The 72089-nt window shown below is 42.0% G+C and overlaps 1 protein-coding gene and 1 non-coding gene across 2 annotated transcripts; one reads left to right on the top strand and one right to left on the bottom strand.

Annotated features, from left to right (window-relative positions):
• The first annotated feature begins 31621 nt into the window (after window positions 1–31621).
• On the top strand, window positions 31622–66084 carry LOC120044770 (zinc finger protein 462-like). Its single transcript, XM_038989447.1, has 12 exons — window positions 31622–31847; window positions 32068–37403; window positions 37749–37865; window positions 41061–41191; window positions 42104–42222; window positions 45160–45360; window positions 59412–59664; window positions 59949–60085; window positions 60530–60753; window positions 61201–61402; window positions 61634–61763; window positions 65348–66084. The coding sequence occupies exons 1-12, from the start codon at window positions 31622–31624 to the stop codon at window positions 65574–65576; spliced, it is 7305 nt and encodes a 2434-aa protein (XP_038845375.1). The 3' UTR covers window positions 65577–66084.
• LOC120045216 lies at window positions 42567–42619 on the bottom strand. The gene has a single exon (XR_005476648.1). It is a non-coding gene; the product is annotated as a U7 small nuclear RNA (small nuclear RNA).
• Window positions 66085–72089: the final 6005 nt, after the last annotated feature.

The following is a 72089-nucleotide window of genomic DNA, read 5'->3' as shown; positions in this document are numbered from 1 at the left end:
AAGGAATGGCATTCCTTGTCATTCACTCAGTCAAGAGAAGGCAATGTGTGCCTGACTCTCCTGCAGACTCACTCGCTCTGGCCACGGTGAAATCTTGCTGACAAGGAGACTGAACTATACACTCTGCGACAACTGTGGGCTAGGAGGCAATCAAAATGGTGGCGCATGTCTCAGTCTCACATGTCAAGGGAAACAGGTTCTCAAGGAGGAGCTAGCTGGGATGTTTGGACTGAAAATATGTAGGCTAGGTGGCTTCAGAGCAGGGCAGATTTTGGTATTTGCTGGGAAGTTGATGTTCTTGCTAGACTTCATGCTGTAGTCTTGATCTTTTACAGATCAGTCATTCCTGTACCATGCAAATAGTTTCCACGTTGAAGAATGGATACTTACGACCCAAGTTAGCTGCATTATAGCCTACATTTTGATTCTATGATCACAATTGATCACTGATAGAACATCACTGTGAACCTCATGTCTAGGCTATTTTTAGTCTCAAACAATCTGGATGAAGTTAGCAGATCTCCAGCATTACACAGTAGCCCAATTCTGATGGATTGTCCAAGACCTCCAGAAGTTGTGTGTTGACACTCTGAGGGTTAAAGTGCATTTCCTTATCAAAGTAGTTTTGTTTTTCTTCAGCATTAATGCAAAAATATTTAGTCTACTTTCTCATTGTACTGACCGACAATGCATTAGGCTATTACCGTGTTTATGTTTAAATATTTGTGCCCTGCTGTAGGAAGGATTAAGCCACCGAAAGCACCTCAGTCTTTCCAAATTAAACAAGGCGACTTTTACTCCTATACAAATATTTATATTAACCTAGATCACCTATAATCCACACACAGAGACACATACAAGGCTCTCCCTCGCCCTCCATTTGCCAAATCTGACCATAACTCTATCCTGATTCCTGCATACAAGCAAAAACGCAAACAGGAAGTACCAGAGACGCGCTTAATACGGAAGTGGTCCAATGAAGCAGATGTTAAACTACAGGACTGTTTCACTAGTACAGACTCCCAATATGTTCAGGGATGCATCCAAATACATTGAAGAGTTTACCACCTCAGTCACTGGCTTCATTAATAAGTGCATCGATGACGTCGTCCCCACAGTGACCGTCCGTATCTCCACCAGAAGCCATGGATTGCAGGCAACATTTGAACTGAGCTAAAGGCTAGAGCTGCCACTTTCAAGGAGCGGGACACTAATCCGGACGCTTGTAAGAAATCCCGCTATGCCCTCAGACGAACCATCAAACAGGCTAAGCGTCAATACAGGACTAAAATCGAATCCTACTACACCGGCTTTGACGCCGATGTGGCAGGGATTGTAAACTATCACAGATTACAAAGCTGCAAAGCCGCAAACTGCCCAGTGACGCAAGCCTACCAGACAAGCTAAATGCTTTCTATGTTTGCTTCGAGGCTAGCAACACTGAACCATGCACAAGAGCACCAGTTGTTCCTGTGTGATCACGCTCTCTGTAGCCGATGTGACTAACACCTTTTAAAACTTCTTATGGGCAGGTGGGACGGTAGCGTCCCACCTGGCCAACATCCGGTGAAATTGCAGAGCGCGAAATTCAAAAATACCAAATTCAAATATTTAACATTCTTGAAAATATAAGTGTTATACATCAAAATAAAGCTTAACTTCTTGTTAATCCAGCCGCTGTGTCAGATTTCAAAAAGGCTTTACGGCGAAAGCAAATACGATTATCAGAGGACAGCGCCCCGCATACAAACACATGAAAGTCATATTTCAACCAGGCAGGTGCGCCACAAAAGTCAGAAATAGCAATATAATTAATGCCTTACCTTTTGAAGATCTACTTCTGCTGGCATTCAAATGTGCCAGAAACATCACAAATGGTCCTTTTGTTCGATAATGTCTTTCTTTATGTCCCAAAAATGTCAATTTATTTGGCGCGTTTGATTCAGAAATACACCGGTTTCAACTCGCCCAACACGCCTACAAAGTATCTAATGTAAACCTGTAAACTTGGTCCAAACAGGTACCCTAAAACAGGTACCCTAAAACAGGTACCCTAAAACGTAAATAATCGATCAAATTTAAGACGGAATAAACTGTTTCTATTACCGGATAAAAACAATGTGAAGCGCGCTCCAGTTCACGCGCACCAAAACAGTGGAGTCCACCTGGAGTGAGACTTACAATGAATAGGACTACTTCTTCATTTCTCAAAAGAAAAACATTGAACAATTTCTAAAGACTGTTAACATCTAGTGGAAGCCATAGGAACTGCAACCAGGTTCCTAATAATAAGGGTATCCCATAGAAAACAATTGGAAAATCCTATGACCTCAATTTTTTCCCCCCCTGGATGGTTTGTCCTCGGGTTTTTGCCTGCCATATCAGTTCTATTATACTCACAGACATTATTTTAACAGTTTTAGAAACTTTAGAGTGTTTTCTATCCAAATCTAATTATATGCATATCCTAGCTTCTGGGCCTGAGTAACAGGCAGTTTACTTTGGGCACGCTTTTCATCCGGAGGTGAAAATACTGCCCCCTACCCAAGAGAGGTTAAACAGGTTAACATTCAGGTTAACAGATGGATTACCAGGACGCATACTCAGAGCATGCAACCTCTCCCTGACCCAGTCTGTAATACCTACATGTTTCAAGCAGACCACCACAGTCCTTGTGCCCAAGAACGGCAAGGTAACCTGTCTAAACCCGTAGCACTCACATCTGTAGCCATGAAATGCTTTGAAAGGCTGATCATGGATCACATCAACACCATCATCCAGACATACTGCCCCTTCCACACCGCCCTTTCCCACCTGGACAAAAGGAAAACCTACGTGAGAATGCTGTACATTGACTACAGCTCAGCGTTCAACACCATAGTGCCCAACACCATGAACACCTCCCTCTGCAACTGGATCCTGGACTTCCTGACAGGACGCCCCCAGGTGGTGAGGGTAGGCAACAACACATCCGCCACGCTGATCCTCAACACGGGGCCCCTCAGGGGTGCGTGCTTAGTCCCCTCCTGTACTCCCTGTTCACCCACCACTGCATGGTTGTGCACAACTATAGAGAGGAGGTCGGAGAACTGGCAGTGTGGTGCCAGGACAACAACCATGGCTACCCTGACTATTTGCATTGACCCCTTTTTATTTGCACCGGCTCTATGCACCGGCTCTATGCACACTCACTGGACTCTACCCACACACTCACACATACTACACTGACACCCCAACACACACATACAAACACTACATACGCTTACACACACACAAACATGAATATTGACACCACACACATGGACGCCACACATAGACACACTTTCACACTCTTCACATACGGTGCTGCTACTCTGCTTTTTATCTATCCTGATTGCCGAGTCACTTTTACCCCTACCTACATGTACATATCATCTCAATTACTTCAACTACCTCATACCCCTGCACACTGATTCGGTACCGCTACTCTATGTCTATAGTCTCGTTATTGTTATTTTATTGTGTTACTATTTCCTTTGACATCTTCTGCACATTTTTCGTACTTTTTAACTCTGCATTTTTTGGGGTAAGGGCTCATAAGTAAGCATTTCACATGCGTTGTAGTCGACGAATGTGACAAATACAATTATATATAATTTGATGTTTTATCCCCATTCTGTTGTAAGGGATTTACTGTTGTGAACATTAGTCAAGTTCTTATAATCATAAGAGATACTTTTATAACAAGATTTTAGCGAGGTATTTCAGTCTTATGAAGAAAATGGGAAGAATTAGACAACAGAATGAATGTGACCTCTTAGTTCAGTGACGGTTTGGACATATAGGAAGAATGAAATGGAGCTCGGGCAGAGTGGCAGAGTGATGCACTCTAGTGTAGATACCTTGCGGCCGTGGCAGGGACGGGAGAGAGAGACACAAAAGCCAATTGAAATGGTTCAGTGAGTGCTTTCTTGACATGATGCATTGGCTCATAAGATGTAGGGCCTAGCCTACTGCAACGGTGAACACACTTTCTTTTAGTAGTTCATGCTATGGCCCTATTTCAGAATGGCCCCCTTTCTGTCAATATTGGATATTTTGAGTGTTTTTTTTGCCACTGCAAAACACAGCTACCATCTTACCTGCTTTCTGATTAGCTTGCATGTGAATCAAACCTAACCCACATTATAGCTCTTCTTGCCATTATTTTGTATTTAGGTACAAGAGCACAAATCATGGTAGAATAAATTAAACTGTTAAAGGAAGTGATTTTCTTGTGGCAGTGACATTCTGGTTACTGTTGTCGTGGTTCACTTCAGTGCAAATGGCATCTTCTCTCTATCTGTATACCAACTTTGGAAGGGGTTATGAAATAACGTTACTTAACTGTTTTTTAATATTTTATAATATTTACTTTATATTACATAAGATGTTAGTGCCAGGGGTACATCCCTAGTAAGGTCAGCCTGTGTAAGGAGCTTCCTTGTTTGATCTTTAGAAACATCTTACACTATATACTGATGGGATTTCTTTTTACTGCTCAGTACAACGAGGCACACAAAGTTAAGAATTTGTTCTTAACTGACTTGCCTAGTTAAATAAAGGTTAAATAAAAAAAAATACAATAAAAACAGAGACAGTGTCGATCATGAGACATGAGGCATCATTGCACATGCATGGAGTCTCTGTGGACATCTAGGACTATTTTGAACTGAATTTAAGAAGCTCTATGTGCCTTTATGTTGTTTTCAAGATATCTAGTAAACCATATTTAATCAGACTGATATAGGCTTAGCCAGTAGCCACCAGCTTTCCCATAGGTTAGCAAGTCTGATCAGTCTCATCCACAATCCTTCATAAGTTTCTCAAACGAGACACAGTAAACCAACTCTGTCAGCCGAGTCGAGCTGAGCTGCGGTGGAAAAATTCTGAATTCTTTGGAGACGCCAGTTTGTGAGGCAGTCTAGTGGCAGGGGACAAGGCCCTCTTTGAGAGGGAACAGGAGTGGTCTTGTAAAGGGGATCCACTGGCCTCAGCCTACAGAGCAATGAAGCTGTCCAAGGCCGATTAAATATTTAAGGAGTTGGGAAGGAGGTCTCGCTGGTAAGTTAATATTAATGGGTCTTGTGTTGCTCTTCAAGAGGGTGGTTTGGCTCACCTGAAGAGGGACCGTAAGATACTTCTATACAAGTAGGAGAGACTAGCATACAGTAGGAGAGACTAGCATACAGTAGGAGAGACTAGCATACAGTAGGAGAGACTAGCATACAGCGGAAACAGTTTAAAAATGTCACATCTAGAAAGTAACAGTTCTGTTAGGCTTTCCCGTTTCCACCAGTGGGATCTATATCTATGTCCACTGTCTTGCTTCGTTCACTTCAAGACCTACCAGCTTGTAACCTCACCTTCACCCTGTAACTGGTATCTGTGTCAGGTAAAGGAAGATGACAGTAATGCTGAATGTTTTGGAAGACTTCCACAAAGAACGTCACGATGAGAAATGTTGCTTACACCTCATAAAGAGCAATAATGTTTTAAGATCAGTCATGCTCTCGTTTATCTTTAAATTGAGCAGAATATATTCTAAGTATGAAGAGAAAAAGATTAGGACACATTATTTACAGAGCTTTGACCTTAGATCTAACAATAGAGGACGCCCAGTATGATGACCGTCACTGAAGTAAGGTAGAAGAACTTCTTATTAAATGGTTTGATTATGGAGATGAAAGCTCTGAACGTAGTGGACAAACCCCAATGTGTGGAAAGAGAGAGAACTGATGTAATCTTGTAGTAATCTTGTTGTAGGCTAATCCGGTTACAACCTTGTTACAACCTATTCACAGCCTTTGTTTCACACCTATGTGGGTTTCTGTCATCAGTGACCAATAATAGTCATGCTTTCTGTAGGCCTGCAATGGTGACCTCTCAGGGGAGAAATCCATGTGCCTCAAATCTATTTTGAATTGGACACATAGCATTGGCAGGTCGGCTCTGTTGGCCTAACTTTGGGAAATGGTGCCAAAGTCAAACAGAGATGGGTTATGGATTGCTTGGTTGTGTAGTGGAATGCTGAATGCAGCATGGTTTGCTGAAGTTGGCCTAATTGTCTTTGTGGAAAAACACTTCCTGGTTATTCTCCAAGAATGTCCTTGGACATCCTACTTCAGTTTTCTGTCTTTAACTCTACGTATTCATCCGTGACCCAGCACATTCCCTTTGGGAAATACAATCCAAGACAGTTTGAAAACAGAGCCACAGCTTGAGTTTTGCTTCAAACAGACGTTCTGAGCTTGTGGCTTTACTATCCACTGGTCACTACATCTAAGAACCTAATTTATTTAAGGTACCATTACAGTGTTTACTAGTAGTAAAGAACTCAAGCATTTCTTAATGGGCACATAGTAAATGTGGTTCAACTTGTTTGTATTTATGCAAACCTTTTTGGCTTTGTAATTGACCTTGAGAGAACTTTTGACAGTCAGACTATTTTGATAAATTTTTGATTGAGATCTCTGGATTAGTCATTATTATGATTATTTCCGCTGCCTTGTGAATGGCGAGCAGCAGTCAGTTGGGTAAGATAATGGAAATGTCAAATAGTGTGAGATGACTGTTTAATTATGTGGTGGTTTAACTGTTAGTGTGGGAGGCGGATATTATCATTGTTTCATATTGTCCGTGCCTCTGATGATGAATGAATGCTGAATGATCGCTGAATGATCGCTGAATGATTGCTGAATGATTGCTGAATGGTTGCTGAATGATTGCTGAATGATTGCTGAATGGTTGCTGAATGATTGCTGAATGGTTGCTGAATGATTGCTGAATGATTGCTGAATGATTGCTGAATGATCGATGAGTGATCGCTGAGTGATCGATGAGTGATCGATGAGTGATTGCTTCTTGAGGCAATTGCAGTATGATATGTTTTTTCTAATTCTCAATACTACACAGATTTCCTTTACTATTAATACATTTCTAGCAACTAATGTAGCCACTAAGTGTGTTAATAAAAATGATGATGAAACTCTTGACACGATGTCAAGCCAAGCACTGTGATGCAGTATGAAAATGTATGCACTCACTACTGTAAGTCACAGTGGATAAGAGCATCTGCTAAATTACTAAAATGTAAAAATATAAAACTGTGATATGGCCTCAGGGATTAAATTACATGAATGACAAAATAGGCTGTATAATTTCACACAGTGACACGTTGACGGTGCTTACCTGTGCCTGTATGTATTCTGAATGTTTTACCTTGCGATTTAACACTCTAGACCAGGTGTTTTGAGCAGGAGCAATGTCAAAGTGAAGTGAGGTTTGCGTCATTGGAGAAGTTGCTAAGGTACATGTATCAGCTCAGACCATGGAGAATACTCTAACCCAAAGGGCAGAGAAACCAAGTGAGAAGTACCTCCACCGATTAAAAAAAAAATATAACATTTTTTGAATAATTGTGCTAAAGGCTTGCAATTAGTTTGTGCACTTAATACTTTTTGGGGATGGCATATTTAATTAACCTTATTGCTGTGAGCCTAAAAGCCTGAGTTGTGTGTTTTATCAGAAATAAAACCCAATTACCTCAATTTGAAAGCACTGCAAATGTAGGCTGAAGCACTGCAAATGTAGGCTGAAGCACTGCAAATGTAGGCTGAAGCACTGCAAATGTAGGCTGAAGCACTGCAAATGTAGGCTGAAGCACTGCAAATGTAGGCTGAAGCACTGCAAATGTAGGCTGAAGCACTGCAAATGTATGTTTGTGTTTCATCGTGTTATCAGTAAACCCTTCTCACGGCCTTCTCTGGAAACCTTGGTTAACCTACAGCATGACTGCTATCTCAAAGAGAGATTAAGTTCCATATTTGGTGGTGGCTGAACTGTGATCCTCAAATCTCTTGTGTCTACCTATCTTCTGAAGAAGACCTTGTGGTGACAAGGCAACCACCTAGCAGAGAGAACATTTCACTTCTCCTTTCTCTGGCAGCTATGACAGCAGAAAACGAGAAAGGAAACTGGTCCAGGTCTGTGCTCCTAGCTAAACAGTCCCATCTGTGTAACAAGATAGCAGGGTAAAGGCAGGCAGGGCAGGGAGGGGGACTGGGTTGCCCATGCAGACCTTGAGGATCACAAAATGGTGGATGACCGTCCAATGCCACTGAGCCACTGATACTTCCCTGTTCTCTCTGTTTTGCTCTGCAGTGGGTGCTCTATGAAATGGAGTCCTCTCTCTCTGTCTCTGCGTAGCTAGCTCTGTTCACCCAATCTCTGCTCTGCTGGTCTCTCTGTGATGCAGAAGATAATTCTGTCAGGCCAGAGGGAGCAGCCAGCCAAGTGAGGTGACTCTGTTAAAGCAGGTTGAGCAATATTCTGATTAGACAGTGAACCATAGCCATGCATGGCAAGAAGGATCCAGAGTGCTGAGACTTATCTAGCTTAGCTGCCTTCAAACCAAACCTACAGGGTTTTAAGGATTTAATATGCTGTGTTTTGTTGCTTTTGTTGATTGCTTTTCCTTTCGGTTTGAAGGTTTGAAGGTCACACAGTCAGATGGTGAAATTATAATGGCTTCACTTTTGATTAATCCAGAAATGTTTGTTATTGAATGTGACCTCCTGTATACGCTACTCCCTGACGAAGGCCATTTCATTATATGAAGAGTGCCTTGGTCCTCCTTTCTTTTTGAAAGCCAACTGTACGTTTGCTTCAGGAAATGTAAATGTTAGCAGAATATTAAACTAGCACGTTGTATATGATTAGATCGTATCAGCCATGTTTGTGATGCTTTCTACCATGAGGAAATACCCAGCTTGCTAGATGACATTAGAGGGACAGCTATGGGAGAACATTCTTCTTGATCTGCAGTTCCATTGTCTCCTGCTTGTGCAAGAGGGGGCATTGTCTCCTGCTTGTGCAAGAGGGGCCATTATCTCCTGCTTGTGCAAGAGGGGCCAATGCTCTTGAGTGCTCTGTCACAACCACCCTTTTTAGAATCAGTGGAGCAACAATAGAAGCTTTCTATAAGAGACAAAGGCTACGCTATCCTCGGAGCAAGGTTGTACTGTGTCATGATGTGCTCTTTGATGGCTTTGATGGAAAGACAAAATGGGAAATGGTTTGGTCGGCAGGCAGGCAGTAGTGTTGGCTGGCCCCGTAAAGAAGAAGAAAGCGATGTGGCGATATTAAGTAATAATGCTAGCTGAGCGTTAGCTAGCTCGGGGGACGTCGGGTAACCATCTGTCATCTGAGGCTGACTGGCGGTGAATTGATTTGTTATTACTCCAAGATCCATTCAAATGTTGTTGAACAAGAAGATTGAAGATAAATATTTCTGGGGACGGAGAGCTGTTGCTCCATAAACATATGTGAAATGGCGTCCTATTCCCTTTATAGTGCACCCTTATTAACCAGGGCCCATTCATACATTAGCTAAGGTCAGTCAAACAGTGAAATATCTACCCGTGTAGATTAGAAGCGGGGCTTCAGTTGGGTGTTCTCTGTCTGAGAAGCTTCGTGTTAGTTCGTTAATGGTTGACCTAGTTCAGCTCCATATGCCATATGCTTCCTGGAACACATTTCATCTAAAATAAAAGCCATTATGGTGGTGTTGGTGGTGGAGAAGATTACTGTAATATACAATCATCTAATTTAGTAATGTTTCAAGCCAAGGCGTCATAATAAAAAAACATTTTGCAACTAATTTAGAAAATGTTGTAAAATATTGAATTATTATGATCCTGATCTATCCATAGTGGTTGATTGACTCATCACCCACCCAAACTGTGGTTTTAACATTAGCTAGATTAAGTAATTTTAATAGATTCATCACTAAATGGTTAACTTATGTCACCATGGTTCAGACTAGAGGAGACATATCATACTCGAAACTATGAGCCTGGGTTGATGTCACCTCCACCATGACTAGCAGCTGCCCCACCGGGCAGAGAGAGATTCACTGGGAGATGACTATGTCTGGCTGATGTCACCTCATATGGCCCATGATACCAGCAGTGCTGTGTCTGTAATGGCACACTATTCCCTATAGGGCACTACTGGTCAGTTTAGTGCACTACAAAGGGAATAGGGTGCCATTTTGGACACACACTAGTTGATATATGTTGAACGACATGGTGCTTTTTCTACTGATTATTTCCCCTGTTTTGAACATAATAATAGGGCCTGCTGCCTCATCGATCAGCCAGGTGGAATCAATGCTTCATGTCTGTGTGTTTTCAGACACTTCCTCATGATCAAATCCATTAAGGAAATGTTGTCCTCTTATGACGATGAGTGAGTAGAACAGAGGGAATAGAATAAACAGTAATTGTTTTCCTCACCGTTGTGAACCGTGTACTAGCTAATCTCCGGGAAATGTGTAGAAATGTGGAATATTGATAAATGGATATAGGAGAACAATTTGTGTATATTATGTTTTTTTCTTCTTCAGGTACGTATTTTGTTTCAAACAGGGTTCGCACAAGTTGCTTGAGGTACTTGAATTTGGAACTCTGAAATTCAAGTACTGGAATACCTTGAAAATCAGACATTTACTCAAGTTGGTACTTTAAAAGTACTTGAATTAAAATGAGAGAACAGAAAATGATCACATATGTTAATATGAAAAATAGTAGAAATGTATTGGTCTTGTAAAGCAGATGTCCTCACGTGTTTCGCACTCTGGTTTCCAGGCGAGCTCGCTCATTCAACCCACACTGCCACTCAGCCAGGCGGGTACAGAACTGACTGATTAGGCGGCTCCAAACGTCACATCGATAGCTAAAATGCCGGACAAATGTAGATTCAATCCTGCCTGGCAGGATATTGACATTTTATTAATGTTTTTTTCCTAGATACAACCAGGGATGTAGTGGAGGGTAAACACACGTAAAAGCTGTTTACACAGCTTTTTATTTGTGAAATAGCATTTACTCACCTTTTTATTTAGTTGATTATCGTTTACCCACTTATTATTGCATTCCCAAAGTTGATCAACGCTCAGAAGGCTTCTTGATCTGAGTTATAATCGTGCCTACCTCTGCGAACGAGTTGAATCATGAATGCTCGTTATGTTCGCCTTGGATTTGCCCTGTTAGCAGCGCATTCACTCACCACTCTGGCCAACGGGAAATTCCGCACACGACATCGGCCGAGAGGTGAAACGAACTACCTTAGCCCAGATCAGTGGCAAGTAGCAGAGACACCGCTGACAGTGGGAATTATTTTAACAATGTGCCTTAGGCATGCTGCAAGGAGGCATGAGGACTGCAGATGTGGCCAGGGCAATAAATTGCAATGTTCGTACTGTGAGATGCCTAAGACAGAGCTACAGGGAGACAGGACGGACAGCTGATCATCCTCACAGTGGCAGACCATGTGTAACAACACCTGCACAGCATCGGTACATCTGAACATCACACCTGCGGGACAGATACAGGATGGCAACAACAACTGCCCGAGTTACACCAGGAACGCACAATCCCTCCATCAGTGCTCAGACTTTCCGCAATAGGCTGAGAGAGGCTGGACTGAGGGCTTGTAGGCCTGTTGTAAGGCAGGGCCTCACCAGACATCACCGGCAACAACGTCACCTATGGGCACAAACCCACCATCGCTGGACCAGACAGGACTGGCAAAAAGTGCTCTTCACTGACGAGTCGCGGTTTTGTCTCACCAGGGGTGATGGTCGGATTTGCGTTTATCGTAGAAGGAATGAGCGTTACACCGAGGCCTGTACTCTGGAGCGGGATCGATTTGGAGGTGGAGGGTCCGTCATGGTCTGGAGCGGTGTGTCACAGCATCATCGGACTGAGCTTGTTGTCATTGCAGGCAATCTCAACTCTGTGCGTTACTGGGAAGACATCCTCCTCCCTCATGTGGTACTCTTCCTGCAGGCTCATCCTGACATGGCCCTCCAGCATGACAATGCCACCATGCGCAGAACGAGCAGTATGGCTGATTTCCTGCAAGACAGGAATGTCAGTGTTCTGCCATGGCCAGCGAGACCCCGGATCTCAACCCCATTGAGCACGTCTGGAACCTGTTGGATCGGAGGGTGAGGGCTAGGGCCATTCCCCCCAGAAATGTCCGGGAACTTGCAGGTGCCTTGGTGGAAGAGTGGGGTAACATCTCAGCCATCTCAATATAGACACAACATGCAACAATTACAAAGATTTACTGAATTATTGTTCATATGAGGGGTGGCAGGCCAGCAGGTAGCCTAGTGGTTAGAGCGTTGGGCCAGTAACCGAAAGATCGAATCCCCGAGCTGACAAGGTAAAAATCTGTCGTTCTGCCCCTAAACAAGGCAGTTAACCCACTGTTCCTAGGCCGTCATTGTAAATAAGAATTTGTTCTTAACTTGCTTGCCTAGTTAAATAAAGGTTAAATAAAACAATTAAATAAGGAAATCGGTCAACATCATCAGTCATGTATACAGTAAATAAGTAGTGAAACACGTATTATTGAGTAGAACTTGTAAGGTAGTTAGAGGTTGGTGACTAGAAACAATTGCATAATAGGAATTATTACAAATTGATGGTCCATGGAAATAAATATTAAACCCTGTTCAAAACGGTCTACTTCTCAACAATCCCAGAATGGACTTAGTATTAGTATGGGTTTAGTATTAGTATGGATTTGGTATTAGTGTGGATTAGTGTGGATTTAGTATCAGTATGGGGTTAGTGTTATTATGGATTTAGTATCAGTATGGGTTTAGTATTAGTATAGTATTAGTATGGATTTAGTATCAGTATGGGATTAGTATTAGTATGGGTTTAGTATTAGTATCAGTATGGGTTTAGTATTAGTATGGGTTTAGTATGGGTTTCGTATTAGTATCAGTATGGGTTTAGTATTAGTATGGGTTTAGTATGGGTTTCGTATTAGTATCAGTATGGGTTTCGTATTAGTATGGGTTTAGTATCAGTATGGGTTTAGTATTAGTATGGGTTTAGTATGGGTTTAGTATTAGTATGGGTTTAGTATCAGTATGGGTTTAGTATTAGTATGGCTTTAGTATTAGTATGGCTTTAGTATTAGTATGGGTTTAGTATTAGTATGGCTTTAGTATTAGTATTGGTTTAGTATCAGTATGGGTTTAGTATTAGTATCCGTATGGATTTAGTCGTAGTATGGGTTCAGTATTAGTATTAGTATGGGTTTAGTATTAATATGGGGTTAGTGTTATTATGGATTTAGTATCAGTATGGGTTTAGTATTAGTATAGGATTAGTATTAGTATGGGTTTAGTATCAGTATGGGTTTAGTATTAGTATGGGTTTAGTATTAGTATGGCTTTAGTGTGGGTTTAGTATTAGTATGGGTTTAGTATTAGTATGGCTTTAGTGTGGGTTTAGTATTAGTATGGGTTTAGTATTAGTATGGGTTTAGTGTGGGTTTAGTATTAGTATGGCTTTAGTGTGGGTTTAGTATTAGTATGGGTTTAGTATTAGTATGGCTTTAGTGTGGGTTTAGTATTAGTATGGGTTTAGTATCAGTATGGGTTTAGTATTAGTATGGGGTTAGTGTTATTATGGATTTAGTATCAGTATGGGTTTAGTATTAGTATAGTATTGGTATTAGTATGGATTTAGTATCAGTATGGGATTAGTTTTAGTGTGGGTTTAGTATTAGTATGGGTTTAGTATTAGTATGGCTTTAGTGTGGGTTTAGTATTAGTATGGGTTTAGTATTAGTATGGCTTTAGTGTGGGTTTAGTATTAGTATGGGTTTAGTATCAGTATGGGTTTAGTATTAGTATCGGGTTAGTGTTATTATGGATTTAGTATCAGTATGGGTTTAGTATTAGTATAGTATTGGTATTAGTATGGATTTAGTATCAGTATGGGATTAGTATTAGTATGGGTTTAGTATTAGTATGGGTTTAGTATTAGTATTGGTTTAGTATCAGTATGGGTTTAGTATTAGTATCCGTATGGATTTAGTCGTAGTATGGGTTCAGTATTAGTATTAGTATGGGTTCAGTATTAGTATTAGTATGGGTTTAGTATTAGTATGGGTTTAGTGTCAGTATGGCGTTAGTATTAGTATAGTATTGGTATTGGTATTAGTATTAGTATGGGTTTAGTATTAGTATCGTATTAGTATGGATTTAGTATTAGTATGGGTTTAGTATCAGTATGGATTTAGCATCATTATGGATTTAGCATCGGTATGGGTTTAGTATTAGTATGGATTTATCATCAGTATGGGTTTAGTATTAGTATAAATGTTGTATTAGTATGCACAGATATAAATTATACAGTATGAGTAACAGTTTAATTGTAGCTAGGCTATTACAGTGTGGGGCACTGGGCCTATGTTTTGGGGTGTGGGGCACTGGGCCTGTATTTTGGGGTGTGGGGCACTGGACCTGTGTTTTGGGGCGTGGGGAACTGAGCCTGTATTTCGGAGTGTGGGCACTAGGCCTGTATTTTGAGATGTGTGGCACTGGGCCTGTGTTTTGCGGCGTGGGCCATTGGGCCTGTGTTTTGGGGCGTGGGGCACTGGGCCTGTGTTTTGCGGCGTGGGGCACTGGGCCCGTGTTTTGGGGCGTGGGCCACTGGGCCTGTGTTTTGCGGCGTGGGCCACTGGGCCTGTGTTTTGCGGCGTGGGGCACTGGGCCTGTGTTTTGCGGCGTGGGGCACTGGGCCTGTGTTTTGGGGCGTGGGCCATTGGGCCTGTGTTTTGGGGCGTGGGGCACTGGGCCTGTGTTTTGGGGCGTGGGGCACTGGGCCTGTGTTTTGGGGCGTGGGGCACTGGGCCTGTGTTTTGGGGCGTGGGGCACTGGGCCTGTGTTTTGGGGCGTGGGGCACTGGGCCTGTGTTTTGGGGCGTGGGGCACTGGGCCTGTGTTTTGGGGCGTGGGGCACTGGAGTTTTATGAATAGCTTGCCTACATAAGTAACATTTAACGGAAAACGCAGTGCAGGTTGTTTATGATGTAACTACATACACTGGAAAACAAATGCCCTGTGCAAGGTTGTTTATGAAGTTCTTACCTTTGGAGAATTGTTGTGTGATGTTAACTGTCAGTGTCTCCCATAGATGGAGAGGAAACAGTCATGAAAGGATAAGTCACAGGCCTAATGAAAAGGAAGTTCAGAGAGGGGTCAAATATTATCCTGGTTCCAATGTTTGGCTATGACAACGGCCATAGGAGTCCGGCAAGACAACATAAACAGATCTGAGATACCAGGCTAGTCAAACATGCCTTGGATTTCCTCTTATTTTTTAAATATATATACATACATTGACAAAAACAAACAGTTACATACATGCATTTCCACAAACATGAATGACATCACACTTGCGCAGACCCACATCTTTCCACGGTATCCACACCCAATACATTTCAGTTTTTCAAACACAATTCCACTTTAACATTATGGGGTATTGTGTGTAGGCCAGTGGAAAAAAAATCTGAGTTTAATCCATTTTAAATTCAGGCTGTAACACAACAAAATGCAGAAAAAGTCAAGGGGTGTGATTACTTTCTGAAGGCACTGAACTTCCATCTTTTTTTTTAACAGGTACCGGGTTACCGTGGGGTCATAGAGCCAAAGAGAGAGTATCTCCTTTCCATAAGATCGTATTAGTTTGTAGCCCAAACGGTTTGGACGCTACAGACAGAAGTTGGCACGTCGGCGCTACTGAGTGCAGATGAGTCCCGTGGGGCTTGTGGGGGTCGTAGAGAAAAACGGAGAACGTTCTGACGCTAAGGACGTTTTCGTGAGAAGATACTATGTATGTAGTATAGCCAAAACGATCAGTTTGAACTAGAGATTAGTTAGTTATTTTGGTTGCTTGCATAACCTTTGTGTGCACAGTGGGGGGCACCAGTCCCATTTTGAACCAAAATAACTAGCAAAGCATGCATTTGGACATCCTTTTTAGGTAACAGGCCTATGACATACTCAGCACAGACATACCAATGCTAGCTAAGGTGATATGTGATTTAGGAGCTTCTCTCCTCAGGTGTGCAACTTAGAAACAGGAGCAGCCCTGGGTCTGATAGTCTGGTCCGTTCAACCTAAATAATGCACTGAGAATGTGATTGTAATTATATCATGAATGTAAGGGGTCAAGTGTGAAAAATGGCATCCCATGCCACAGCCAGAAATACAACAAAGTGCAGCCGATTCGCTAACAGACTGGTGCCCGTTGGGCCTTTCTTTTATATCAAGGCACAGTGATGCATAATGTATACCCTCTTCTCTTCCCTCTCTTACCTCGTCATGGCATCAGGGACACCTCTGACATTATCGAACAGAGACCTACACTAGGCCTACCTAACGATCATTTCAATTATTGTCATAAAGGCTGTGCTGGCCTGTTTTTATATGTATTATAAAACAGTAGCCTAATAAACTGCATGTTTTTCCGACTCGTCGTGGGAGGACCAAACGCCATGTATTTACGTCCATAGGAGATGATGGATTAGGGTGTGGTTCAATACAGTTTGACCCTTTCAACAAAACCTAACATAAGTTTGATTTTAGTTTTTTTTTCTAGTAAAGCATTTTTAATATGCACATTTTCCCAGCGGTGGTGTGTTTCCACCAAACAGACTTGTTTCAGATCAAAATCAATGTGTGATGACGTAGTGCACACAAAATGGACTTTATCGCGTACATTTTCACCTACTGAATGAAGTTCAATGTGTTTCCATCGCATTTTCAACTCTACCGATTAGTTTTGTCACAAAAACTGTTGTGTTAAATAGGAAATATGCCTATTCTGGTCTTGGCACCTATATACGATGTGGGTAGGCTGTGTAGGTTGGCTATCTACATGAGATTATAATGGTTAGAGCCAGGGTATTTGTATTTGTCAAACGGCAGTCACGCATCGATTACCATGTCACTAGATTAAGACCCTCGATATTTATTGGAAAGCAGCATCAAGCTTATCAGTTCCACCACCCTTCATAACTTATTTCATCTGTAGCCTAATAAACTGTGTGGTTTCCCGAGTCGTAGTGGGAGGACCATACACCATATCATCGCGTGACGCCAAATTTACTTTGAAATATCGGTTATTATATCAATATTTGCGCATAAAGGCGTTTCCACCGCCGTTTCTTGCATAATTAATTTTAAAGACAATATCTCACCATGTCGAACAAACAAATGATCTGTCGGCATTTATAAAATTACACAGCTGTCGTGATTTTTTTTTAATACTATATGACTTTACTCGCATAAAAACTGTGGATGGAAACGTGGTCAATGACATTAAATTAATTCAAAAGGCTAACCTAGACGAAGCATTGCATCATGGGAGACGAAATGCACCATGGGAATCGTAGTATGCTGTAGACGAGGGCAATACAGAAGCTTCAAAATGACAAAAACAAGGAATTGTGCAGTATGACTAACAAAAACGATAAAAGATCAAAATGTGTATCAAATCTTAAAGTACTGCATATATACTAACAGGATAATAACTGGTTATAAAGTGGCGGAATTGTCCCTTTATATCAAGTTATTTCATCATGTCTCATTGCAGCTGGAGATGGATGAAACTGTACACTTAAACGAGACACGCCCCAACCGGCGATGACGTTATCGGTATACAATGACACAACACAAGCTCTTACAGTTATGGTAAAGAACATCTAGGCTACAGTATCACAACATACTCTTACAGTTATTATGGTAAATAATATATATCACAACATGCTCTTACAGTTATGGTAAATAACATGTATCACAACATGCTCTTACAGTTATTATGGTAAATAATATATATCACAACATGCTCTTACAGTTATTATGGTAAATAATATATATCACAACATGCTCTTACAGTTATTATGGTAAATAATATACAGTATATGGTTCTAGAGTATCACAACATGCTCTTACAGTTATTATGGTAAAGAACATACAGTATATGGTTCTAGAGTATCACAACATGCTCTTACAGTTATTATGGTAAAGAACATACAGTATATGGTTCTAGAGTATCACAACATGCTCTTACAGTTATTATGGTAAAGAACATACAGTATATACTACTAGAGTATCACAACATGCTCTTACAGTTATTATGGTAAAGAACATGTATCACAACATGCTCTTACAGTTATTATGGTAAAGAACATACAGTATATGCTACTAGAGTATCACAACATGCTCTTACAGTTATTATGGTAAAGAACATGTATCACAACATGCTCTTACAGTTATTATGGTAAAGAACATGTATCACAACATGCTCTTACAGTTATTATGGTAAAGAACATACAGTATATGCTACTAGAGTATCACAACATGCTCTTACAGTTATTATGGTAAAGAACATGTATCACAACATGCTCTTACAGTTATTATGGTAAAGAACATCCAGTGGGGTCCGGATCACTGAGGTATAATCAAAACTGGAGACTGCGTCCAAGATGTCCGACCATTGTTTTAAAAGGTAATCTACTAGCATTCGCATACGCCGATTCATGGACCGTCTATGTCCGGGTTGCATCTGGTTTATCTGAACAACATCACATGAGCACTAGCACTCAGTGCGCACAGGGGGCAGCACGAGCAGTGATGACGTCATCACTGGATGAATATAAACTGTTCATATTTTCAGCTTGAGTGCTGGAAGAAAAAATTTGCCTCACACAATTATTTGATTCATTCAATGGATGTTTTGTGCACAAAGGTGATGACTAAAGTGTCTTATTAGGTATTTTCTAATCTGACGTCTGTATGTGGCCGTGTATGGAAACTGTCTTTCTGGACAGGGGGGTCAGTTAAACTGCAGTACCGAAGCAAAACTATAGGAGCAGTCGTAAGCGTGCGTCTAGACCGGAGCCTGGCCCCTAAGTCCGTAATTATTGGAACCCTTGATAAAGATGAGAAAAAAGACTATAAAATAAATAATACAAAAACTGAGCTATATTATATGCTCATTTTAATTTTATGCTAATACAATTGCTCAGAGAAAGAGATTTTGCTTAGAAAGTAATATATATACAGTTGAAGTCGGAAGTTTACATACACTTAGGTTGGAGTCATTAAAACTCGTTTTTCAACCACTCCACACACTTCTGGTTAACAAACTATAGTTTTGGCAAGTCGGTTAGGACATCTACTTTGTGCATGACACAAGTCATTTTTCCAACAATTGTTTACAGACAGATTATTTCACATGTAATTCACTGTATCACAATTCCAGTGGGTCAGAAGTTTACATACACTAAGTTGACTGTGCAACAGCTTGGAAAATTCCAGAAAATGATGTCATTGCTTTAGAAGCTTCGGATAGGCTAATTGACATAATTTGAGTCAATTGGAGGTGTACCTTTGGATGTATTTCAAGGCCTACCTTCAAACTCAGTGCCTCTTTGCTTCACATCATGGGAAAATCAAAAGAAATCAGCCAAGATCTCAGAAAATAATAGTAGACCTCCGTCATAATAAGTATAAACACCATGGGACCACGCAGCCGTCATACCGCTCAGGAAGGAGACACGTTTTGTCTCCTAGAGATGAACGTACTTTGGTGCGAAAAGTGGAAATCAATCCCAGAACAACAGCAAAGGACCTCTTGAAGATGCCGCAGGAAACAGGTACAAAGTATCTATATCCCCAGTAAAACAAGTCCTATATAAACATAACCTGAAAGGCCGCTCAGCAAGGAAGAAGCCACTGCTCCAAAACCGTCAGAAAAAAAACAGACTACGGTTTGCAACTGCACATGGGGACAAATATCATACTTTTTGGAGAAATGTTCTCTGGTCTGATGAAACAAAAATAGAACTGTTGGCCATAATGGCCATCGTTATGTTTGGAGGAAAAAGGGGGTGGCTTGCAAGCCGAAGAACACCATCCCAACCGTGAAGCACGGTGGTGGCAGCATCATGTTGTGGGGGTGCTTTGCTGCAGGAGGGACTGGTGTACTTCACAAAATAGATGGCATCATGAGGTAGGAAAGTTACGGGGATATATTGAAGCAACATCTCAAGACATCAGTCAGGAAGTTGAAGCTTAGTTGCAAATGGGTTTTCCAAATGGACAATGACCCCAAGCATACTTCCAAAGTTGTGGCAAAATGGCTCAAGGACAACAAAGTCAAGATGTTGGAGTGGCCATCACAAAGCCCTGACCTCAATCCTATAGAACATTTGAGGGCAGAACTGAAAAGTGTGTGCGAGCAACGAGGCCTAGAAACCTGACTCAGTTACACCATCTCTGTCAGGAGGACAACTTGTTGTGGGAAGTTTGTGGAAGGCTTCCGAAACGTTTGATCCAAGTTAAGCAATTTAAATGCAATTCTACCAAATACTAATTGAGTGTGCGAGCAACGAGGCCTACAAACCTGACTCAGTTACACCATCTCTGTCAGGAGGACAACTTGTTGTGGGAAGTTTGTGGAAGGCTTCCGAAACGTTTGATCCAAGTTAAGCAATTTAAATGCAATTCTACCAAATACTAATTGAGTGTATGTAAACTTCTGACCCACTGGGAATGTGATGAAATAAATAAAAGCTGAAATAAATCGTTATCTCTACTATTATTCTGACATTTCACATTCTTAAAATAAAGTGGTGATCCTAACTGATCTGAGACAGGGATTTTTTACTAGGATTAAATGTCAGGAATTGTGAAAAACTCAGTTTAAATGTATTTGGCTAAGGTGTATGTAAACTTCCGACTTCAACTGTATATATATATATATATTTTAAGATGGGGGTAAAAATGATTGGATCCCCTGTTTTCAATCCTCCAGCTCCAGCATACTCCCATTGATAGGTTAATGACATTGAGCTCTTTTCTAAAATGTTATATGAGATTGGAGACCATTTTTCCATACAGAATCTTTTCAGATCTTTGATATCCTTCATCTGCGCTTTTGGACTGCCCTTTTCAATTCAAACCATAGGTTTTCAATGGGGTTCAGTTCCGGAAACTGAGATGGCCACTATAAAATGATTTTGTGGTCAATTAACAATTTCTTTGTGGATTTTAGGGCTGACCCCATTTTAGTCGACTGGGCGATTGTTTGGTCGATAGGCTGTTGGTCGACTGAGATTTTTTTTTGTCGAGCAGCAGGAATGTCAGTCCATCACTCTAAGACAGGCATTAGCAAGGTAATTACGCATAGAAGTAGGCCTCCCCGTTAGGGGATGTCTGATAGTATTTCTGATTGTCTTAACTCACCACCACTAATGAGCTGTGTTTTTTTTCTTCAGCTCAAACAGCATGTAAACAAAGTCTGTTTTTACAGAATAACAATAGTTCCTCAATGTATTTAAAACATTTTTCGGGGTCTCTCCCTTTCGATAACCACTGAGTCTCAGCGTGAAAGGGAAAAATTGCATACTCTGATCCAGTGGAAACTTCATAAAATACCTGATTTACTTCTTAGCCCTTGCACAAATACAACTGTGTCTGTCTGGAGCTCACTGGCTCCGGAAACTCTGAGTTCCCAGAATAGTTGATACAATGTTGCTGTGGGCTGGACCAGTTGATAGTTGTTACAATGTTTCAAGTTCATTGTAGACAGGTGGAGTAGAGATGAATGAAGAACATGAACAAATTTCCATGCGTAGCCAATGTGATTTTATTGAATTTTGTTTTTTATATATTTTTTTCCTGCAATGTTTTTATTTGTTAGCTTTCTGTAGGCAATTTTTTTACCTAATTGGCAATAGAACAAACATACTTTATTATAATTTCATTGAAACTGCTCCATGACAATGTGCATATGAAAATCATAACTGGCACGCAGATCAGTAGAAATTGTCATATTAATTGTAAATTGGCACTCCACAGGAAAAAGACTGCTGACCCCTGGTGTAGCCTATTACTGCCAACTGCAGGAGGAGGGTCGGGAACAGGTTTTTTCTTCTGGTTATCTAGATCTCTGATTCCCTCTTGAGTCATTTTTGTGTCTTAATTATTTAATCATACAGTGTGCTTAAAGCATCAGACAAGCTCAGTGCATATACTTGATTTTATTAATACACAGCGTGTGTCTATATATAGAAAAATACAAATGTTACCATTTTGACCAATCAATTGGTCAAAATAACAGATTTCTTTAGTCGTGGACAGCCCTAGTGGATTTTATGTGTGCTTGGGGTAATTGTCTTGCTGGAAGATCCATTTGCGGCCAAGTTTCATCCTCCTGGTAGAGGCAACCAGGTTTTTGGCAAAAATGTCCTGGTACTTGGTAAAATTCATGATGCAGTTGACCTTAACAAGGGCCACAGGACCATTGGAAGCAAAATAGCCCCATAATATCAAAGATCATCCCTACTGTAAAGTATGGTGGTGGAAGTATTTTTTGCATATGCATGTTATTTTGAAGGCCAAACCCACCATTGGTGTGCGTGGCCAAAAGCCTCTATTTTCATGTCATCTGACGATAGCACCGCCTGGAGTTTGATAAACTGTATTGGCACTAAGATTAGAACCGGTGCTGTGGTTATATGACATGGAAAAACAGCTCTTTGGCCACACACACCAATGGTGGGTTTTGCCGTCGAAAGAACAATGCATATACAGACAATATTAATATTCCACTGAATTCCATTGACCCATGAGGCAATTTTATAGGTGGCAGACTCTTGCTTGTAACATATTCATTCTGGTTTAGATATATGAAAGGACAACATGTTGAACCATTAGGTCTGAAGTCTGAAGCTGTCTAGTGGAAGTCTTGTTTGTTCCATATTCATTCTGAAAGCCATGTGTTGAATATATAAATATTTAACCCATAAGGTCTGAAGTAATAAGCCTGAAGCTCAAAGTCTAAATCTTGTTTTGTGTTGACATTGCCTAGTCTTCATTGTACCATATTCATTCTGAAAGTCATACTTTGAATATATGACAATTACTTTAACAAATTAACCCATATGAAGTTCTGAATAATCTGGATCTGTACAGTGTTGACATTGATAAAGTGACAGCTGTGGAAGAGAGCTTCTAGAGGAAGTGACAGAGAGCTTCTAGAGGAAGTGACAGAGCTTCTAGAGGAAGTGACAGAGAGCTTCTTGAGGAAGTGACAGAGAGCTTCTAGATGAAGTGACAGAGAGCTTCTAGAGGAAGTGTCAGAGAGCTGTGGGAGAGAGCTTCTAGAGGAAGTGTCAGAGAGCTTCTAGAGGAAGTGACAGAGAGCTTCTAGAGGAAGTGACAGAGAGCTTCTAGAGGAAGTGACAGCTATGGGAGAGAGCTTCTAGAGGAAGTGACAGACAGCTGTGGAAGAGAGCTTCTAGAGGAAGTGACAGAGAGCTTCTAGAGGAAGTGACAGAGAGCTTCTAGAGGAAGTGACAGCTATGGGAGAGAGCTTCTAGAGGAAGTGACAGAGAGCTGTGGGAGAGAGCTTCTAGAGGAAGTGTCAGAGAGCTGTGGGAGAGAGCTTCTAGAGGAAGTGTCAGAGAGCTGTGCGAGAGAGCTTCTAGTGGAAGTGACAGGCAGCTGTGGGAGAGAGCTTCTAGATGAAGTGACAGAGAGCTGTGGGAGAGAGCTTCTAGATGAAGTGACAGAGAGCTTCTAGATGAAGTGACAGAGAGCTTCTAGATGAAGTGACAGAGAGCTTCTAGATGAAGTGTCAGAGATCTTCTAGATGATGTGTCAGAGAGCTTCTAGATGAAGTGACAGAGAGCTGTGGAAGAGAGCTTCTAGAGGAAGTGACAGAGAGCTGTGGGAGAGAGCTTCTACATGAAGTGTCAGAGCTTCTAGATGAAGTGTCAGAGAGCTTCTAGATGAAGTGTCAGAGATCTTCTAGATGAAGTGTCAGAGATCTTCTAGATGAAGTGTCAGAGATCTTCTAGATGAAGTGTCAGAGAGCTTCTAGATGAAGTGTCAGAGAGCTTCTAGATGAAGTGTCAGAGAGCTTCTCGATGAAATGACAGAGATCTTCTCGATGAAGTGTCAGAGATCTTCTCGATGAAGTGTCAGAGAGCTTCTAGATGAAGTGTCAGAGATCTTCTAGATGAAGTGTCAGAGATCTTCTAGATGAAGTGTCAGAGATCTTCTAGATGAAGTGTCAGAGATCTTCTAGATGCAGTGTCAGAGATTTTCTAGATGAAGTGTCAGAGATTTTCTAGATGAAGTGTCAGAGATCTTCTAGATGAAGTGTCAGAGATCTTCTAGATGAAGTGTCAGAGATCTTCTAGATGAAGTGTCAGAGATCTTCTAGATGAAGTGTCAGAGATCTTCTAGATGAAGTGTCAGAGATCTTCTAGATGAAGTGTCAGAGATCTTCTAGATGAAGTGTCAGATATCTTCTAGATGAAGTGTCAGAGATCTTCTAGATGAAGTGTCAGAGATCATCTAGATGAAGTGTCCGAGATCTTCTAGATGAAGTGTCCGAGATCTTCTAGATGAAGTGTCCGAGAGCTTCTAGATGAAGTGTCAGAGATCTTCTAGATGAAATGTCAGAGATCTTCTAGATGAAGTGTCAGAGAGCTTCTAGATGAAGTGTTAGAGAGCTTCTAGATGAAGTGACAGACAGCTTCTAGATGAAGTGTCAGAGATCTTCTAGATAAAGTGTCAGAGATCTTCTCGATGAAGTGTCAGAGAGCTTCTCGATGAAGTGTCAGAGAGCTTCTCGATGAAGTGTCAGAGAGCTTCTCGATGAAGTGACAGAGAGCTTCTAGATGAAGTGACAGAGAGCTTCTAGATGAAGTGACAGAGAGCTTCTAGATGAAGTGACAGAGAGCTTCTAGATGAAGTGACAGAGATCTTCTAGATGAAGTGTCAAAGATCTTCTAGATGAAGTGTCAGAGATCTTCTCGATGAAGCGTCAGATCTTCTAGATGAAGCGTCAGAGATCTTCTAGATGAAGCGTCAGAGATCTTCTAGATGAAGCGTCAGAGATCTTCTAGATGAAGCGTCAGAGATCCTAGATGAAGCGTCAGAGATCTTCTAGATGAAGTGACAGAGAGCTTCTAGATGAAGTGTCAGAGAGCTTCTAGATGAAGTGTCCGAGATCTTCTAGATGAAGTGTCCGAGATCTTCTAGATGAAGTGTCAGAGATCTTCTAGATGAAGTGTCAGAGATCTTCTAGATGAAGTGTCAGATCTTCTAGATAAAGTGTCCGAGAGCTTCTAGATGAAGTGTCCGAGATCTTCTAGATGAAGTGACAGACAGCTTCTAGATGAAGTGTCAGAGATCTTCTCGATGAAGTGTCAGAGATCTTCTAGATGAAGTGTCAGAGATCTTCTAGATGAAGTGTCAGAGATCTTCTAGATGAAGTGTCAGAGATCTTCTAGATGAAGTGTCAGAGATCTTCTCGAATAAGTGTCAGAGAGCTTCTAGATGAAGTGTCAGAGAGCTTCTAGATGAAGTGTCAGAGAGCTTCTAGATGAAGTGTCAGAGATCTTCTCGATGAAGTGTCAGAGATCTTCTCGATGAAGTGTCAGAGAGCTTCTACATGAAGTGTCAGAGAGCTTCTACATGAAGTGTCAGAGATCTTCTAGATGAAGTGTCAGAGATCTTCTAGATGAAGTGTCAGAGATCTTCTCGATGAAGTGTCAGAGATCTTCTCGATGAAGTGTCAGAGAGCTTCTACATGAAGTGTCAGAGAGCTTCTACATGAAGTGTCAGAGAGCTTCTACATGAAGTGACAGAGAGCTTCTAGATGAAGTGACAGATATCTTCTCGATGAAGTGTCAGAGATTTTCTCGATGAAGTGTCAGAGATTTTCTCGATGAAGTGTCAGAGAGCTTCTCGATGAAGTGTCAGAGAGCTTCTCGATGAAGTGTCAGAGAGCTTCTCGATGAAGTGTCAGAGAGCTTCTACATGAAGTGTCAGAGAGCTTCTAGATGAAGTGTCAGAGAGCTTCTAGATAAGTGTCAGAGATCTTCTAGATGAAGTGTCAGAGATCTTCTCGATGAAGTGTCAGAGATCTTCTACATGAAGTGTCAGAGAGCTTCTAGATGAAGTGACAGAGAGCTTCTAGATGAAGTGACAGATATCTTCTCGATGAAGTGTCAGAGATTTTCTCGATGAAGTGTCAGAGATTTTCTCGATGAAGTGTCAGAGATTTTCTCGATGAAGTGTCAGAGATTTTCTCGATGAAGTGTCAGAGAGCTTCTCGATGAAGTGTCAGAGAGCTTCTCGATGAAGTGTCAGAGAGCTTCTCGATGAAGTGTCAGAGAGCTTCTAGATAAAGTGTCAGAGAGCTTCTAGATAAAGTGTTAGAGAGCTTCTAGATGAAGTGTCAGAGAGCTTCTAGATGAAGTGTCAGAGATCTTCTCGATGAAGTGTCAGAGATCTTCTCGATGAAGTGTCAGAGAGCTTCTACATGAAGTGTTAGAGAGCTTCTAGATGAAGTGTCAGAGAGCTTCTAGATAAGTGTCAGAGATCTTCTAGATGAAGTGTCAGAGATCTTCTCGATGAAGTGTCAGAGATCTTCTACATGAAGTGTCAGAGAGCTTCTAGATGAAGTGACAGAGAGCTTCTAGATGAAGTGACAGATATCTTCTCGATGAAGTGTCAGAGATTTTCTCGATGAAGTGTCAGAGATTTTCTCGATGAAGTGTCAGAGATTTTCTCGATGAAGTGTCAGAGAGCTTCTAGATAAAGTGTCAGAGAGCTTCTAGATAAAGTGTCAGAGAGCTTCTAGATAAAGTGTCAGAGAGCTTCTAGATGAAGTGACAGAGAGCTTCTAGATGAAGTGACAGAGAGCTTCTAGATGAAGTGACAGAGAGCTTCTAGATGAAGTGACAGAGAGCTTCTAGATGAAGTGTCAGAGAGCTTCTAGATGAAGTGTCCGAGAGCTTCTAGATGAAGTGTCCGAGAGCTTCTAGATGAAGTGTCCGAGATCTTCTAGATGAAGTGTCCGAGATCTTCTAGATGAAGTGTCCGAGATCTTCTAGATGAAGTGTCAGAGATCTTCTAGATGAAGTGTCAGAGATCTTCTAGATGAAGTGTCAGAGATCTTCTAGATGAAGTGTCAGAGATCTTCTAGATGACGTTTCCGAGATCTTCTAGATGAAGTGTCCGAGATCTTCTAGATGAAGTGTCCGAGAGCTTCTAGATGAAGTGTCCGAGATCTTCTAGATGAAGTGTCCGAGATCTTCTCGATGAAGTGTCCGAGATCTTCTCGATGAAGTGTCAGAGATCTTCTCGATGAAGTGTCAGAGAGCTTCTAGATGAAGTGTCAGAGAGCTTCTAGATGAAGTGACAGAGAGCTTCTAGATGAAGTGACAGATATCTTCTCGATGAAGTGTCAGAGATTTTCTCGATGAAGTGTCAGAGATTTTCTCGATGAAGTGTCAGAGAGCTTCTCGATGAAGTGTCAGAGAGCTTCTAGATGAAGTGTCAGAGAGCTTCTAGATGAAGTGTCAGAGAGCTTCTCGATGAAGTGTCAGAGAGCTTCTCGATGAAGCGTCAGAGATCTTCTAGATGAAGTGTCAGAGATCCTAGATGAAGTGTCAGAGATCTTCTAGATGAAGTGTCAGAGATCCTAGATGAAGTGTCAGAGATCCTAGATGAAGTTTCAGAGATCTGGTTTCTGTCAAAATATGGTTGTATGTTTGTTATTTGTAAACCTTTTCAAATATTAAATAATAATTTATTGATCTCTCTTGTGTTGTGTCATCTCTCTTGGACAACAATCGATTGATGTCCATGAGAGATGACACAACAATAGATTGATGTCCATGAGAGATGACACAACACAAGAGAGATCAGTAATGTTCTCAATCAATCCAGGATTAATAATTGAGGATCTCTACACCTCCATAACATGTGTCTGTAGTGTGTTATCAGTTAAATGTGGCCACATAATTTAATCTGCGGCTTTCCTTGCCTGCCTCTCCTGTATACTGCACGAGATGGTGGATTGGTTGAGACCAGACCGACCAACGGTTAAGGACAAAACCTCTGTACTCTTAATCAGCTTAATGCTGGCTTATTCAAAGGCCCTCTTTCAGACAGGGCAGCTGCTGCCGCCGGGCCGGGCCCAGTTTGAGTAGAGGGTGTGACTGCTGGCAGCCTCGCCGATGCAGAGAGACTGGTTGGTGATTAACAAATGTCAGTAGACTTTGGAATCTGGGGAGCAGAGTCAGGTGGCTGGGTCATGTTGGCCTGTTTTCCCTATCTTCCTCCCCTCTTTCCTCACTCCTCTCTTCCTCTCCTCTCCCATCTTCCTCCCCCATCTTCCTCTCTTCCTCTCCTCTCGTCTTCCCCTCTCTTCCTCACTCCTCTCCACCCCTCTTCTCTGGCTCTTCAAGCCAAAGACTGCAGATGTTTCTCTGAGCTCTGAATAAAGGAAGTCCAGGCATGTTTAAACCTCCTTGTGGGGCTGAGTTGGCAATTTCAAAATAGTTTTTCTCTTCCCAATTTGTTTTAAAGAAGCTGGTGTGGTGTAATTCCAAAGGCCTGACCCTCTTAATTAGTTGGTTATTTTTAAAGTTCTTTTTTTTTGTCCCCAATAAATGTAGTGTCACCAATGAATGAAAGGGCTAAGTCAGGAAGGCTGGCAAGTGCGAGGTGGTTTTGCTGAGCTACATTGCAGCCAAGGCAGGCAGGCTGAAGGACTTGAGGCACAGTACATCTGGCAGATAGATTTCTGTCAGCAGCTCTCAAGTGACTGTCTGTGCTGTCTCAGGACCCGTCACAAATGGCACCCTATTCTCTATATAGTCCACTGCGTTTGACCAGAGCCCTATCGTTTGACCAGAGCCCTATTTTGACCAGGGCCCCATAGGGATCTGGTCAAACGCAGTGCAGTATATAGGGAATAGGGAGCCATTTGGGATGCAGCCTCTGTGAGGAGGATCTGATCCGTGGGGCCATGTTGTGCAGTGAGAGCACTGGCTGAACACCTAAGCACACATAGCTGGCTGGCTCCTAAAATGGCTGCCCTTGAAGCTCAAAGGATCTGCTGCACAGCTCAGTGCCTGACTGTCAGAGCGCCGACAAAGCAGATAAAAGCATTACAAATACCGTCCATTAACTTGGTGTGGCTGGCATGAAGTCACTAAACTGACACGAAGGGAGATAGTAGCAGGACCGTTGTTGATATCCATGTCAAGGATCCTGGCATTAGAATGCATCTTTGTTTTGTATTTCATGTTCTGAGTTCCGACGAGAGAGCTGCCACAGATCAGCGTGGCAACCTGACCCTGGACAACAATGAGGGAGCAGGAACTGGCTTCTCGGGGACCCACTGGCAGGCTGCAGGGGCTGTTCCAGTGGAGATTGGTTGGTTACTGGACGGACGTTAACTGTTATGGTTACATACCAGAGGTCTGCTGAACCTGCAGCCAAAAATAAGCTACATAGGGGCAATACCAAAACAAATGGACAGATGACGGAAAATAATGTCCCCTTCTACCACAGTTAGCCATAGGAGAGGAGAAGTCACTGTGTCATTGGAGCTCTGCACCAGTTTACACTGTTCAACCTTTTATTTTGTTGGTACTTTAGTATGGTGTACGTTTACAGGACCAGGTAAAGGAAGAGTGTGTGCTCAAACTCAAATTGACATTTACTGGCCACCATTTTGCCACAGGTGCAGGCGCTTCTGATGAACAGGATATATAGGCCTTGTGGTGGTATTGCAAAGCTCCTCCTAGGACAGGAATGCTGGTGGATGGCTCTGTAAGATAGGGCCAGGGAGTCGAATAAACCAGGCTTTCTAAAGTCAACAGCTTCTTAGTGCTCTTCTTCTTACCTTCTACTTTAATGAACAGTATATTCTGAACAGAATAGGAACTAGTGCTGGTTGTATAGACTATTGCCATAAGGGATGGTCAAATTCTATAGACATCTTACCAATAAATAACCCCCAGAATGCTATGTTATGATTGTTCTGCCAAGACCAAAGGATTATACAAAACGATGCATATTTCACTGGGCTACACTGTGCTCGTAGAGTGAAGCAATAATCCTCTTTTGAATACATGTAAATATTAATGTCCTTGGTCTAGACGAATGCACAGCACAGATGACCTGTGGCAAATGTATTAAATATGGCCTGTTCTGCTTTCTGCAGAATTAGGCCTGGTGTTTTAGTTCAGCCTTTATTTAGAAAGTGATCAAATCCAATAAAATATATATAAAAATAATAAAAAAGCGAGTGCACATCACGCTGTGACTAGTTTGAGTGTTAATGGGTTACATTTCAAGGTAATGCCGTGTGTCTCTCTCTGTGTGTCACCACACAAAGAAGTGTGGACGAGAGGCGAAAACCCTTTTGATGAAATAGCTGTCATAACTGCCACATAAACAGCCATTTTATGCCCCAGTCATGTTTCACTCTCTCTGTTTCATTAACACATTGAAATGTGTTTTTTCCTTTTTAACTGACACATCTCTGTAGACAGAGATGGCTAATTAAGATTGCCTGTCTTTTGTGATGGTCTAAAAACTGTCCTGTGCTATTTTACCTATATGTATGTATTTGTTTAACATCCATCGTTTTGGAAACATATTTGAGAAAGGGAAGCGGGTTACCATTTGGAATTGTGTGTATTTTGCCACACTGTGTAATACTTTATTCCTCTTGGGACTAGTCTGTCCACAAGTTTGGGATTTATGTTTGTATCATAACAATACACACCAGTGTGTGTTTATGTGGCATTGGTCTACATTGAAAACTGTCTATTTGAAACAGACAAATGTAAATGAATGGCATATTGGTGTATTTATGTGCAGCAAGTTAGTTTGACCAACAAGCAATGCCATTGGTTAGTTAGAATGTCGAGGTCAGAGGTGACAGGTTATTATCAGTTGGTCCGCGCTATCCGTGAACCTTGGGACGTCTCTACCCCGTTTAAAATGTTTAAGGTAAGGATTATGGTTAATGTTAGGGTAGGGGTTAAGGATTAGGTTAGGGACGTCCCAAGGGTACCGGATAGCACTGACCATTATCAGTTACATCAGTTGTGTGTTTCATCATGGAACAGAATAGCACTGCGGACACAAAGCTTTATCTTTCTCTCTGTGTGGATTGATTTAAGTCTTATTTGGGAGGGACTTGATGCAATCTGAGAGAATTGTCTGTGTGTGTGTGTGTGTGTGTGTGATGTAAATATTGGGATGCAGTCTGACGGTTATGCGTCCCAAATAGTACCCTAGTCCCTTTTTTTAGCGCTCTACTTTTGACCACCGCCCATAGGGCCCTGGTCAAATGTAGTGCGCCATATCAGGAATAGGGTACTATTTGGGACTCATCCTGATGGCGCTGCTCTCCAGCTGTAGTTTATCCCAAGGTAATAAAGATGGAACAAATCAACTCAGTAATCCCTCCTCAGATTGCCCATTGTTCTTGGAAGCATGCAACAGCAACAACAACAGATCTCCTTAGTATGCACTGCAGTGATGTCAGAGCTGAAGAATCCAGCCGTCTGTAGATGTCTCTAATGTTGACGTGTGAGACCGAGGCAGAAACTGACCAATTCTCTTGTCTTGCCTTCTCTAAAATGTCTCTACTGTTGCATTTCTATCCCAGGGTTTTAGCCTACACTAGTTTCTATCCCAGGGTTTTAGCCTACACCGGTGCTAGGCCTAAATACTTTTGTGTTTCCACCCATGTGGCCTAAATGTGACATGTTGTTGTGTGAGACTGAGACTGAGGCATCGCCCCTTCACTTTAATTTCTTCCCCTACTCACCCATTCTCTTCTCTTGTGTTTTTCCTCACCAGGTTTCCCTGATTTTCCAGGGAGTCCTCAGCGATGGAGGTGCTACAGTGCGATGGCTGTGACTTCCGTGCTGAGTCATATGACGACCTCAAGGCCCACATCCAGGATGTCCACACGGCCTTCCTGCAGCCCACGGACGTCGGAGACGGAGAGGGGGGCGGGAGTCCCTGCCAGTCCAGGTCAGACTCTCTTAACTCCCCCAGCCAGACAGAGGGGGAGGAGGAGGATGAGCAGAATGAATCTCCCCAAACTGAAACGGGTAAGGGCACTCCATCGACTGTGTTGTGTATGGACAAATGATTATGATTCCTTATTATGAATGATATAGGTATGTCTTATACTTTACATATTTATACTTTACATATGTATATGTCTTATGTGTACATATTTTATATATTTATATAAAGCATATAATTATTAAAGGAAAGATTGATTCAAGTTTTATACTGGTCTCTTTTTTTCTTCTTTCTTTCCCACAGGCCACTGCTTCGAAACAGACTTTTCCAGCTCGAACCAAATGCCATACAACAAGTCAGCAAACCAATCCAACAAGTCAGCAAACCAGTTATTCCAGTGTAAGATCTGTGTCCGTTACTTTAGATCCAAATCTCTCTTGAGTAAACACACCAAGAAGGTACATGGAGCCACACTAAGTGGTGGGAGCTCACCAGCCTCCCAGGCGTCCAAACAGTCCAACTACAACATCCTCATCCATGATAGTCTTGGGAAAGTGTTCTCCTGCCAGTATTGTACATACAAGTCTCCACGCAAAGCCAGGATCATGAAACACCAAAAGATGTATCATAAAGGGAAACTTAATCTGGACCCCCCAGAATCTCCATCTGAGGCTGTTGAAGAATCTGAGGCATTGTCGTCTGAGGAACCCAGTGAGGAAATAGAAGAGGATGTGGTGGAACGTGGCATCTTGGAGTCCATGGTTAAACCTCTGGGGAAGTCCAGGGGGAACCAGGCTCTTCGTGGGGAATGGTGTGATAACATGATGAAAAACAGCAACATGGCGAAAAGGATCTCAACCATCCACCCAAGTGGAGAAGGAGAGGGAAGCGCAGGCTCTTCTAAATCGGATTCCCCCTCTTCCCCAAGAAGCCCTCCTAACTCCAATATGGTTTCCAATGACCAGAGTGTTAATGAAGGCTCCTCAGTAGCCAACTGCTCAGTTTTCAAGCTCAGCAAGACCGCCTCTGGGATATCACCCTATCAGTATTCACAGATCCAATCGGTAGCGCCCAACAGCACAGGATCTTCCATTTTGTCTGAAAGGTCCACCTTCGTGATGTCTGATGTCTCCAACTCTGCCATAGAGATGGATTCAGGCATGCTGGATGACCCTAGGAGCAGCTCTGAAGACGACGACGAACTGGGTGACGAGGATGACCCCAAATACACCGACCCGTTGTCAGCCGGTGATTCTGCTAAGCAGCTTCTGTCTGAGGAGGATAACAAGATGCTGGAGACTAAAGGGATACCGTTCAGAAGGTACATGAACAGGTTCCAATGTCCCTTCTGCTCTTTCCTCACCATGCATCGCAGAAGCATCTCCCGTCACATCGAGAACATACACCTGTCTGGTAAGACTACAGTGTACAAGTGTGATGTGTGCCCCTTCATCTGCACCAGCCCTCTCAAGTTAGGCACGCACAAGCAAAGCCACTCCTCAGACTGGGACACCATGGACTTGACCAGTGAAAGCCCAGGTCCTCAGAACGAGACTCCAGAACCAGTGAACGGAGGAAATGTTGCTGCTTCCAAAGTCAATGGGAAAAAGCTTAACAGTGTGCTAAATGACCTTAATCAGCAGAACCCTCACCGCTGTACTCTTTGTAGCTTCTCGACCACCACTCTGAAAGGTCTGAGGGTTCACCAGCAACACAAACACTCCTACTGTGACGAAATGCAAGCTGTCGTTCTGGAGGAGTCAGCAAATGAGCAGCAGGACTCTGAATTAGAAACGCTCTCCAATTCTCAGAGCTTTGTACAAAAAACCCAGACTTCGATTCTTGGACTTGGATCCAAAAAGCACTTAACTGGGAAAACAGCAAGAAAGTCCATCAACGACCTACCTTTAGATCTGTCTCCAGTCAAAAAGAGAACTAGGATTGATGAAATCGCCAACAACCTTCAGAGCAAGATCAGTCAACAACAGGAGGATCTGGTGATTCATCTGGAAGGAATTGATGATGAAGAGGAAGGAGAGCTCAACATTGATGAAGATGTGGGCAGAGACAAGGAGGAGAATGACAGCGATAGTAAAAATCATGGCTACGTTTACAACAAGCTTTACGAAGGCCGGGTGGGGAAAAGAAAAAGAACCCTTACGTCAAAGCTAAGAAACATTCCCATTGCGCTGACACTCTCTGACGATGAGGACAACGACTCTGCTGATCCTAAAGCTGATCTCCAGGACCAGAGCAGCCAAGACAGCCGAGATACTGCTTTCCATGAGAACCTGGACTATTCAGAGGTCTCTGGGGTCGCACGCTTCTATTGCAAGCACTGTGACTACCACAACAAGTCAGCCCGCAGTGTAAGCACCCACTACCAGAGAATGCACCCTTATATCAAGTTTAGCTTTAGATACATCCTCGACCCCGAGGATCAGAGCGCAGTCTTCCGTTGCCTGGAGTGCTTCATCGAATACACCAACTTCAACGATCTTCACGATCACTACATGGATCACCATCCAGAAGCCAGCAATGTGCTGAACTTCAACCAACCAGATCTGGTGTACATGTGCCGCTTCTGTTCGTACACAAGTCCAAACGTCAGGAGCTTGATGCCCCATTACCAAAGAATGCACCCTGAAGTGAAAATAAACAACGCTATGATCTTCTCAAGCTACGTGGTGGAACAGCAACACAAGGGTGCAGAATCTCAAACGCTGAGAGAAATATTAAACTCCGGTCCCAAGAGTTTCACCTGTAGCTCTTCCACTTCCACGCCCAAGTCCTCATCCAGTCCTGCACACAAAAATGTTGCAAAGACGCAAGATACAACTGCAGAGACGGAAGCCCTGAAAGAGGGTGGTAACGTTGTGGTGTATGACTGTGAAGTATGCTCCTTTGCTAGCCCTAACATGCACTCTGTTCTAGTTCACTATCAGAAGAAGCACCCAGAGCAGAAGGCCTCGTATTTCCGCATTCAGAAAACTATGAGGGTTATCACAGTTGATAGGCCACTGTCAGCAGGCAGCTCTTCCTACAATGTCAACATACCCACCCCTGTGAAGTCATCCAGCGCCACAATGCCATTTGGTACGGATGAGGAGATCTACTACTGTAAACATTGTGTTTACAGCAACCGCTCTGTTGTGGGTGTTCTTGTCCATTATCAAAAGAGACATCCAGAAATAAAAGTCACAGCGAAATACATCAAGCATGCCAGTCCCACCCCTGGGTTGATGAAACTAATGGATGAGCTACAGATTGCACCTCCAAAGCAGTTCCTCAAACAGTTCAACAACAACGGATTCGATGGATCCAGTAATTCCCATGGTAGGGTTGGCACAGAGAAGGGAGAAGCAGAGATGCTCTTCTTCTGTCAGCACTGTGACTACGGGAACCGCACTGTAAAAGGAGTGCTGATTCACTACCAAAAGAAGCACAGGGACGCAAAGTCGAATGCTGACCTTGTACGCCGGCACACTGCAGTGGTCCGCAGTCAACGAGAGCGAGCTCAGATGGGCCAGTCAGGCACTGCAGCCTCTGCCATTGCTCCTGCTGCTCCTGCTGAGATGAAAGAGACGTCCTCCGAAACCCTTCGCTCATTGAAGTGCAGGCACTGCTCTTATACATCTCCATACGTGTATGCCTTGAAGAAGCACCTGAAGAAGGATCATCCTACTGTGAAGGCCACAGCCATGACCATTTTACACTGGGCGTACCAAGACGGCATCCTGGAGGCTGGTTACCACTGTGAGTGGTGCATCTATTCCCACGGAGAACCCAACGGGCTGCTCTGGCATTACCAAAGACGGCACCCAGAGCACAACGTTGACTACACATACATGGCCAGCAAGCTGTGGGCAGGGCCTGATACTACTGCCTCCCAGCCGGGAGGGAACGCTGGGGACACTAAGCACTACCAATGCAGAGATTGTGCCTTCGAGGCTTGTTCCATCTGGGATATCACCAACCACTACCAAGCTGTCCACCCCTGGGCTGTCAAAGGGGATGAGTCTGTGCTACTGGACATCATCAAAGGTCAAAGGTCCCAAGCGACACTCCACCCGTCGATGGCTAAAGGACCACCTTTCACTTTTCTTCCGACTGAGCACGATGAAGGCCCACTGGATATCCCTACGCCACCTCAAGAACACCTCCAACACCATCCCAGGCTCTCCCACACAAGCAGCTCTATCTCAAACAGCCCGTACCAGTGCACTGTATGTCTGTCTGAGTATAACAGCCTACATGGACTTCTGACACACTATGGCAAGAAACACCCAGGCATGAAAGTCAAGGCGGCTGACTTCGCACAGGAAGCTGATATCAATCCAAGTTCGGTTTACAAGTGTCGCCACTGTCCGTATGTGAACTCACGCATCCATGGAGTTCTCACTCATTACCAGAAGAGGCATCCGTTGGTGAAGGTCACCGCGGAGGACTTCTCAGACGATATAGAGCAGGTTAAAGATATAACTGAAGTGGATGACAAGTGCAAAACCCAAAGACAGGGCTATGGTGCGTACAGGTGCAAAATGTGTCCTTACACTCATGGGACATTGGAGAAACTGAAAGTTCACTACGAGAAATATCACAATCAACCAGCTTCAGATATGTTCAAGACTCCCCACATGCAATATTCCACAGTGAAAGATGAGCCGGTGGCTGAATGCAGTGCCACGAGTCTATCGTCAGAGGTACAAGAGGTCAGCGAATTCGAACTCGCTCTCACCCAGTTCCCCATCAACAAAGGAGAGGCCCATGCTGTGTTTAGGTGTCAGCTCTGCAAGTACTTCTGCTCGACCAGAAAAGGCATAGCTCGACACTACCGCATCAAACACAACAATGTCAGAGCTCAGCCGGAAGGCAAGAACAACGTCTTCAAGTGTGCTCTCTGTTCGTACACCAATCCCATTCGCAAAGGCCTGGCGGCTCACTATCAGAAGCGTCATGACATTGATGCCTACTACACACATTGCCTGGCAGCCTCCAAGACGTTGACGGAGAAGCCCAGTAAAGTGGTGGTGCCCTTGGCGTCAGAGGCGGAAGGGTCGGAGCTGACCGAGGAGTTACGGTTGGCCGTGGAGAGGAGAAAGTGTTCGCTCTGTGCTTTCCAGGCCTTCAGCAGGAAGAGCATAGTCTCCCACTACATCAAACGCCATCCAGGAGTCTTCCCCAAACGGCAACACTCCAGCAAACTCGGACGCTACTTCACTGTACTCTATGCCAAAGAACCCGAACCCATCGAAGAGGTGAACAAAGTGGTGGAGGTTGAACCGAAGCCCGAGCCAGAGGGAGAGGTTGCCGAGTGGCTGCCGTTCAAGTGTCTAAAATGCTTCCAGCTATCCTTCAGCACGGTCGATCTGCTCTCCATGCACTACAACGACCATCACAGTGGCAAGGACTTGAAGCGGGACTTCGTCATCCACCCCAGCCTTACGGAGGATGGGACGGAGACAGAGCTCTATCAGTGTGCCCACTGTGAGCTGAAATTCCTGGGTCTTCCTCTCCTCAGCACTCACCTGATGAACCATAACGAGGAGTTCCAGAAGCGGGCGATGAGGCAGGAGAGGAGGAGGCAGCTCCTTAGCAAGCAGAAGGCATCTGAGCCACCGGAGACAAAGACTGAGAAGGTGAGTTGTAGAGTTCAAGGACAAATTATTTATCGTCTCAGTAAAATACTAGATGTGGTCAGAGTCGAATGAGACAGGCATAATAAGCAAGACTATAGGGAGCGTTTATCTTGACTCTGCATTGTTGGAAAAGGACCCGTAAGTAAGCATTTCACTGTTAGTCTAAAATGTAATGGCTAAAATAGCAATGTTACCCATAGTATTGAATAACGAATATGAAATGTTTAAGTATTATTTTAAGAAATTTCATCAGCAATAGAAAATATCATTGCAACTAGTCTTGTGAAAAGCAACTTGTTTACAATTTTGGCTGACCACTCCCCCCCCGTTTTCCCTTTCTTTTAGCTGGTGAACAATACTGACAAAGCTCCGATTGGCTACAGGTGTAACTTCTGTGTTGAGGTCCACCCCACTCTCAGAGCCATCTGTAACCACCTGAGGAAACACGTCCAGTACGGGGAGGTCAAGGAGGGCCATGTCAAGGTAATGATGATCACATAGCCAAGGGTTTGGTAACATACGGGTGTCACACATACTCTTGACAAGTCTTACAGTGAATTATAACTGCATCATAATGCCTTCTACCTGCAGCTGCAGGCTCTAAGTATAGGGGTTTTTCATCAGTATTCAGTCACTAGTCCATTTAGACTGTAGAGTTAGTTGGTTTATTGCTTATATAAATGTAAATGCTTTATATGCATATTATTAATGTACGTGCATTAAGATGGTTAAATACATTCTTACAAATAGAAGTATGATTTATTATTATGTTTTCATCCCATAACACATTTTAGCCCTTTACCTCTCATGAAAAATTATCTCAGCTCAAACTGAAAGATTACTTCTGAAGCTGCTTTTTAAATATTTAAAATTCCCCTAAAACGTATCTCTAAAAGCCACTGTGTCCCCCGTTCTCTTTGGTTCAGAGTCCGTCATGACTTCTGACTGCTAGCCCTCAGAGACCCCCACACTGCTGAGGTCTGTTTTTAGGGGGCAGCAGGGTTCTGTTTTCAGTTTTGTTTATTGCAACGGAGGCCCCTGGGTAGACAGTCTGTCAACTTCCCCTGGAGAAAACAAGTGAGGTAGTCCCTCCCTCCCGTTGCAGGGCAGGCAGGCACCTGGGTAGACAGTCTGTCAACTTCCCCTGGAGAAAACAAGTGAGGTAGTCCCTCCCTCCTGTTGCAGGGGAAAAAGAAGCCATAACTTTGAGTGCAGCGGATAACCGCTTGGACATTAGTATTCCACTGAGCTTGCCAGGGACTTGGCAAAGGGACGACAGGCCTGAAGATTTAAAGCCTCACCCAAAAAGGAAGCCAAATGGATGCCTGGTTGATTCTGCGGGCCATGCCACTTCAGGGAGGCCACTCCAGGCCGTTGTAATGCTGTATACTGAAGATGGCATGGCTGAAGTCCTGTCAGAAAGAGAGCGAGAGAAGCCATCTCCATGACGGCACCAACTATTAGGACTAGAAAACAAAACAAAACCACTCTGGAAATTTGCCCCCAAATAAAAGTGTGGTGGAAATATTTTGAATATGAAGAGAAAGTCAATCAGTTTATAGCAAATATTTACACTGCATATTTGTTTCATATGAACATTTAGGCTATTACATGTTTCTGTACTAGTTTGTACTAGATCTCTTGCCATTTACATTGGCCCTGGCCTGTCCCCTAGCTCTCCCAGAGGGTGGTGAGAATAGGCTGACGATGCAAGGCTGGCCAGCTCTGCGGACGCTCATCTTATTTATGGTCCTATGAAGTGCGGGGTCAGGTCCTTGAGCAGAAATAGTGAGCTTCCTGTAGGCCATAAAAAGCCAGGTTGGTTGTCTGTTGGCCGTCATGTCTGTGTGAGAGAGCGAGAGAGAGAGCGAGGGGCACAGGACAGAAAACACTTTGTGCTGCCTTTCCCAGATCAAGGAAGTGGGACATGCAGACCAGGGCAGGTCGTGGTCTTATTCATTAGGCACCAAACAACGGAAAACGGACTGAACCAGGGAGGGACTAAATACTAATTTCTGTTTCCTGTTGCAAAGCATTTAAAAACTTTTTTTCTTTCAATGGGCTAATGAATATGTCTCAGGCCGTGGTCTCTGGTCGCCTGGTCTCTGGTCGCCTGGTCTCTGGTCGCCTGGTCTCTGGTCGCCTGGTCTCTGTCGGGGCGTTTTCAAGGTTAATGTCCACATAATCAACTACAGTCACAGGAGGGCAAAGTTAGTTCTCTTTGGCTAATAATGAGGAAGGTCTGTTAAAAAACATCCTACTTTAACCATCACCAACTGTCAGATTAAAGAAGCCACACAGAAGACCTGGTTAGTGTTAGTGGTACCAGCAGTAGTAAGAATTTAGTAGTTCATTATGTAGACCTTGGACCTTCATTATGTCTACTTTCACAGGGCGTTTTAAACGTTGACTAGAAAAACCAATCAGTGTCTTAAAGCCCTACTTTTACTCCTAAACCATTTTCTATTTTGCTGTTCTCTACGGTATGTCTAATTTACTGTTCTCTACGGTATGTCTAATTTACTGTTCTCTACGGTATGTCTAATTTACTGTTCTCTACGGTATGTCTAATTTACTGTTCTCTACGGTATGTCTAATTTACTGTTCTCTACGGTATGTCTAATTTACTGTTCTCTACGGTATGTCTAATTTACTGTTTACTACGGTATGGCTAATTTACTGTTCTCTACAGCAGGGCTAGGCAACGGGCGGCCCGCGGGCCAAAACCGGTCTGCAAGTGATTGTATTTGGCTTGCAAAGTTTTTATAAAAAAACAAACAAAAAAACATTTGGTCAAAAAAGACCAGGAATTCAGCTAGAAATGAGTTTAATTTAGGAAATATGTTCCCAAGTATTTCTACAAATAAAAAAAGAGTCTTATGCGATTGTGTATCAATGTAGTCAAGGTAGGAAATAATTGTTCTTTTCAAATACAATATATTTTTGGGCTTAGTTGCGGTCAATTTGCAGTGTAAAAATGATTATGATTATGTTCCTACCCCCTGACCATCCACTCCGACAAAAAAAGGCCCGCGGCTCAATCTAGTTGGCTATCCCTGCTCTACAGTATGTACATGCCGGTAGGGAGGTTATTCGAATTAAGTTAAGAATTAAATTAAGTTCAATCACAGCTAGCAATATTGTTTTAAATGAAATTCAGGAATCAAATAACATATTCGGCCATGATGGTGTGACTGACTAGGTTCAAGTTCTCTACGCACCACGAGACTGTTAGCCCAGTGAGCCAAAGCCTAAAGCAAGGTTAGTTTGGTACAATGGCAACAGTTTGGAGTACATTAGTCAGTACGACGTGTTAACTGCCAAAGCATATGGAAATGATAAATAAATATAGCTGCTATAATGCTGTTCTCCCTCTGTCCTTCACCTCAGCAGGAAGTCACAGATGTACCATTGTCCACCATCCCGGGAGAGAACAGCATCACCAACGGAGAGGTGGAAGAGGTGACCGACAACTCCATCATGGAGACATCTCCCAAGGACATGACGATGGCCGCCACAGCTATGGGCCCGGTGGTCGCCGGGGATGCTGTTGCCATAGAAACGACGGAGATGGCAATTGGAGAGGGGGTTGGGGTAGTGGCGCCCGTCGGCCAGCAGGTGAAGGAGAGGCTTGTTGGGGGACACCCATGCGCTCAGTGCGACCGCGTCTTCATGTCCATGCAGGGGCTGAGGTCCCACGAGAGGAGCCACTCGGCCATGGCCATGTTCACCAGAGAGGACAAGTACAGCTGCCAGTACTGCCAGTTCGTCTCCCCCTTCAGACACAAGTAAGAGGACATAATATAGACTTAAAGAGATAATATAAATGATTGGTTCACTGCTTGTCACACACACACACGAAGGGCATACAGTACATGTATATATCAGAGGCATTCTGGGATTTGGAGTTCACTTTCGTAAACCCTCTGAATTGTTTAAGATTGAGTGTGTTGCTGTTTCGATGAATAGTGTCCTCTAATGTCTTGGTGTGTGTGGCTGTGTTCTGTATAGCGTTTACTCTCCTGCACCTGTCTCCTTAGCTGTGCTTTATTTCAACATTCTCTCTGGATGGAATGGAGCCTAAGTGCCAGTCTGTTTGTGATTGACAATGACAGCAATAGAGAAGGAAAGAGCACAAACAGATCTGGCACCAGGCTAGATGGAACACACATTGCCTCTAAAGCTCACTCCAGTCCACTCCAGTGAGAGACACTGCAGGCATGGCAGACATTTTGATTTTAATTTGTCTTCTTATCCAAAGCTGAAAGACTTCATCTTTGTTGAGCTCCATTGTGTAATCCCACTCTACTGCATGTGCCCTGACCCAGAAAGGAAATGCGTTCCCATGCCACCCAAGAGGCTTGTATGAAAACACACTAATATTCCCCAGATACGTTCTATGTGGTTTGCAGTCAGACACAAAGAGATACACTAGGGATACAGGGACGGTGGTAGATCTTTTCCCCTACGGCCTCTGCTCAATAGTCATTGGAAATTGTGGTTTTGAAAAAGGAAGTTATATGAAAACAGATTCCCTCTGCTTCCCTGAAAGCATTCTGTTGTGATGTGTTGGAACATGTGTGAAGACATTTCTTTCTCTATATCTCTCTTTGTCTCCCTTTCTGTCTCTTCGCTCTGTCTGTCTCCTCTCTCTCTCTAACCCTCTTCCTCCTGCTTCCTCTCTGTCTCCATCTCTTCAGTCTGGACAGACACGTGCAGTCCCACCATGGGCACCACAAGCCTTTCAGATGCAAGCTCTGTCCCTTTAAGTCTGCCTACCTGAGTCGCCTGAAGAGTCACCTACACAAAGCACATGCAGGTAGAAAACAACCACAGCACACCTCACTGAGCTCTATACAACTACCTGAAACGGACCGTGTTCATGGGTGGGTCCGAAATAGAACTCTATTCCCTATACACCCACGTAAAGAAATACTATAGTATACTGTGGTGTAAATACTGTTTTTGCAGACAATAGTCTGCAAGAACACTACAGTGAATGCTGTATTATACTGTAGTATTTACAGTTAACTATAGTATAAATACTGTAGTAAAAGAAAACTGTAGTGTATACTATAATAATTACTGCAGCGTTTTTGTGGACTGTACTATACTGTAGTATTTACTTTAGTGTTTTTGTTTAACTGTCTTTGACATGGAAGTGGAGGCTTTCTCCTTTAGGAAACCTACTGGAGAAATACTAAAAGAGCACATTTTCCATAACCTGTAGGTGGGTAGTTCCGACTGGGATCTGAACGGATAATTCAGGGCTTCTGCTCTTTTCTATCACCTGTAGGGAACACGTTGTATGGTCTTCACTTGGCATGTAGGTTTCTCACTCATGGGTGGCACAAATTATGAAATGGGGAGGGGAATGGGCAGGGTTTATGCAAAAAAGATACTGTAGTATTTACTCTAGTTGTATAAAAAAAAAGTGTTGTGTTTTTGCGGACTGTAGTGTTTTTGTAGACATTACTGTAGTATTTACAATAGTATTCTACAGTATTCTACAACATTCTATAGTAAGTACTGCACATGATCAAGGGACACTACAGTATGTAGTATAGTATTCTACAGTATAATACAGTTTCCTATAGAATACTATAGTACGTACTGTAGTATTCTATACTGTCCTTCACAAGCAAAAGAGCAGTAACTGCACATTTGGTCCAAAAATTTGTTACTGACATTTTTGATACATTAAATACATGCTCTATCATGTGGACAAATATCCTACCTCCATTGTGTTGTGTTATGGAGAGAATGGTGTGTCATGTTTTCAGTAACTGCAAACATTTTCCGTAAAACCAAGGAAAAAAGCATGCCAGATACTGCCTTTTACCTTGGTATTTTACCTTTTTATCACCAATCTGCAGTGTGTACGGTTTACCTTGGTATTATTGATTCTTCTTTGCTGATACAAGTATCAAACTATATGAAACTGATAGCCACATACAAATAAATCTATGAACACAAGTTTGTGTTAAAAAAAAATCATAATGGAAATGTATTCCAGTGGGTGTAACAAGCAAGAAGACAGTAACTGCAGTCTAGGGTCAAAGGTAATGTCAGAGTCAATATGAATAAAAAAATGACCTTATAGTAAGACAACAGATAACCACATTTTCAGTGATCTGCCAACTCATTTGGCTGAACAATTAAATCTTTAAAGATATTTTTCACAGATACACTCAATGAGTAGTTATTGCTCTTTTACTTGGTAGGGCAGTATAGTAAACTGTAGTATTTTTTCATGTGGGTAGTGCACTACTTTTACAGGGCTCTGGTTAATAGGATGACAATTCAGACGCAACCCACGTGTACTGTAACATGGTATGTTATTAGCCTGCTGGTCCCAGATCTGTTCATGCTGCCAAACATGACTTAATAGGAGCTGGCTAAACAACACAAACTGATCTAGGACCAAGCTAGTGGGTTATTATTGTCCCCAGCTGTGTATTGGGGCTGTGGCCTAGTCTGAATGTATGACTTTACCAGAGCTGTTCGAGGATACTAAATCAACACTAATATCAGTAGTCTCTCATATGTCCCCTATGGGAATATCTTAAAGTCAGCCTGTCATTGAGTGCAGGGAATATCTGTCATACAAGTGGCTGCGGATTTGCTCTGTGTGTGATGTTGTTGGATATTTACTCCTATAGACTGCACTGATGTAGCCAGTGAACCAACGCCAGAACATAGGAATAGATATGATAGCCAATCATCACAAATGACAATGCGAGTACATAGAAGAACCATCTAAAAACTAGTCATGAATGTTGTCTCAGTTATGATTGGAAAAGAACACAGAAAGATGAGTCAACAACAATCAACAATTGCTTCAGATAATCGACTCCAAAGCAGAGCCATTTAACATTTGATTACATGTTGAAAGTGTTCTAACATGGTCTGTTGGTGGTGGTTTTCTTCAAAACGTCTTCTGTTGTTTACAGTATATTATACCACAGCATTGTTGAAAACTAGTTTCTGATTTGTTGGAAGGGCATTCTAGAATGGACATTAAAACCAGATTACGGGACAGTTGAAAAAGATTGGGTTTGGATTGCTGCCTTGGTAATGGATCATGTGTATGCGGTGGAATCCATAGCTTGTGGCATGTGAATGCTGGTTCTCTCGATAAGGTGCAAAAGTCATTGAAGGGTAGAGCAGTAGAAAATGAGTGTCAGCACCCCTCTTTTCAGATCCGTTGGCTGCCAAAGGCACTGGCTCTGTCAGTCTAGCTGAAAGCTTTTGGCCTTACAATATAGTATCAAGCCAATCGATTTGCCCTTGAATGGAGTCGGGGTTCTCATCATAAAAAGTGTCAAAAAAAGAAAATTGTCAGACGAGCGGCAGATTGTCGTGTCTTGAGTGACTCGGAGTCTGAAAACTGACTGGCGTGTTCGACTCCATACTAAGTTGGACAAAGCCCCTCTCAAAAGAGTCTCTCTCTGACCAACGTTTCTGTTACTTTGCCGAAGAGAGAGAGTCCTTTCTTTTACACTATCATAGTATTTTTCTTTTTAGTTGTTTTTTTACTGTGACTTTAATGAAATTATATTTAGTGATATATTATCATCAAACTGTAAAAGATTCATGAAATATTGATATGATCTTTATTTATTCTTGACACATACAAGGTGTCTTTGGGTCCTTGAGAATCTCTAACGGTTACATAAAACCCATGTTTTATTATGAGCCATTCTGACTCTGGGTTACTTTACTTGCTATTATTATTATTATTACTATTTTACAGGCGAGAACACCTATAAGTGCTTGTCCTGCCCCTTCTCCTCAATGACTATCAGCCAGCTGAAGGAGCACTCTCTGAGGGACCATGGGGAGGCCCTGACCCTCCCCAGGCTTCGTGCTGGCGCTACCACCCAGGGCCCCCAGACCAGGCCACTCAGGCTGGGCTCAGACCCTCACCAGACACCCCTGACCTCTAACCTTGACGGTAAGAGCTCCATCTGTATTACCAAGCAGACTGAGAAGGGAGACTTTTATTGATTGTAGATTGTTTTTAGTTTGATATTTTTTTTATTTTTTTTTTAACCAGGAAGGTAATTGCGATTAACATATCTTATTCAAATGAGCCCTAATTTATTCGATGATATGCCGTTTATTTTAGGGTGTTTTCATATATAGACTGGCTTGCGAAAGTATTCATCCCCTTGGAATTTTTCCTAGTTTGTTGCCTTACAACCTGGAATTAAAATGGATTTTGGGGGGGTTTGTATCATTTGATTTACACAACATGCCTACCACTTTGAAGATGCAAAATATTTTTTATTGTGAAGCAAACAAGAAATAAGACAAAAAACAACAGAAAACTTAACTAATCACCCCCCCCCCAAAGTCAATACTTTGTAGAGTCACCTTTTGCAGCAATTACAGCTGCAAGTCTCTTGGGGTATGTCTCTATAAGCTTGGCACATCTAGCCACTGGGATTTTTGCCCATTCTTCAAGGCAAAACTGCTCTAGCTCCTTCAAGTGGGATGGGTTCCGCTGGTGTACAGCAATCTTTAAGTCATACCACAGATTCTCAATTGGATTGAGGTCTGGGCTTTGACTAGGCCATTCCAAGACATTTAAATGTTTCCCCTTAAACCACTCGAGTGTTGCTTTAGCAGTATCAGTATGCTTAGGGTCATTGTCCTGCTGGAAGGTGAACCTCCGTCCCAGTCTCAAATCTCTGGAAGACTGATACAGGTTTCCCTCAATAATTTCCCTGTATTTAGCACCATCCTTCATTCCTTCAATTCTGACCAGTTTCCCGGTCCCTGCCAATGAAAAACATCCCCACAGCATGATGCTGCCACCACCATGATTCACTGTGGGGATGGTGTTCTCGGGGTGATGAGAGGTGTTTGGTTTGCGCCAGACATAGCGTTTTCCTTGATGGCCAAAAAAGCTCAATTTTCATCTGACCAGAGTCTCATCTGACCAGAGTACCTTCTTCCATATGTTTGGGGAGTCTCCCACATGCCTTTTGGTGAACACCAAACGTGTTTGCTTATTTTTTCCTTTAAGCAATGGCTTTTTTCTGGTCACTCTTCCGTAAAGCCCAGCTCTGTGGAGTGTACGGCTTAAAGTGGTCCTATGGACAGATACTCCAATCTCCGCTGTGGAGCTTTGCAGCTCCTTCAGGGTTATCTTTGGTCTCTTTGTTGCCTCTGATTAATGCCCTCCTTGCCTGGTTCGTGAGTTTTGGTGGGCGGCCCTCTCTTGGCAGGTTTGTTGTGGTGCCATATTCTTTCCATTTTTTATAATGTGGTGCTCCTTGGGATGTTCAAAGTTTCGGATATTTTTTTATAACCCAACCCTGATCAGTACTTCTCCCTGACCTGTTTGGAAAGCTCCTGAGTCTTCATAGTGCCGCTTGCTTGGTGGTGCCCCTTGCATAGTGGTGTTACAGACTCTGGGGCCTTTCAGAAGAAGTGTATATATACTGAGATCATGTGACACTTAGATTGCACACAGGTGGACTTTATTTAACTAATTATGTGACTTCTGAAGGTAATTTGTTGCACCAGATCTTATTTAGGGGCTTCATAGCAAAGGGGTGAATACATATGCACCCACCACTTTTCAATTTTCAATTTATATTTAATTTTTTGAAACAAGTAATTTTTTTCATTTCACTTCACCAATTTGGACTAGTTTGTGTATGTCCATTACATGAAATCCAAATAAAAATCAATTTAAATTACCGGTTGTAATGCAACAAAATAGGAAAAACGCCAAGGAGGTGAATACTTTTGCAAGGCACTGTACAGGAGAACTCCTCTTTTAAAATAAATTATCTCCGTCCTGTTTAAAGTGAACTCTGGGGTAAAAAACAAAAAACAGGAAGAACACTCCCCTTGCCTTTTGAATGAGGAGAGGCGAAGGTCAAGAGCCATGCATCCTCCGAAACAACAACTCTGCCAAGCCGCACTGCTTCTTAAAACTTCTTAGGGCTGAGATCCCGGTAATGGGATCGATATGACAACAGCCAGTGAAAGTGCAGGGCGCCAAATTCAAAAAACAGAAATCTCATAATTAAAATTCCTCAGACATACATGTGTCTTATACCATTTTAAAGGTAATCTTGTTGTTAATCCCACCAAAGTGTCCGATTTCAAATATGCTTTTCAGCGAAAGCACCACAAACGATTATGTTAGGTCACACCAAACCACAATAAGCACATTTTTAAGATAGGAGTCACAAAAAGCACAAATAGAGATAAAATTAACCACTAACCTTTGATGATCTTCATCAGATGACACTCATAGGACTTCATGTTACACAATACATGTATGTTTTGTTTGATAAAGTTCATATTTATATAAAAAAATCTGAGTTTACATTGGTGCGTTACATTCACTAGTTCCAAAAACATCAAGTGATTTTGCATAGCCAAATCATAAATGTAGATGATAATACAAGTTATACACATGGAATTATAGATATACCTCTCCTTAATGCAACTGCTGTGTCAGATTTCAAAAAAACTTTATGCAATAATCTGAGGCGGCGCTCAGAACAATAGTCAAATTAGCCGCCATGTTGAAGTCAACAGAAACCAGAAATTACATGATAAATATTCCCTTACCTTTGATGATCTTCATCAGAATGCACTCCCAGGAATCCCAGGTCCACAATAAATGCTTGATTTGTTCGATAATGTCCGTTATTTATGTCCAATTAGCTACTTTGGTTAGCGCGTTTGGTAAACAATTCCAAAGTCACGAAGCGAGTTCACTAAAACCTGACGAAATGTCCAAAAGTTCCGTAACAGTCAGTAGAAACATGTCAAACGATGTATTGAATCAATCTTTAGAATGTTGTTAACATAAATCTTGAATAACGTTCCAACCGGAGAATTACATTGACTTCAGATGAGCGATGGAACGGAGCTCCCTCTCATGTGAACGAGCATGGTCAAAGAATGGCCACCTCATGGCAGTGGTGACTAATTCTCCTCTCATTCGGCCCCCCTTCACAGTAGAGTCATCAGACAAAGTTCTACAGACTGTTGACATCTAGTGGAAGCCGTAGGAAGTGAATACTCATTCATATCTCGCTGTGATTTCAATGGGATCTTGGTTGAAACTCGACCAGCCTCAGAATTTCCACTTCCTGTTTGGATTTCTTCTCAGGTTTTTGCCTGCCATATCAAATCAAATCAAATGTATTTATATAGCCCTTCTTACATCAGCTGATATCTGAAAGTGCTGTACAGAAACCCAGCCTAAAACCCCAAACAGCAAGCAATGCAGGTGTAGAAGCACGGTGGCTAGGAAAAACTCCCTAGAAAGGCCAAAGCCTAGGAAGAAACCTAGAGAGGAACCAGGCTATGAGGGGTGTCCAGTCCTCTTCTGGCTGTGCCGGGTGGAGATTATAACAGAACATGGCCAAGATGTTCAAATGTTCATAAATGACCAGCATGGTCAAATAATAATAATCACAGTTGTCGAGGGTGCAGCAAGTCAGCACCTCAGGAGTAATGTCAGTTGGCTTTTCATAGCCGATCACTAAGAGTATCTCTACCGCTCCTGCGGTCTCTAGAGAGTTGAAAACAGCAGGTCTGGGACAGGTAGCACGTCCGGTGAACAGGTCATGGTTCCATAGCCGCAGGCAGAACAGTTGAAACTGGAGCAGCAGCACGGCCAGGTGGACTGGGGACAGCAAGGAGTCATCATGCCAGGTCGTCCTGAGGCATGGTCCTAGGGCTCAGGTCCTCCGAGAGAGAGAGAAAGAAAGAGAGAATTAGAGAGAGCATACTTAAATTCACACAGGACCCCGGATAAGACAGGAGAAATACTCCAGATATAACAGACTGACCCTAGCTCCCCGACACAAACTACTGAGGGTGAGGCTGAGACAGGAGGGATCAGGAGACACTGTGGCCCCATCCGATGATACCCCCGGACAGGGCCAAACAGGAAGGATATAACCCCACCCACTTTGCCAAAGCACAGCCCCCACACCATATGAGTTCTGTTATACTCACAGACATAATTCAAACAGTTTTAGAAACTTCAGAATGTTTTCTATCCAATACTAATAATAATATGCATATATTAGCAACTATGACTGAGGAGCAGGCCGTTTACTCTGGGCACCTGTGTGTACCTTTCATCCAAGCTACTCATTACTGCCCCTTCAGCCACAAGAGGCTAACTTCTTACGGCTGAAATCCCGTTAACGGGATCGATTTGACAACAGCCAGTGACAGTGCAGGACGCCAAATTCAAACAACAGAAATCTCATAATTAAAATTCCTCAAACATTAACCTTTTATGGCTGCAGGCCGGTGTCGGGCTCAATATGACAACAGCCCGTCCAAGTGCAGGGCGCGAAATTCAAAAGATATTTTTTAGAAATATTTAACTTTCACACATTAACAAGTCCAATACAGCAAATGAAAGATAAACATCTTGTGAATCCAGCCAACATGTCCGATTTTTTAAATGTTTTACAGCGAAAACACCACGTATATTTATGTTAGCTCACCACCAAATAGAAAAAAGCACAGACATTTTTCACAGCACAGGTAGCATGCACAAAACCAACCAAACTAACCAAGAACCAACCAAACTAACCAAGAAACAACTTCATCAGATGACAGTCTTATAACATGTTATACAATAAATCTATGTTTTGTTCGAAAAATGTGCATATTTGAGGTATAAATCATAGTTTTACATTGCAGCTACAATCGGAAATTGCACCGAAGCAGCTAGAACAATTACAGAGACCAAATTGAAATACCTAAATACTCATCATAAAACATTTATGAAAAATACATGGTGTACAGCAAATGAAAGACAAACATCTTGTGAATCCAGCCAATATTTCCGATTCTTTAAGTGTTTTACAGCGAAAACACAATATAGCATTATATTAGCTTACCACAATAGCCAAAAACACAACCCATTTATCAGCAGCAAAAGTTAGCGATCGCAAGAAAACAGCAAAAGATATATAATTTTTCACTAACCTGGACAAACTTCATCAGATGACAGTCCTATAACATCAGGTTATACAATACACTTGTGTTTTGTTCGAAAATGTGCATATTTAGAGCTGAAATCCGTGGTTATACATTGTGAAAACTTAGCATCTTTTTCCCAGAATGTCCGGATATATTTCTGACACTCACCTATTCTGACCAAATAACTAATCATAAACGTTACTAAAAAATACTTGTTGTACAGCAAATGATAGATACACTAGTTCTTAATGCAATCGCCGTGTTAGAATTCTAAAAATAACTTCATTACGACATACAGCTTACGTTATAGCGACACAGCGCCAAAACTCAAGGCGGAAAACACAACAACACATTTTCGACAGAAATAGGAAATAACATCATAAATGGGTCCTACTTTGGTTGAGCTTCCATCAGAATCTTGTACAAGTGGTCCTTTGTCCAGAACAATCGTTGTTTGCATGTAGAATGTCCTTTTTCCCTCTCGAATTTGCAAGCAAAACTTGCCAAGTGGCGCGAAGCTCTCCATTGTCAACAAACTCAGAGAACGGAACACGCCAAAACTCCCGAAAAAATTTCAATAATCTGATTAAACTATATTGAAAAAACATACTTTACGATGATATTGTCACGTTTATCAAATAAAATCAAAGCCGGAGATATTTGCCGTCTATAACAATAGCTTTTCAGAAGCCAATGCGGAAGTCCTTTCCGCGTCTTCCTGAGCAAAGGAAATTGGGGTCCTGTCATTCCAAGCTCTCTCTTTTGACCATAGAAAGAGCTAGAGACCCCATTTCACCTCTCACAGCCTATTGACATCTAGTGGAAGGCGTATGAAGTGCATGTATACTAATAGATTTCAAGCAAACAATTAGGGAGGCCCTGGAATGGAGCCTCGATTTCCGATTTTTCACTTTCTGACAGGAAGTTTGCTGCAAAATGAGTTCTGTTTTACTCACAGATATAATTCAAACGGTTTTAGAAACTTGAGAGTGTTTTCTATCCAATAGTAATAATAATATGCATATTGTACGAGCAAGAATTGAGTACGAGGCCGTTTGAAATGGGCACCTTTTATCCAAGCTACTCAATACTGCCCCTGCAGCCATAAGAAGTTAAAGTATTATACACCATTTTAAAGATAAACTTGTTGTTAATCCCACCACAGTGTCCGATTTCAAAAAGGCTTTACGACGAAAGCACAACATATGATTATGTTAGGTCAGCGCCTAGTCACAGAAAAACACAGCCATTTTTCCAGCCAAAGAGAGGAGTCACAAAAAGCAGAAATAGAGATAAAATTAATCACTAACCTTTGATGATCTTCATCAGATGGCACTCATAGGAATTCATGTTACACAATACATGTATGTTTTGTTTGATAAAGTTCATATTTATATCCAAAAATCTCAGTTTACATTGGCGCGTTATGTTCATTAATGTTTTGCCTCCAAAACATCCGGTGATTTTGCAGAGCCACATCAATTTACAGGAATACTCATCATAAACGTTGATAAAAGATACAAGTGTTATGCATAGAATTAAAGATATACTTCTCCTTAAAACATTTTCTCAATAGGGGGTGCTGTTTTCACTTTGTAAAAATTTCGTTCCCAAATTAAACTGCCTCGTACTCAATTCTTGCTCGTACAATATGCATATTATTATTACTATTGGATAGAAAACACTCTCTAGTTTCTAAAACCGTTTGAATTATATCTGTGAGTAAAACAGAACTCAAGTTGGAGCAAACTTCCTGTGAGGAAGTGAGAAATCTGAAATCAGGCAGGCTGTTCTAGGGTCAGTTTATTAATTTGCATGTCTTCTATTGGTCGACATGCACTGCATACGCCTTCCCCTAGATGTCAGCAAATAGTGAGAATTGGAATGGAGTTGCTAGGCAGATCTGAGGCCATATAAGGGCTCTTGGAACCGGGGGTGCACTCTTTTCAACATTCGCCATGACGCAAGACAGACCTCAGGATGGCGTTCTGGAAAGCTCTCGTTATAGGCCTTAGATATATCCGGCTCTGATTTTATTCGATATAGGTGTTAAGAACGTCATAATGTAGTTATTTTAAACCGAGTTATATCATTTTATATCAGTATATTGCGATTTTCTGAATTTTCTTAGTGCTGCGTTATAGTGAGTTGGGCACGTCTTCGCCACATGGCTAATGTTTACTGCTAATTACAAAGTTGAAGGCGACAATCTACAACCGAGCAACGATTCTTTTGGACAAAGGACAACTTGCCCAAGATTCTGATGAAAGCTCATCAAAAAGTAAGAACTATTTATGATGTTAATTCGTTGTTCTGTTGAAAAATGTAAAACTCCTATTCCGCCATTAATTTCGGTGCGGTCTCGCTTTAACGCACGCTGTATGTCGTAGTAACGTTAATTTTAAAAATCTAACGCAGCGGTTGCATTAAGAACTAATGTATCTTTCATTTGCTGTCCAACCTGTATTTTTTAGTCAAGTTTATGATTAGTTAATGATTAGATTAGGTGCCTCTCCCAAGATTTCTCCCGACATTTTGTTGGCAGCTTGGCTACTATTCTCATTGTATAACCACGATTTGTGCCGCTAAATATGCACATTTTCGAACAAACTCTATATGTATTGTGTAATATGATGTTATAGGACTGTCATCTGAAGAAGTTTGAGAAGGTTAGTGAAAAAATTAATATATTTTGCTGGTTTATTCGTTATCGCTATTGTTGGCTTGAATCAATGCTGTTGTGTGGTTGGCTATTGTAGTAAGCTAATATAATTCTATATTGTGTTTTCGCTGTAAAACACTTAAAAAATCTGAAATATTGGCTGGATTCATAAGATCTTTGTCTTTCATTTGCTGTACGCTGTGTATTTTTCATAAATGTTTTATGATGAGTATTTAGGTAATTCACGTTGGTCTCTGTAGTTATTCTAGTTGCTTTGGTGAGAGTTGTGAGGGTGGCTGCAATGTAAAACTATGATTTATACCTGAAATATGCACATTTTTCTAACAAAACATATGCTATACAATAAATATGTTATCAGACTGTCATCTGATGAAGTTGTTTCTTGGTTAGTGACTATTTATATCTTTATTTGGTCGAAATTGTGATAGCTACCTATGCAGGAAAAAAATGGTGGGGAAAAAAAGTTGTGTCTTTTGCTATCGTGGTTAGCTAATAGAAATACATATTGTGTCTTCCCTGTAAAACATTTAAAAAATCAGAAATGATGGCTGGATTCACAAGATGTGTATCTTTCATCTGGTGTCTTGGACTTGTGATTTAATGATATTTAGATGCTAGTATTTACTTGTGACGCTATGCTAGGCTATGCTAGTCAGCTTTTTTACTGATGGGGGTGCTCCCGGATCCGGGATTGTGATGAAGTAGAAGTTAATGCAACTGCTGTGTCAGACTTCAAAAAAGCTTTATGGCAAAAGCACACCATGCAGTAATCTGAGTACAGCGCTCAGGCACAAAAACAAGCCATACAGATACCCACCATGTTGTGGAGTCAACAAAAGTCAGAAATAGCATTATAAATATTCACTTACCTTTGATGATCTTCATCGGAATGCACTCCCAGGAATCCCAGTTCCACAATAAATGTTTGTTTTGTTCGATAAAGTTCATCATTTATGTCCAAATACCTCCTTTTCGTTCGCGCGTTTAGTCCAGTAATCCAAATACACAACGCGCGAGCACTAAGTCCAGACGAAAAGTCTAAAAAGTTATATTACAGTTCATAGAAACATGTCAAACGATGTATGAATCAATCTTTAGGACGTTTTTATAATAAATCTTCAATAATGTTTCAACCGGACAATTCCTTTGTCTTTCGAAATTAAAAGGAACAGAGCTCGCTCTCACGGCCGTGCGCCTGACTTAGCTCATGGCATTCTGCCAGACACCTGGTTCAAACAGCTCTTATTCGCTCCACCTTCACAGTAGAAGCCTGAAACAAGGTTCTAAAGACTGTTGACATCTAGTGGAAGCCTTAGTGTAAATTTGGTCCGATTGCACTTCCTATCTTGGGTAGGCAAAGACTTGAAAACCTACAAACCTCAGATTTCCCATCTCCTGGTTGGAATTTTTCTCAGGTTTTTGCCTGCCATATGCATTCTGTTATACTCACAGACGTCATTCAAACAGTTTTAGAAACTTCAGAGTGTTTTCTATCCGAATATACTAATAATATGCATATCTTAGCTTCTGGGCCTGAGTAGCAGGCAGTTTACTCTGGGCACGCTTTTCATCCGAACGTGAAAATAGCGCCCCCAGCCATAAGAAGTTAACACACTGCTCGCTTAACCCAGAAGCCAGCCGCACCAATGTGTCGAAGAAAACACCGTACAACTGTCGACCGTGTCAGCGTGTATGCGTCCGGCCCGCCACAGGAGTGGCAGTCTGATGGACGAATCTGGGTTTGGTGGATGCCTAGAGAACGCTACCTGCCCCAGTGTGTAGTGCCAACTGTAAAGTTTGGTGGAGGATGGCTTTTTCTTTGCAACTCTGCCTAGAATACAGACACCGGACAGAGGAACTCTGCCTAGAAGGCCAGCATCCCGTAGTCACCTCTTCACTGTTGACGTTGAGACTGATGTTTTGCATGTACTATTTAATGAAGCTGCCATTTGAGGACTTGTGTGAGGCATCTGTTTCTCAAACTAGACACTAATGTACTTGTCTTCTTGCTCAGTTGTGCACCGGGGCCTCCCACTTCTATTCTGGTTAGAGCGGGTTGGCGCTGTTCTGTGAAGGGAGTAGTACACAGCGTTGTACAAGATCTTCAGTTTCTTGGCAATTTCTCTCAAGGAATAGCCTTCATTTCTCAGAACATAAATAGACTGACAAGTTTCAGAAATAAGTTCTTTGTTTCTGGCCATTTTGAGCCTGTATTTGCCATTTTGAGCCTGTAATCGAATGGAATGAACAGCTTATGAAGCTCTCTTAGCCTATCCTGTAGATCACATATTGAAAACAAATAATCTGAACATTGTGTCAGTACAAAACTCTCCACATATTTTGGAATTTCTTTGCATCCTTGACAATCTCTAATCAATATCCAAAAAGAGCATACGTTTCTTTTGTGCCACTAATGTGAGGGGTTATGTCAGGGGAAACGGTGTTGCAGTAGTCTAGTGCGTGGTTCTGGAATAATGACAAGAGAACCTGGGCGGCTTTGTGTTCACATTGCCCACAAAAAAAGGGAACAGGACTGTGGAATTCAAGCTAACTGAACTCAGACCACCTCTCGAGATGGTCTCCGTTTGGTTCACTTCGGGGGCTCTTTTGAGGGCTCTGAGTTCTGTAGGAGTGTTCACACTGCACACAAAAATTAAGCGAACCGCACTGAATTCACAAAAATATTCTGAAAAGGAACAAGTGTGAAAACACCCTTTACAAAAGGCCCCAAGTAGTAGTATTAATAGGTTTTATTGGTTTATTGCAATCATGGACTGAATTGTACACAAATGTACAACACAGTTAACATCAAATAGTAAATTCCTAAACGAACACAATATATACAGAACAATAATACTACAAAGACAATATTTGGGGTTGGGTGCTGTTGACACAAATACACATTTTCAATTACAACCAGTACAAGCCTCATTCATTTCAAGGCTGGCGAGCATCAGAACTCAGCAGGGCAGCCCTTCTCACCGCTAGGGGAAACACTGGAATAGGAGCATATGGTCTCCCTCTGAAATCCCAGGATTCACATTGTTAGACCTGATCAAACAGAATCCACCTTTCTTTTTGTGCCCATGACTGGTTCCAGAAGGTGTTAAACTAGCGTGTCAGGTGCCTGGCCCTCCAACCGACCGCCCCGCTCTGTTCTAGAATGTTCTTGGCAGGTGTCATCTAGCTGTGGGCACAATGGAATTTTCCCTCTAGGAGGAAGTGGAACACCGAGAGCAGAGCAGAGAAGCACTGTGGAATGCAACCGCCATGTCACCATTGGCTACAGCAGACCATTGAGGGGGAACAGAGCAGAACGTTAGCAGTTCTAAATGTTACAACTAGTAGATTTTTACAACTAGTGTTTGTGCTGTCTTGTAGTTAGGTGCAGGGTTTTCCTATGAAAGTTATTGACTGTTGAATATCTGTGGTCGTCATGATACTAGTGTAAAAATATTTCACTTGGCTGAAAAGTCCCCAAGGAGTCTGCTGCTTCCTTCCTGCTTCACAGGGGTTCAGCACGGTTCAACAGCTCTTGGGCAGAACTATTGGCTTCTGTTACTACCATTTAAGAAGGCAGATTACTACTTTCTCAAAGGATTTGACTGTACCTGCCATCTCATCTACATATTCACTGGCTTCGTCTTGCTACTGTGCTGAATGAGGCATTTTTCACATGCAGACATCCACCGTGGTTGTGGTGCCAATCACATGCACAGTTCTGGGATGTTACAGTACACACTAAAAACAAATGCTTCTATATAGTGCCAAATAAGGGTTATTTGGCTTGTTACCACAGAGGATCCCTTTTTGGTGCTATATAGAACCTTGTATGTGTATGTGAACCCTTTGGGATTATCTGTATTTCTGCATAAATTGGTCATAAAATTAGATCTGATCTTCATCAAAGTTACAACAACAGACAAACACAGTCTGCTTAAACTAATAACACACAAATTATTGTATTTTTCTTGTCTATATTGAATACATAATTTAAACATTCACAGTGTAGGTTGGAAAAAGTATGTGAACCCCTAAGCTAATGATTTCTCCAAAACGTAATTGGAGTCAGGAGTCAGCTAACCTGGAGAACAATCATTGAGATGAGATTGGAGATGTTGGTTAGAGCTGCCCTGCCCTATAAAAAACTCTCACAACATTTGAGTTTGCTAGTCACAAGTGTCAGGTTTTGGCCAGGACTGTTCAGGTTTTGGTCACTAGATGTCCCCATTGCACCTTTTTTGAACCTTTTGTTTTTTCCTTGCTCTAATTATTGTTTGCACCTGTGTGTCGTTCCCTTGTTGGTATTTAAACCCTGTGTGTTCCTCAGTTCTTTGCTCAGTGTTTGTACGTTAGCACCCAGCCCCAGCCATGCTGTTAACTTTTTCTCTTGTTGGATTTTCCAGAAGTTCTCTGGTTTTGTTCTTGTTTATTTTGGATTGGTCTTTTGAGGTTTGTTTTTTCCCTTGCTGTTCTTACCACTTTGTGGATTTTCTTTGTATTTTGGAAGATATCTATTTTTGTCTCTTGGCTTTTCTTTTGACGTTGTGGATTTATATTTTTGCCGGAAGATCTTTCCTTTGATTAAACCACCGTCTCTAGTACTGCTGTGTCTGCCTCATCTTCTGGGTTCTGCCGATTATTAGTGACTGTTTCTCACACCGGGTCCTGACAACAAGAAGCATTGCCTGATGTGAACCATGCCTCGAACAAAAGAGATCTCAGAAGATCCAATTGTTGACTTGCATAAAGCTGGAAAGGGTTACAAAACTATCTCTAAAAGTCTTGATGTTCATCAGTCCACGGTAAGACAAATTGTCTATAAATGGAGAAATTTCAGCACTGTTGCTACTCTCCCTAGGAGTGGCCGTCCTGCAAAGATGACTGCAAGAGCACAGAGCAGAATGCTCAATGAGGTTAAGAATAATCCTAGAGTGTCAGCTAAAGACTTGGAGAACTCTCTAGACTATGCTAACATCTCTGACGAGTCTACGATACGTAAAACACTAAACAAGAATGGTGTTCATGGGAGGACACCACGGAAGAAGCCACTGCTGTCCAAAAAAAACATTGCTGCACGTCTGAAGTTCGCAAAAGAGCATCTGGATGTTCCACAGCGCTTCTGGCGAAATATTCTGTGGACAGATGAAACTACAGTTGAGTTGTTTGGAAGGAACACAACACTGTGTGGAGAGAAAAAAGGCACAGCACAACAACATCCAAACCTCATCCAACTGTAAAGTATGGTGAAGGGAGCGTCGTGGTTGGGGGTTGCCTCAGGGCCTGGACAGCTTGCTATCATAAACTTAAAAATGTATTTTTCTTTCGATCAAGGCATTTTGCAGGAGAATGTAAGACTCTGTCCACCAATTGAAGCTGAACAGAAGTTGGGTGATGCAATAGGACAACGACCCAAAACACAGAAGTAAATCAACAACAGAATGGCTTCAACAGAAGAAAATACGCCTTCTGGAGTGGCCCAGTCAGAGTCCTGACCTCAACCCGATTGAGATGCTGTGGCATGACCTCAAGAGTGGTTCACACCAGACATCGCAAGAATATTGCTGAACTGAAACAGTTTTGTAAAGAGGAATGGTCCAAAATTCCTCCTGACCATTGTGCAGGTCTGATCCGCAGCTACAGAAAACGTTTGGTTGAGGTTATTGCTGCCAAAGGATGGTCAACCAGTTATTAAATCCAAGGGTTCACATACTTTTCCCACCCTGCACTGTGAATGTTTACACACTGTGTGTTCAATAAAGACATGAAAACGTATACTTGTTTGTGTGTTATTAGTTTAAGCAGACTGTGTTTGTCTATTTTTGTGACTTAGATGAAGATCAGATCAAATTTTATAACCAATTTATGCAGAAGTTCAGGTAATTCCAAAGGGTTCACATACTTTTTCTTGCCACTGTAGCACCAAAAAAGGGTTTCGCTATGGTTACAACACACTCCAGATCCATTCAGATTCTGAAGCCATGTTTACTTTTATAGCTCTTTGGGTGAATCCTCACAGCCTGTTTGAGTTCCTGACAGGGTGTTTTCTCTGTTAATAACTAGTAGATGATTAATTACTACAGTATAAAAAAGGAAGTTACTGTAAGGCAGTATTTCTTCATGATTTTTATCCATATGGTCCTGTGTGGCTTAGTTTGCATTGGCGTAGTACTAGCAATGCCAAGGTTGTGGGTTCAATTCCCGGGGGATCACACACACACAAAAATCACTAATTGTACTGTAACTGTGCTGTGAGTCACTTTCAATAAAAGTGTCTGCTGAATGGTAGTGTATTATACGATATACACACTCAGCCCCCACTCTCTCTTCCCGCACTCTAGACGCTGGGTATCTGCATGAGACGGCGGACGTACGGCAGCAGCTCAGTCACTATCAGCTAGCATCTCGTAGTCATGTGACCACCGCCCCGGCCCAGGGCGCGACCTCCGACACGCGTCCGGATGGCATCCTGACCTGTGAGTTCTGTGAGTTCAGTTCGGGGTACATGCAGAGCCTGCGCCGCCACTACAGAGATCGACACGGAGGGAAGAAGCTGTTCAAGTGCAAGGACTGCTCCTTCTTCACCTGCTCCAAGTGAGAAAATGAATGATACTGTGACAACAACTTTGTCTTTCCTTGAGTCCTCACGTCCTCTTTACTCCTTAAACCGCATTGGAGGAGAGGATTCAAGGTCCCTCGCCTCGGAACCCTCTCAAATACATGTTGACAAAATGGAGAGGAGAGTGGACATGAGGAATCAAGGAAAGACAAATTGTCTTCTTTTTGGGGGAGTTTTATGATGGTTGCTTGGCAACTGATTGTGCTGGTTGTTTTCTTCTGTCCGTTGGGCCTCACTGCATCTGTTCGGTTCCTCTCAGGTCAGCATTCACCATGCATGTGGAAGCAGGACACACCGTGGTTCTTGAGGAGGGTCACAAAGACCTACGCTGTCCACTCTGTCTCTACCACACCAAATACAAGAGCAATATGATCGACCACATCGTCCTGCACAGGGGTAAGCCATAGTTTATCTGCTCAAATATTGATAAGACAATTCAGAGGGAAATAACTCTTAGTGCCAAGTGTCATGATCTTATTGAGCTTAAAGTCACAGCTGTACTAGTCTCGGAGTTCCGGGACATTACACTGTATTGTCGCAAACCAAAGTGATTAGCTACACTTACTAAGATACAGTGGAGGCTGCTGAGGGGAGGACGGCTCATAATAATGTCTGGAATGGAGCAAATGGAATGGCATCAAACACCTGGAAACCATGTGGTTAATGTATTTGATACCATTCCACTGATTCCGCCCCAGTCATTACCAGGAGCCCATCCTCCTCAGGTCCCACCAACCTCCTGTGCTAAGATATGACTTCACAGTTGTAAGTGTTATGGTGTTTACACAATAGTCATTATCTCGTTCTTTCTCTCTCCCCTCCTCTCCCTCACCCCCACAGAGGAGCGCGTGGTACCCCTGGAGGTGTCCCGCTCCAAGCTGTCTCGCCACCTGGCGGGCGTGGTGTTCCGCTGCCACAAATGCACCTTCACCTGCTCCAGCGACCAGAGCCTGCAGCTGCACGTCACCAAGCACAACGAGATGAAACCCTACCAGTGCCAACTGTGTTACTACGACAGCAGGCAGCGCTACCAGCTGGAGGAACACCTCCGAGACGAGCACAAGGTAAGTCAGACTCAGAACTACAACTCCCATCATGCAGCCTGTCTGGCTGGCATATATGCAAGAGACTTCATCCTGTCAATATGGGAAGTGTGTTGATATTATAGTATAGTCTTGTTTTCACTCTGTGGCACACACCCCTCCACGATGTGGTCTGAACTCCAACTCCCAGCATGCCCTGCCTTGACACATGCTCTTCCTGTTTATCTTTTTTTTTTACTTTGGGGTAGCCTACACATCAATCTTTAATTCAGTTGTACGTGTCCTGGGGATGGGTCGGCTTTAAAAAATTACCTACTTGCTTTTAAAATAGGCAGTTCTCTAAGGATGTCATCCTGAGAAAATCACAAGATCGTGCCAACTTGTATACAATTCTGTATACAAGTAAACAACAACTTGACAGCAGTAAGAACATACTGATGATACCTCTGTCTTTCTCTTGTTGATCAGGTGATCCGTAACTTTGAGTCGATGGGGCGGGTCAATCTGGATCAGCTGGATGCATTAAAGGAGATTCGCAGTAGCGCCGAGGAGGAAGAGGAGAGAGAGGAGGATGGAACGGTCATGGAAGAAGAGATGATGGAGGAGAGAAGAGATGAAGAGCTAGAGGAGGAAGAGGAAGGGGGAGTGGCAGAAAAGCCTTTTCCTAAAGGTAAACAAGAATCTTTGAGCTGTGTTCATTAGGCACTAAACAGAAGAAAACCGACTGAATCAGGGAGGGACTGTTTCAAAACGTTTTGTTACATGTGCCCTAATGAACACAACCCTGTTACTGGCCCTGTCACTGATCAGTAATGTGATGTGACTGGGGGCCTGTTATATCTGTCTTTGCTGTATGTCTGATATTAACCCCTCATCATGCTAATCGCTGTCTGTCCCCCAGATGTCCCTGTGGTTTCCCCTAGCAGCAGCAGTGTGTCTGCCTCCGCTGAGAAGCGTTTCCCCTGTGAGTTCTGTGGTCGTTGCTTCAGCAACAACATAGAGTGGGAACGCCACGTCCTCCGACACGGAATGTGAGTCCATAGAGATACATTATAATATCTTATATTAGTATTTAGTTCTGTGCTCCCCCCCCGCTAAGCATTTACCGACAGCAACGTCTTTTTTTGGTGCAGTCTGGCCCGGCCTTGATTTTAATGTCCAAGGACGTAGATTCTTAGTCCGGACCAGACCAAATCTGAACCAATCATAGACGTTTATGTTTGATTCAGAACTGGTCCGGTCTGGCCTTTATTTGGCCCAAACGTAGACGTCTATAATTGGTTCAGATTTGGTCCTGACCAAAAAGCAATCATAGACATCTGTTTCATAAGTTTGGAGGGTACAGTACAATATAGTAGAGCACAGCAGAGTACAGTACAATACAGTACAGTGCACAGTACATCAGAGTACAGTACATCAGAGTACAGTAGAGTACAGCAGAGTACATTACAGTACACAGTACAGTAGAGCACAGCAGAGTACAGTACAATGCAGTACAGTGCACAGTACAGCAGAGTACAGTATAGTACAGTACAGTAGAGTACAGCAGAGTACATTACAGTACACAGTACAGTAGAGCACAGCAGAGTACAGTACAATATAGTACAGTATAGTACAGTAGAGTACATTACAGTACAGTACACAGTACAGTAAAGCACAGTAGAGTATAGTACAACACAGTACAGTACACAGTAGAGCACAGCAGAGTAGAGTACAATACAGTACAGTAGAGTACAGTAGAGCACACTACACAGTACAGTAGAGCACAGCAGAGTAAAGTACAGTACACAGTACAGTATGGCACAGCTTAGTACAGTACACAATACAGTAAAGAAAAGTGTATTACAGTACACAGTACAGTACAGAAAAGTATAGTATAGTATAGTAGAGTAAAAATATATATATAAATATAAAATACAAAAAATGTAAAATAAAGTAGAGTGAAGGGGAGAGTGGGGTATGTTGAGCCATTTTTTACATTCAGCATCACTTTATCAAGGGAAATATAGTATTCTTTCTAATAAAGATATCTACACATATTTCTGGATGTTGTGTATCCCTAGAAAAAATCTGAGTTCTTGTAAACATGACTGTTTTGAAAGCATAGTTTGTCCAAAACAAAGGGGTATGGGGTAAGTTAAGCCGCCTACACATTTATGTACTGAATGAAATATTACCACTACCTTTTTAAAACTATGTCTATATTTTTTCCCCAAACACAATTCAACACAATCACTTTTTTTGTATTTTAATAATTTTAAGCATCTTTGAACAAATAACAAACACTTTGTACTTTTGTAAACACTTTTAACATTGGCTAATATATCCCAGTAATAATGCCTTGCATTACGCTTGGGAAGAAAACACTTGAATTTGCTCAACTTGCCATTGGCTCAACCATTGGGTCAACTTACCCCAAGGCCATTGGCTCAACTTACCCCATGGCCATTGGCTTAACTTACCCCATGGCCATTGGGTCAACTTACCCCATGGGTCAACTTACCCCACCTGACGCAACTTGCTTACCACTTTTCCATGTGGTTTCTTCCTTCACAGACTAAATGAAAGGATGACCTTATTCATTTTATGTATGGTTTCCTAGAAACAAGGGTGGTTCAACTTACCCCTTTGGTTCAACTTACCACACCCTCTCTACTGTATTGTACCCTACTTTACTCTTAATGGATATCATAAGGTGAATGCACCAATTTGTAAGTCGCTCTGGATAAGAGCGTCTGCTAAATGACTTAAATGTAAATGTAATGTTAATGTACTCTACTCTATTGAATTAAACTCTACTGTACTGTACTCTTCTGAATTAAAGTTTACTGTACTGTGCCATACTGTACTGTGCTCTACTGTGCTAAACTGTACTGTACTGTACTGCGATGTTCAAATTGATGAAACATAGCATAGACGTCTATGATTTGTTCAGATTTGGATCTGGTCCATACCAACCAAATATGTACTTGTTTGGGGCGGGGCTCATTAGAATAATACCCGGCATGCTTTGCAAGTGTTTGTTTTTACATTTACATTTTGGTCATTCAGCAGACGCTCTTATCCAGAGCGACTTACAGTCAGTCCATTCAACTTAAGTAGATAAATCACAAAATATCACAGTCATAGCAAAGAATAGCACATTTTAAAGCTTTTGAAAAAGCTCACATAAATAAGTGCATGTGACAGAATAAATATTCTGTTGTAATCTTGAATTCCTTTTTCATATAATAAATGTTGTGATATAATGCATACTTCATTGAGAATGTACACTACCGTTCAAACGTTTGGGGTCACTTAGAAATGTCCTTGTTTTTGAAAGAAAAGCAACATTTTTGTCCATTAAAATAACATCAAATTGATCGGAAAACACAGTGTCTGTGTTCTTTGCAGAGTTTCAAAAAAAAAGCCATATGTCAGACTGGCCAATAAAAAGAAAAGATGGGCAAAAGAACACAGACACTGGACAGAGGAACTCTGCCTAGAAGGCCAGCATCCCGGAGTCGCCTCTTCACTGTTAACGTTGATACTGGTGTTTTGCGGGTAATATTTAATGAAGCTGCCAGTTGAGGACTTGTGAGGCATCTGTTTCTCAAACTAGACACTAATGTACTTGTCCTCTTGCTCAGTTGTGCACCGGGGCCTCCCAATCCTCTTTCTATTCTGGTTAGAGCCAGTTTGTGCTGTTCTGTGAAGGGAGTTGTACGAGATCTTCAGTTTCTTGGCAATTTCTCACATGGAATAGCCTTCATTTCTCAGAACAAGAATAGACTGACGAGTTTCAGAAGAAAGTTATTTGTTTCTGGCCATTTTGAGCCTGTATCGAACACACAAATGCTGATGCTCCAGATACTCAACTAGTCTAAAGAAGGTTTGTTTTATTGCTTCTTTAATCAGAACAACAGTTTTCAGCTGTGCTAACATAATTGCAAAAGGGTTTTCTAATGATCAATTAGCCTTTTAAAATGATAAACTTGGATTACCATTGGAACACAGGAGTGATGGTTGCTTATAATGAGGCACTGTACGCCTATGTAGATATTCCATTACAAATCAGCCGTTTCCAACTACAATAGTCATTTACAACATTAACAATGTCTACACTGTATTTCAGATCAGTTTGATGTTATTTTAATGGACAAAAAAGGTGCTTTTCTTTCAAAAACAAGGACATTTCTAAGTGACCCCATACGTTTGAACGGTAGTGTATATGCATATGAAGTTGGCCATAGAATCAATGACTGAAAAAATAAGTATTTTCAACGTCTGTTATTAACGTCTTTTCAATGTCCGGAAAATATGTATTTTCACCTTTCATTCCGCACCTGAAATGCACCCGATTTCAATGCCCTGTAGAATATGTATTTTCAACGTCCGGAAAATTCATATTTTTAACTTTGATTCAGCAACTAGATGTCTAAAAGACATATTTTCAACGTAATTTTGTTTACTAGGATTGCATCCCTCTCTTCTCCTTTCCCTGTCCCATCTCTCCCGTCTCTCTCTCCATTCCTACTTCTTTCCCTCCCGCTCAGCCTCTTCCTTCAGCATGTTTTCCCCCAGTATGTTCCTATGGTGATGAACACTGACCTTTCACCCTCTCATCCCCATGCAGGACTGTTACCAACAGCAGAACAACAGACACTAGCACCACTCCAGCAATAGACACCTCAGCTCAGCTTCTTATTGGCTCGTTGGATGTCGTGACAATGACCGATAGAGGGATGGACCTATCCAGCAACGGCATGGAGGTGGAGAGAGGATATGCCTCTGACGTATCACAGAGTAGTAAAAATCAGAATGAGGAAGACAAAGAAATACTTGAGACCAAAAATGACCTATAGGAAGAGAGGGAAGAGAAGAGAACTGTGGCCTAACATTGTAGTCACTGTGCTAGAGACCATAACATTAGGTTTTATGGATATTGATGTTGGGTTGGGTATCAAAAATAGGCTGCAAAAAAAAAAGTCAAAGGAATTATCACCTTTTGGAGCATTGTTAGCTTTTAAGTGTAACATATTGGAAACAATAGGTTGTGTTCAATGATTTATATATACACTAGATGACTGACAGGGAGCGCTGTTTTGAAGCCGCCGTACCTCCATCTTGGCTCTCCCCCACCATTGTGTTGATGCCACCGCGCCTCCATCTTGGAACTCCCCCACCATTGAAAAAATATTTTGGAAGCTATAGAAATGCATTTATAAAGTCTACATTTGTTTTTGCCACGTTTATTCTATACTGAACAAAAATATAAATGCAATTCAACGATTGTACTGAGTTACACTTCATATAAGGAAATCAGTCATAATAAATTAGGCCCTAATCTATGGATTTCACGACTGGGCAGGGCCCACCCACTTGGGAGCCAGGCCCAGCCAATCAGAATGAGTTTTTCACAACAAAAGGTCTTTATTACAGACAGAAATACTCCTCAGTTTCATTAGCTGTCCGGGTGGCTGGTCTCAGATACTCCCGCAGGTAAAGAAGCCGGATGTGGAGGTCCTGGGCTGGCGTGGTTACACGTGGTCTGCGGTTGTGAGACTGGTTGAACGTAATGCCAAATTCTATAAAATAACCGTATGGTAGAAAAATTAACATAACATTCTCTGGCAACAGCTCTGGTGGACCTCTGGCAACAGCTCTGGTGGACATTCCTGCAGACAGCATGCCAATTGCACGCTCCCTCAAAACTTGAGACATCTGTGGCATTGTGTTGTGTAACAACACTGCACATTTTAGTGGCCTTTTATTGTCCCCAGTACAAGGTGCACCTGTGTAATGATCGTGCTGTTTAATCAGCTTCTTGATATGCCACACCTGTCAAGTGGATGGTTTATCTTGGCAAAGGAGAAATGCTCACTAACAGGGATGTAAAAAAAAATCTGCGAAAAATAAGCTTTTGTGCATTTGGAACATATCAGTTATATCAGTTCATGAAACATGGGACCAACACTTTACGTGTTTCATTTATATTTTTGTTCAGTATATTACAGACATGTTAATGCATATTTTTGTTATTATATTATGTGAGCTAAACATAAAAATAAATAAAAATTGGAAAAAAAAATATATATAAAAACATTTGCTTTAAAGTATAATGTTTTGAAAGTGATAATGTTACTTTGCCCACTACAGCAACAAAAATACTAAAATACATTTAATTTTGACCTTGAATCATTCAATTTTAATACTGTAGAATTCCATTCATTTCTATGGACTGCTTCTTCTGTGGAGTGCCAATATGGCCGACCGGTGGCTTCAACGCCTCTCATTGGTCAATACATAGCATCAGCAATCCAGGGTTTATATACATCACCGTTTGTGTTACATCCCAAAAAATGTAAATGGATTAACTTTAAAGTGAGTCACTGGTCCCATAGAATAGATGTTAATATATTGGTAACCAATAGTGGATGGTACTGTAAAGCATACATTCAGGTCAAATCGTCAGTTTCCACAACTTAAGTCCTAGTTCACGTCTACTGAACTAAGATATTTATTTTGTTTAAAGAAAAGAGTGGGTGACATTTCCCCAAAACATGTTTGAAATTGGAGAATTACATTTTTAAGCCTATACAATGCCTTCAGAAAGTAGTTATACCCTTTGATTTATTACACATTTGGTTGTTACATCCTTAATTCAAAATTTATTAAATACATATTTTTTTTCTCACCCATCTACACACAATACCCAATAATGACAAAGTGAAAACGTGTTTTTAGATTTTTTTGCAAATTTATTGAAAATTAAATCAGATATCTAATTTCCGTAAGTATTTACACTCCTGAGTCAATTTGTTGTAGATGCAAGCACCTTTGGCAGCAAGTACAGCTGTGAGTCTTTCTGGGTAAGTCTCTAAGAGCTTTCCACACCTGGATTGTACAACATCTGCCCATTATTATTTTCAAAATCATTCAAGCTTTGTCAAATTGGTTGTTGGTCATTGCTAAACAACCCTTTTCAGGTCTTTCCATAAAGTTTTAGGTAGATTTAAGTCAAAACTGTAACTCGGCCACTCGGGAACATTCACGGTCTTCTCGGTAAGCAACTCCAGTCTAGATGGGGCCTTTTGTTTTAGGTTATTGTCCTGCTGAAAGGTGAATTAATCTCCCAGTATCTGGTGGAAAGCAGACTGAACAAGGTTTTGCCTGTGCTTAGCACCATTCCAATTCTTTTTTTTATCCTAAAAAACTCCCCAGTCCTTAACGATTACAAGCATACCCAGAGCATGATGCAGCCACCACTATGCTTGAAAATATTGAGAGTGGTACTCAGTAATGTGTTATATTGGATTTGCCTCAAACATAACACTTTATATTTAGGACAAAAAAGGTAATTGCTTTGCCACATTTTTTGCTTTTTTACTTTAGTGCCTTATTGGAAAACAGGATGCATGTTTTGGATTATTTTTATTCTGTACAGGCTTCCTTCTTTGCCCTCTGTAAATTATGTTAATATTGTGGAGTAACTACAATGTTGTTGATCCATCCTCAGTTTTCTCCTATCACAGCCATTAAACACTGTAACTGTTTTAAAGTCACCATTGGCCTCATGGTGAAATCCCTGAGCGATTTCCTTCCTCTCCGGCAACTGAGTTAGGAAGGACGCTTCTATCTTTGTAGTGACTGGGTGTAATTAGTGTAATTAATAACTTCACCATGCTCAAAGGGATATTCAATGTCTGCTTTTTTTACCCATCTACTAATAGGTGCCATTTTATGCGAGGCATTGGTTGAATCTGTGTTTGAAATTCACTGCTCAACTGAAGAACCTTACAGATAATTGTATGTGTGGGGTACATAGATGAGGTAGTCATTCAAAAATCATGTTTATTACTATGAATCACTATTATTGCACACAGAGTGAGTCCATGCAACGTATTATGTAACATGAACCTATTTATGCTTGCCATAACAAAGGGGTTGAATACTTGTTGACTCAAGACATTTCAGCTTTACATTTTTTATTAATTTCAAATAATTTCTAACAACGTACAGTACCAGTCAAAAGTTTGGACACACCGACTCATTTAAGGGTTTTTCTTTATTTTTACTATTTTCTACATTGTAGAAATAATAGTGAAGACATCAAAACTATGGAAATAACACATATGGACTCATGTAGTAAACAAAAAAGTGTTAATCAAATCAAAATATATTTTATATTTCAGATTCTTCAAAGTAGCCACCCTTTGCCTTGATGACAGCTTTGCACACTCTTGGCATTCTCAACCAGCTTCACCTGGAATGCTTTTCCAACGGTCTTGAAGGAGTTCCCACATATACTGAGCACTTGTTGGCTGCTTTTATTTCACTCTGTGGTCCAACTCATCTCAAACCATCTCAATTGAGTTGAGGGCGGGTGATTGTGGAGACCACGTCATCTGATGCAGCTCTCCTTCTTGGTCAAATAGCCATTACACATCTTGGAGGTGTGTTTTGGGTCATTGTCCTGTTGAAAAACAAATGATAGTCCCACTAAGCGCATATATTTGGGCTGCAATTTCTGAGGCTGGTAACTCTAATGAACTTATCTTCTGCAGCAGAGGTAACTCTGGGTCTTCCATTCCTGTGGCGGTCCTCATGAGAGCCAGTATCATCACAGCGCTTGATGGTTTTTGCGACTGCACTTGAAGAAACTTTCAAAGTTCTTGAAATGTTCTGAATTGACTGACCTTGTCTTAAAGTAAAGATGGACTGTCATTTCTCTTTGCTTATTTGAGGTGTTCTTGCAATAATATGGACTTGGCCTTTTACCAAAATTGGCTATCTTCTGTATACCACCCCTACCTTGTCAAAACACAACTGATTGGTTCAAACGCATTAAGAAGGAATGAAATTCCACAAATTAACAAGGTTAATTGAATTGCATTCCAGGTGACTACCTCATGAAGCTAGTTGAGAGAATGCCAAGAGTGTGCAAAGCTGTCTTCAAGGCAAATGGTGGCTACTTTGAAGAATCTCAAATATAAAATATATTTTGATTTGTTTAACACTTTTTTGGTTACTACATGATTCCATGTGTGTTATTTCATAGTTTTGATGTCTTCACTATTTTTCTACAATGTAGAAAATAGTAAAAATAAAGAAAAACCCTTGAATGAGTAGGTGTGTCCAAACTTTTGACTAGTACTGTAATTCCATTTTGACATTATGCGGTATTGTGTGTCGGCAATTGACAAAAAAATCTACATTTAATCCATTTTAAATTCAGGCTGTAACACAACAAGATGTGGGAAATAGTCAAGAGGTGTGAATAGTTTCTGAAGGCACTGTATGTATCAAAGCACCTTTGACCCCATGGAAGTTCCAAACGAGGGGTTCTTTAAAGATATTTAACCTACTCTACTATGATCCCACCTTTAACCTACTACTGCTCCCTGATCCCCCTTTAAGCTCCTACTGCTCCCTGATCCCCTTTAACCTACTACTGCTCCCTGATCCCCCTTTAAGCTCCTACTGCTCCCTGATCCCCCTTTAACTTACTTCTTCTCCCTGATCCCCCTTTAACCTCCTACTGCTACCGGACCCCACCTTTAACCTCCTACTGCACCCTGACCCCCTTTAACCTACTACTGCTCCCTGATCCCCCTTTAAGCTCCTACTGCTCCCTGATCCCCCTTTAACCTACTACTGCTCCCTGATCCCCCTTTAAGCTCCTACTGCTCCCTGATCCCCCTTTAACTTACTTCTTCTCCCTGATCCCCCTTTAACCTCCTACTGCTACCGGACCCCACCTTTAACCTCCTACTGCACCCTGACCCCCTTTAACCTACTACTGCTCCCTGATCCCCCTTTAAGCTCCTACTGCACCCTGACCCCCTTTAACCTACTACTGCTCCCTGATCCCCCTTTAAGCTCCTACTGCTCCCTGATCCCCCTTTAAGCTCCTACTGCTCCCTGATCCCCCTTTAACCTACTTATTCTCCCTGATCCCCCTTTAACCTCCTACTGCTACCGGACCCCACCTTTAACCTCCTACTGCACCCTGACCCCCTTTAACCTCCTGCTCCCTGACCCCCCCCTTCACCTCGACCCCCATTTAACCTCCTACTGTATGGGGTAACACATTTAACTGACCCCCATTTAACCTACTGTATGGGGTAACACATTCAGCTCACTGACCCCCATTTAATCCCTGACCCACCGTTAACCTCACTGCTACCATCCAGATCCTCATTTCCTTATCCTAATAATCCCATCGTCTAGTGTTGTCGTTGTAACAGAGTTAAGAACGTGCCGGAAGGTCACTCCACAGCTAGCTTGAAATGTCGTCGATGCAATTGGATCCTTTTGTATAGCTCAATCGGTCGGTACGTTGTCAAGGAGGATGGTCACTGGTTCGAGCCCGTTATGGGGACACGGACAGTGGAGGACGATATACTGTGAAGGAAGATATACTGTGAGCAGCTGACTGCCGTCGGTTTCATGATGTTGAGAGCCAGACAGTATATGAGAGATGACTCCTCTTGACCTGTGCCTGTATTCAAGTTTCTCTGAGTAGGAGTGCTGATCTAGGGTCAGTTTTGCCTTTTAGATCATAATGAAGAAGATTATATGGACAGTGTGGACCTGATCCTAGATCTGCCTTCTCAACGTGTCACTCTCCACCCATCTATACTAGCTGTAAAACACAGTAGGACATTTCTGTGATTTGACCCGAATGATAACTTTACAGTAGTTTTTTTTAGCATTGTGTTAATCAAGTAGAATAATTCCTTGAGGAATAGTTGCACCTTATCTATAGTATATATCCAACTTTTAGAATATTGACTTGGCTTTTGCCCTAATATGGTTCCCTTGAATATGATGTGATGCCTTCAGCCTTAGGCATTTCCATCACTTCCACTCTTTATAACTGCATTTATTGTCTATAGTCCAACTTCTGACAGTTGAGATTTTGACATTTGAAAGTGAACTGACACAACCGTGTTCCCACAACATGATAACCAGCAGCTTGACTTAATTGGTTAAAATCCCTTGCTATTTGGTCTATCGATAGCGAGCTACACTGTACTCTGGTGTTATAAATATATCTTCAACGTCAGAAGAAAATAGAGGGAATAATGTGTGGAAAATAGCATGACGTAAGCAGCTAATTCACCTCATCAATAGGGAATTGTGACAGCATTTGAAAGACAACCAACTTGTATGCTAAAGAAAAATGATTTTAAATGTGACTGACCAGCAATGTGAAAGTAGAACACTGGGGTGTTTAACTAATGTTCTCCAGTGCATTTATGCTGTATTCTATCATTGTTTATGGAGATAACTAGGAGAGCCTGCTCTTCTGTATGCTTCTTTTTAGACTAGGCTGTTTTGACAAACAAGGCAGAGATTGTATATGTTAGAAG

This window comes from Salvelinus namaycush, chromosome 3, assembly GCF_016432855.1.
Source record: "Salvelinus namaycush isolate Seneca chromosome 3, SaNama_1.0, whole genome shotgun sequence".
Taxonomy (NCBI): Eukaryota; Metazoa; Chordata; class Actinopteri; order Salmoniformes; family Salmonidae; genus Salvelinus; species Salvelinus namaycush.
Note: the sequence above shows the minus strand (reverse complement) of the source record. Positions and strands in the feature narration are given on the sequence as shown.

Coding starts and splice junctions, on each gene's coding strand:
- LOC120044770 (XM_038989447.1), top strand. CDS start 31,622: ATGGAGGTGCTACAGTGCGATGGCTGTGACTTCCGTGCTGAGTCATAT. Junction 31,848..32,067: donor ATCTCCCCAAACTGAAACGG/GTAAGGGCACTC, acceptor TCTTTCCCACAG/GCCACTGCTTCGAAACAGAC. Junction 60,754..61,200: donor ACCTCCGAGACGAGCACAAG/GTAAGTCAGACT, acceptor CTTGTTGATCAG/GTGATCCGTAACTTTGAGTC.